The sequence below is a fragment of the Mesoplodon mirus genome, assembly GCF_964341445.2.
Source record: "Mesoplodon mirus genome assembly, contig: HAP1_SCAFFOLD_748, whole genome shotgun sequence".
Lineage (NCBI taxonomy): Eukaryota > Metazoa > Chordata > Mammalia > Artiodactyla > Ziphiidae > Mesoplodon > Mesoplodon mirus.
Genome location: NW_028295285.1, coordinates 774 through 72862, shown reverse-complemented (window position 1 = coordinate 72862; position 72089 = coordinate 774). Strand labels below are relative to the sequence as shown.

Sequence of the window (72089 nt, the reverse complement as noted above, 5' to 3'; positions counted from 1 at the left end):
TTCCAACTACTCTCATCCTGTCAGAGAGACCTTAGTCAATTTTCTGTTCATTCCATCTGGAACCTGGTTCCTTCATCCATTAGAGACCTTTACTTGAGGCCCACCAACTTGATAACTCTTGAACATCTTAAGCTGACCCTGGAAGACTGGCTGTTTCACAGACATTTTTACTCAGGATTTCCTTTGTCCTCAGCTCCAACTTTCTCACGTCATGTTTGTGTCTTGTGTAAACCCAGGGATAGAACTTGAATTTCTTTTACACTTATTTAGTTTTGTGAATTTTGAATAGTGTATGTTTTGCCTCATTTTCTATCAGAGGGAACTACACACAAAAATTAAAATAATTTATTTTTCAAAATTCATAAGTATGAAAGAATTATAAATAGTTATGTAATAGGGAAGAACAAATCTGACTCCACATCAGATCTTTTTTACTTTAATCTTTATGCTTTGTTGCCTGAGCTAACTCTGTCCATCCCTGTGACCCAGGCTGGCTCTGCACTTTTTGTAAAACAATGTTGCCTAGAGCCTGAAATATACAGGATAGCCTATTTCTAAGGCTCTGACTTTTAAGAGCCCATTCCTGGAGATAAAAAGTTGCAGAACAGAAAATAATAATTGTTTTGTTGGAGGTTTACAGGAACACGTGACCTGACCAGGATCTGACCCATCTGGCCAGCTGCTAGAACAAAGGATCCAACACCAAGATATTTGCAACAATTAGCCATGCCCCTCCCTCACCTTGCCTTTAAAAAGGCTTTGCTGAAAGCCTTCAGGGAGTTTGGGGTTTTTCCTGGGCATGAGCCACGTGTCTTCTTGCATGGCACTGTGTAAACCTTTCTCTGCTCCAAACTCTGATGTTTCAGTATTTAGCCTCACTGTGCATCAGGCACACAGACTTGCATCTGGTAACAGTTAAACCTTCAAATGATATTTTTGTAAGTTTGTAGTGTTTATAACTCTGGAGTTAGTAAATCTTTAAACTGCACAAAAACTTTTGGGACACACTGCAAACACGCACACACACACGTACTCATTTTCCTTAACCAATCTAGTACTTTCAAATCCAATAATCCATAATTTTCTACTTAAAAAAATCTTTCATATGTTGTCTCAACCCAACTTCTTAGTTTGCAACGATAAGACAGTCCCCACTCTCCAGATAAATTTTGAAGTATGTGGTCTTAATCCATTAGGGCTGCTCTAACAATATACCATAGACTGGGTAGATTAAAGACAACAGACATTTATTATCACAGTTCTGGAGGCTGGGAAGCCCAAGATCAAGTCACCAGTATGGCCACCTCGTAGTGAGAGCTCTCTTCTTGGTTCACAGCTGGAGCCTTCTCTCTGTATCCTCATATGATGGGAGGAGGCTAGAGATATCTCTGGAGTCTCTTTTATAAGGCACTAATCCCATTCATGAAAGCTCATAAGCACTTTTGCATGGCCCGGCCTCCTATCTTTAAGAGGTAGGATTTCAACATGTAAATTTTGAGAGAACACTAACATTCAGATATGTGCACTCATTCTATACCCGGAAGCTAGGAATGGGTTAGGGTGAGCCAAGGTCCTGACCCTAAAGGGCTGTAGGGTGAAGAGTAGGACTAGGGGTCAAACCCTTGGGGCTGAGCCAGGTCTTGAGCAGCCTCTTCAGATATCCCTAGTGTGTTATGTATGTATTCTCTTTTCTGAGTGTGCCTTGCCTTTCCTGCCCCATCCTCCCAGGCCCCTGAAGCTTCAAGTCCAGCCTGAACCATATAGAAAGGGAGCTTTGAGTCTTACACAAAACTCCCTTATGACACCACTTCCTACCCCTTAGCAGTAACACAAGATTCACTGAAGGATTCACATGGTAAATATGTCTTAATGCCCCATGAGGGCTTTAAAATAATGTGTATTCTCTGCTTGTTGGTCATAATTTTATACAGTTTTAGTGGGAACGTGGGCATGTGAGTTTATTTGGCTATATTGCCATGAATGTGCACTTTCACAAACATATCTCCTACATCTACTATTTTTCCTACAGTCTTTTCCTCCCATATGATAGTCTCACCTTAATTCCACCTTTTATCAAAATTTAGACTTAGGTCTGTCACCATGTGGACATGCTTTGTAACAAAATAGCTTCAACTGAGGAGGTCAGTGGAAGGCCTGGACCAGCTATCTTGGTTCCATGATAGTAAGCAAAGGATCGCAAACTCCCATGTTAAGCTTAAGCAGAAAGCAAAGTTTAGTTAAGCATAGGTACACTCTCAGAGAGGGAGAGAGAGAAGGAGAGAGAAAGAGCAGGCTGTTTCTGAGAATAGGCTATTTCAGCGAAGTGAAGCAAGCCCAAAGCAAAGTATATCGAAGCAAAGGTACACTCTCGGGGTGGGGGGGGATGGGTGTACTGTTTCTGCAAATTGAAAGCAGCATTCCTATAAAGGCTTACGAGCGCTTTTAAGGAGCATTTTGCAGAGAGGTGGGGGTGAGTGACAAGGATCATTATTCGATTGACAGTCCTGAGCTATGGAACAAGTTTTCTGCTGCGCATGCTCTCATCCTTGAATCCCCAAGAAATGCCTACTGGGTGGGGGGAGGGGCAAAACCACATGTAATTTATTGTAATTATGGTATAATGAGTTTGGATTTACTATAGGTTATACGCCTGTCTGGTCTGGGCATGCACAGCCTGGAGAAGTCCCCTTGTGTTACTGTGCCTCTCTTTAACAGGATAAGCTGCCCACCACCCGACCATAGTTTCTCCCGTTCTGGGTGGAGTCAAGGGAGAGTCCCCAGATGGCTGGGTGTGACTCAATTTCTTCTTCTTGTCTTTCTCACCACTGTCACCTCCTTGCTGCTAATGTCTGACTACCTACCTAACAGGTCTTCCTTGCATTCATATTTGCTCTCTAAATTTTCTCTATTACTTTATTTTCAATATGTTTTGTTTGATGGGTTTTTTTTTTTGAAATTTAAAAATCTTATGATAACATTTACCTTGATTTATTTAATTATTGTTCTACTGTTATTGATTTCTGCCATCTTATTTTATGCTTTATTTTCTACATTTTCTTTATTGTTTCTTTTTTTCCCTTCTTTGGCATCTTCCATTTTACAGGTCAAGGGTACTTATGTTTGTTTGACATTTGGGAATTTTTAGTATTGTAATGGTTTTATATCTTGAATTATGTTAATTTTCTCAATTTCTTACCCGTGGATGAAAAATGTTCCCTGCCATATCAGTAGACAAAGGATGTTGCAGTCATCAAGTCAGACGTCAAAGCAGGAACCCTCAACTGTGCACCTTGAGGGGATTCGGGATGGAGAAAAACAGGGTACTGGTTCTAGAGTTAAGGTGCATATCAAAGGAATGATTTCACGGAGCCCAGATTCTTTCATCTTCTCATACATAGAAAAATGCTAAAGTCCTTAACTTGAGAGGTCTAGTTTTCTTTAATTAATAGTAATCTTTTGATGTTCTGACTACCTGGTTTTTCTTGACTGCTCCCTTAGGTCTTCTGAGCAGTTCCTCAGAGTGATCTGACAGGCTGTGTTCTGGGCTTAAGTCCTCAGAAAATCTGCCAAATAAAACATAATTCTCCTTTTGGGTTGTGCATATTTTTCAGTCAGCAGTCTTGGCAACCAATGAAGGGGCCCAGAGCAGACTTTTCTTCTTTGCCTGAACTCTATGAGGATCCAGAGTCCTGGCACCAGCAGAGGCTTCTTGGGCCTGTCCGCTTTCTCAGAGAGTCCAGACGAATTTGGGTGAGTATCTCCTGGTTCTTGGATCTCCAGTTTTGGTTGATGATCCTAAGTTTTATTCAGTGGTGTTAAACTCTTCTCTTGAGTAGTAGGTTATCCTTGAAACTTGGTTTCAAGAAGAAGTACCTGGGTCATCCTCAGTGAAAGACACTGGGAAGATTTTTACTCAGTTTAAACACTGAGAGTTTAACCTCGGTAGAAAAACACTGGGAAGACTTTTGCTCAAGTGGGTTAGCCTCACTTAAAAGACACTGGGAAGATCTTGCTCAGTTTAGACACTGCGTGGTTTATCCTCAGTTGGAAGACTGGGGAGACTTTGCTCAGGTGAAAGACACTGAGTAAAAGTTGGACTGGGTAATTAGGTGGAAGACTAACCTGTCTTCCTTGAATTGGCTACTTTAATAGAGTTTGTCAAAATAAAAGTGATCTTCACAAACTGAACTCAGAATGGGGAACTTAGCTTTCAATACAAAAGGAAAAGGAACAACAACAGATTTCCAGCTTCCAACGGATATCCTGGCCAGGTTTATGTACATACAAAATTTACATTTACAAGTGCTTACTTTCTTGGTACTTAAAGAAAATCTTGCCCTAAAAATGACTAAGATAGGACTCTTTTATTGCATATGCAGTTAAGTTAGAAAAAGCTGGCTTGATAAAAACGTCTTTTCAGAATTCTGACTTCAAAAAAACAAAAGGCTTTCTAGGGGAAACTTGCATTTCTCTTCCTGTGTCTTTGAAATGTTAAGTGTTCTGATATTCTTGTGTGTGTGTGTGTGTGTGTGTGTGTGTGTGTTTTGAGAACTTGGTCACTACCATCCAAAAGTACTTATATGGTGTACATTTGGCAATTTCCTCACTTCCATTGTGAAAGGAGTTCCCTATTCCTAAGAAAACGGACCTATGTCCGACTGACACAGAAGATGGAGATTTATCCCAGTGCATTTATATATGTATATCTATTAAATTTATGTATATATATATAATGCCTAATGGAAACATCTCAGATGTTCTATTTGGTATTTTTCTTTAATTTTACTTATAAAATTGTGACCATTTTTTAACTCAAAAGAGGAGAACTTTAAAAATTAATTAAGAAGACATCCTCAGTAGTCTAAGGTTCAGAGTGACTTGGCAGAGAAAATTGCTGAATGGTTAGATAATAGTGCTGGTGTGCTTGGCTATTGTAACACTTTCCATTTGAGTTTCTCTTCCTTGAAATTACAAGAACTATATGACTCAAGACAAAGATTGATAATTAGGAATATTCTGCTTGCTTTATTTTATTTATTTTTGTTGTTGTTGCGGTACGCGGGCCTCTCACTGCTGCGGCCTCTCCCGTTGCGGAGCACAGGCTCCGGACGCGCGGGCCCAGCGGCCATGGCCCACGGGCCCAGCCGCTTCGCGGCATGTGGGATCCTCCCGGACCGGGGCACGAACCCGTGTCCCCTGCATCGGCAGGCGGACTCCCAACCACTGTGCCACCAGGGAAGCCCCTCTGCTTGCTTTTCATAGAGCCTGTTGAAGAACATTTTCATTATTTGCAGGTCATAGGAAGGAACCTTCATGATCTAAGTTTTGAACAAGTAGTGTGGCAACACAAAGCTATGACTTAAAAAGGAAATTTGAAATGACCTATTTCTTTTGGCATCTCAATCCAGATATCTGTCAGTAAAATGCGTCACTTTTCAGTCAAATGGGTGGTCAGCAATATAATTTTTTATTGGGAAGCTGAAAGACACCATTGCCAAGCAGAGCACCTGCCGTGTTCACATCTATATTTGAGCATCTTTCGTTTTCCCAAGGGGTGCAAGTGAAGAGAAGGCAGGCAGAGAAATGCACTTGAATAAAGCTTTTCAAGATGGATAGAACAGAGAGCATTCCCAGAGGCAGGTCAAGTTCAACCCAAGAACAACTCTCTCAGTGCTTTCACAACTAGGTAAAATACAAGACCAGTAGTAACTCAGCTCTCAAATCAGTGCTGAAATCCAGCAGAAGGTTGTTAATATTGATACAGTTAACAAACATCAAATAGGATTACTGAATTTTCTGAATCCAACTGAACTCCCAGGATTGTTTGGTTTCAAAGGCTGTTGGGCTCAAGATGCATTTGGTTTTAAATAATCCTTCCTAAAATGTTCAGCTTTCAGTCTAATATGATTGAAACCCAGCTTGAGTGTGTCTTATAATACACTGGACTGGAAAGACTATGGGCATTGAATTATTCAAAACATGGCAGGCGAAGGAGTGATATGTGGGGAGGATGTGATCATAGAAATGAGTGAGACTTGATATGTCTTGTTATCTCATTTGATTTACCTGTTAGAACTCTTCCAAATATTAGAGGAAACAATTCAATATCAATTTTCACCCGTCACGTTCCACACTTCAATGATGAATGAATGTCAAATTTGACCACAGTTTTCTGTACCACCTGCTCTGAAATAATATTTCTGGGCCTTTATTAAAAAGGTAAAATTTTCATTGAATTTCCAAATATGATTCTGCAGTGGCTAATTCAGCTTGTTTTATTAGTAAGCAAGTTCTGATGAGTAATACTAATTTAATAAGCCTGCATGTGAGGTTAAAGTGTCAACTATTCCCGCCGAAGGTGATGAGATATGACTGTGATGTGGTGGTAGGGCACTCACCTTCCTGAACGAACCCTGCGAGCACACAGTTCTTGGGAGAAACCAGTACAAATCTGATATCATTTTGCATGTCTCCTGTAGCAGTGGAATGCACACACATACAAACATGATCATGGGTGAAAAAACACACATGCGCACCTTAGAGGCTTACATTAATTTCTGAATATAGTTCTCCGGAAAGAAAAAGCTTCACTGATGATTTGTATTTTTATAGTTTATTGTTTTATCCATACTAAAACACTTCATGAAATCACTTCCTGCTTTGTTGTCCATGGAATCCTTTCCATTTTGAGATGCTAAATATAAATCGAAATAATGATTATAGTCCTTGGCCATGAAAGACTAAGTTACAGAGAACCCGGTGACTGGAGGTCAGAGCTGCCACGGAATTATTCTCTGCTCCAGAGACCATCAGAATATCACTGTGTACCCACTTAAGGATAGAATGCTGCTATTGAGAAACGAGCTCTCTTTTATTTCTACTAAAAGGAGAGAACAGTAGGGGACCTTGGCTGCGCGAGTGTATGAGACGTTCTCTGTTTTGTACAATAAGCCAAAAACAATACATGAAATAGCCTCACGCCTTTTGTCTTTTGTACCCAGCTCCTTCCTGTATTGCTCCTGATCAATTACACTTACATCAACAAGAGTTGCTTGAACATTTTGACAGTTATGTTCCCCATACCCTGAAGCATTTTTAAAGGGTTACTGAGATAAAGCTATTTCAAAAATACTCCCTCCAAATTTTTTCAGGGTGGCATCAATGAAAGTAACTTAGAGGAAAAAAACTTGAGTTCCTGGCCTACCACTCTAAGGCCAGGCAAGCATAAACCTTCAGAGCAAAACCTAAGTTTGCTCCCAGTTGAGAATTTGGTTTCCATGGTCTTATATAAAAAGTATATGGAGACTTTAATTCCCTATAAGCCCTTTCCAAAGAGTGAATACAGTTCATCATTCGTGTAAGAGATGATGAAAGTTACAATTTTGTTGAATAGGTGGAATATATATTACATATAATATACATATTTATTTTTAATATATATATATATAATATATATATAAAGTTACTATTCAGAGTCCTAAAACGTGGATTTTTCTTACTTACCAAGAATGAACAGTAACTTGATCTCTAAACAATAAAGCACCTGGTCATAACAGAATCATAACAAATATTTGATATCAGAATGAATTCACTGTTCAGGTGTAAAGAGGGAATAGCTCCAGTTTTCCTCTTTCGTGCACCCCATTATTGCATCCTGGACAGAGGGGATTTTCTTGATTTTAATCTAAAGGAGAAATGGTCACTTTTGTTGAGATGGAAATTGACCACCTCAGTAGGCAGAGGCACTGTTTTTATTTGGCTGAATTCATGTTTCTAGTGATAATTCAAGGTGTAATAGGGTTTTCTCAGCCACTCCCAAATCTGAAAATGATAAGCATCTCCCCAGAGTTTCAGGATGGCCCATTACCTATGCTGTGGAAAGGATATTCAAAATACCATGCTTCATCAATGTCTTCTTTGACTTATTAATGAATGGACAACTACTGAGTTAAGACAGTGTCTTATCCTTGCTTCAAAAAATAAAAACAAAAAACCCCCACAAACACAAAAAAACTGTTAACAATGAAAACTTATTATGCCAGGCCTTAGTATGGCCTGACTTGGAAATTTAGTTTCAGAGGCTTTTGTGAATATACCAAGGAAAGAGGGCCTAGGTGTATCTTATTCCCACAGGCCGCCAATAAATATTTGCTTAACGGACAAAAAATTAATATATAGTATAGGAGAGAACCTGACAGATGCTTAACATTATTGAGTGATAGCAACGCCCAAACTCATCTGTGATCAAACACTATGAAAGTATCCTCCTAAGGATAAACTTATTACAAATAAGAAGTGAAAATTCAATTATGCAGATACTTTCAATGTCAGCTCTGATATGCAAAAAGCATGGAAGTTGTCACTGTATCTTGTCCTTACAAGATAATGCTGTACAAAATGAAAATCAGTGACTTTTCTCAGACGTGAATAAAACATGTAACTATGAAAGAATTTTCAAACAGTAATTATGTATGTGTATATATGTGTCTCTGAAAAATCTGTGTCAAAGAAAACTGAGGCTATCAGTATAAACTTACTTAACTTCTATCTCTTCTTACCTTTATTTCCTCCCAAACTTACCAGTATCCATCCAGCTCGAAGGATACAAGTGATTTTTATATACTGTGCAAGGTTTTTTTTTTCTTATTCATATGTCCATGTTTCCCCAATTCTCTAAATTGTTATCTACATCTTCAGGATCTCCTTTATTGGTTCCTTCATTTCAACATATAAAATATGTCCTTCTCATTCTAAAAAAATTCTTTTTTGCTAATTATTTTCTCTTTTCATCCAAACTCCTTGAGAGTAGCCTATTCCCACTGTCCTCACTAGCCCCGCCTGGCCCCGACAGGCAGCCCTACACCCTCAGTTTATTGCCATCTGGCTTTTTGTCCACCACTTCACTGAACTGCTCTAAGGTCACTGGGGACCTAACTGCCCAAATCCAATGGATACTCACATTCTCTGAAGGATGACACTGTCATCTACTTCCTCCTTCTTGAAACTCTATCACCTCTCTCTTTCCCAGAATTCTTTCTCTGCTTATTACTTAAACGTTGTCAGTACTCACAATTCTCTGAAATCTCATCCATTTTCATGATTTTAATGACTGCTGATATGTGCTGATGACATTCAAATTTTTATCTTTCCATGTCTTCACGTGCATGTCCAGTTATCTACCAGTTTGTCTTCTGAATTCTACAGGTGCTTTAAAATTCTACATGTCCAGAACTCAAGTCTTTTCCCCACTTCAGTTCTTTATCCCCTATATCCAAACTCAATGATACCACCACCCAACCTTAGTCACACAGATGGGGGTTCAGCCTCCGCCTCCTACTTCTTCCTTACTTCCCAAGGTCAAGTCTTGCTGGTAATTTCCTAAATACAATTAGAACTTACTTCCTCCCTTCATCTATACCTTATTTCAGACCCCTTTCTTCTTGCCATAACCTGGTCTAGAAGTTACGAAATTGCTGTTTGGTGGAACCAGTTGTTAAGACATTCTATTAAAAAAGGACTCTAGGGTCAAATAGCTTTGAGGATGGCTGTGTACCATACGCCTGCTGTGACGATCCAGAATGAACATTAGCCTACAGCAGCCCCGAGAAGCTGTACAGTAAAGGAACCTGATTAACTTTCCTTAAGCCAGGTTCTCACTTCTGCCGGTCTATAAACCTTTCAGTAGGGACAGGAGAGGAGGTGGCAGCGTGAAAATCCCACTTGAAAATATAAAGCACTGCTCCTCAGAAGAGTGGGGCATAATTATCTCCAGGCTTCTTCAGATTCCTCATCCATACTGACGTCAGTGGTCTAAAATGCCACCTGAACTTGTCCTTTCCATTCTTAGCTATTTTCTGAGGAAACCAGCTCCCCGCACATGGATGGTTAAGACCTGCTCTCCTCCTCCTCGCTGCCTCCTTTAGGGGCACTTGCCGCTGCCTGGGGACACTGCACTGATCCTCCAGAGCCTGTGCCTGTGGCTCTGTGACACACCCCTCGCACACTCACGGCTCTGGACTTCCGCTGTCCACTCTGCCTTGAGTATCCTTGCCTTTCACCGGCTGACTCACCAGTTTCTCACGAGTCCTTTAAGACTTAGCTTAGGGACTGCCTCTTTTGATGACTTTTCTTTGCCTCATGGCTCCCCCTCTTCTTCCACAAACACTGACTAAACGCCCTGAATATGCCCGTCACGGCAGGTCACGTGCAGGATGAGACATCTGCTGTGCGTCTTCCCCTCTCACTCCACTGCTAAAGGGCCAACACTACATCTTGCTCGTTGTTTCACTCCTCTAACACTCAACCCATGACTAAGGAACTAACTAGTACTGTAGTAGCCCTCTTAGTAACAATCAGGCAGGACCTTCTACCAGAAATCTGACACTCCAGCTTTTCTCTGATCTCACCTTTCACTCTGATTGAACTAAAGACTTATCTGTGCATGTTTTACCAGGGAGACATCATTTAATCCAGAGATGTGTCATCACATACTCTTACATACTCTGCCGTTTAAAAGTTCTGCTCAGATGGGGGAAGGAGACAGGTGTGCTTTCTGACAGCCCCACTGTTTTTGCACTTCTACTGGTCACTGGCTTCTCTCAGTGCCTTCCTTAAACCCTTCTTCTCTTAACAAGGAAACAGGATAACAAAGTAATTAAGAGCCTGGTTACAGCCTGTGTGTGAACAGAAACATAGCCAAGGACATAGAGAATAGACTGGCGGTTGCCAAGGAGGAGGGGGTGGGAGAGGGTTGGATTGGGAGTTTGGGATCAGCAGATGCAAACTGGTGTATATACAGGATGGATAAACAAAAAGGTCCTACATGCGACTTCCCTGGTGGCGCAGTGGTTAAGCATATGCCTGCCAATGCAGGGGACATGGGTTCAAGCCCTGGTCCGGGAAGATCCCACATGCCAGAGAGCAACTAAGCCGGATGTCACAACTACTGAAGTCCAGGCACCTAGAGCCCGTGCTCTGCAACAAGAGAAGCCACCACAATGAGAAGCATGTGCCCCTCAACTAGAGGAAGCCCGCGTGCAGCAACAAAGGCCAAACACAGCCAAAAATAAATACATACATGCATTTATTTTTAAAAAGTGCATGTATTTAAAAAAACCCCAAAAAGTTCCTACTGTAGAGCACAGGGAACTATATTCTATATCCTGTGATAAACCATAATGGAAAAGAATATGAAAAAGAATGTACATAAATGTGTAACTGAGTCACTTTCCTGTACAGCAGTAATTAACACAACACTGTAATTCAAGTGTATGTCAATAAAAAATAAAATTTAAAAAAATTGCCAGAAAAATAGTCACATAAGGGGAACTTCCCTGGTGGTCCAGTGGTTAAGACTTCGCCTTCCAATGGAGGGGGTGAGGGTTCAATCCCTGGTCGGGGAGCTAAGATCCCACATGCCTTGAGGCCAAAAAACCAAAACATAAAACAGAAGCAATACTGTAACAAATGCAATAAACACTTTAAAAATGGTTGACAGCAGAAAAAATCTTTAAAAAAAAATTCACATAAATCAGAAACAAATGAAAGATAATAAAGTCCATACATTAAAAAAAAAAAAAGAGCATGGGTTCGGGTCACATTGCAACTTCCCACTTACTTATAGCTGTGTAATTCTGGGCAACTCACATAATGTCTCCTCAGACTGTTCATCTATAAAATGGGGATGGTAAGAGTTCCCTACCTCAGAGCGTTGCTGTAATCCATAAACACGCTTAAGTGCCTTGGTAAATGTTTGAGGCTCTCTGGTTATTATGAATTAAAATATGTCAATGGGGCCTCCCTGGTGGCGCAGTGGTTGAGAGTCCGCCTGCCGATGCAGGGGATACGGGTTCGTGCCCCGGTCTGGGAGGATCCCATATGCCGCGGAGCGGCTGGGCCCGTGAGCCATGGCCGCTGGGCCTGCGCATCCGGAGCCTGTGCTCCGCAACGGGAGAGGCCACAACAGTGAGAGGCCCGCATACCGCAAAAAGAAAAAAAAAAAGAAAAAAAAAAAAAAATATGTCAATGGCTTCTGGCCGTGTGATTTATATAATAGTTTGATGTTTAACCAAATGGTAAAATTATTCCATTTATTATTCCCATCTCTTTTTAACCCTTAGCCTGCTTTGTTGTTTATGTTTTCTGCCACCACAGAGTGCTAGTTCCAGGAGAGTAAAGGCTTTATTTTGTTCACTGCTGAAAGCAACAGCACCCAGAAAAGTACTGTACATATGAAGCCCTCAGTAAACACTAGCTGAATGAATGGTGCAAAGTGTTACAAGGAAAAGTACACCCAAACTTTCATTATAATAAAAAAGTATAGATAAAAAAATCTTTCTCTAATGGCTTCCAGTCAAGTAACTGAAAACACCATATGCTATAATAATAACATAAGTAATTTATGAAAATTTGAAGGCAAAAACGTAATTTTAAAAGATTTAGACCTACGTTAGGCGTGATAGAGTATGGATGCTTTCTTGAAATTCACAATCAGATCCAAGAGTATCACTTTCAGACTGTTCTAGTAGACTGAGTTTACTTTTAGTTGTCTTTGATGAAACAGTCACTATTCTACTCTCTTTCTTAACAGAAATGTGTTTTTTCGAAGACTCACTTCTAATTGGTTCAGTAAGCAAAGAATTATTTTGCCCAATTCCTTTGCTTTTCTGCTTTACAGGTGAGTCAGAGCAGGAATGCAGGTCCTTCCCAGGTTGTTTCTTAGCAGAGTAGTTTTTGGTCTATTCACCTGCTTTGCTCATTTTCTCTGAAGAAGACCTGCTATTTCTAGATAATTCTTCTTCTTTTCTTTGACTTCCAGTTCCAGAAATGACGTCTGCTGAAGGAGAACATGTCCTAGCAATGAAATCTTCAAAAGACTCCTGCCGCTGCTCTGTGACTGGCACCCCCAGGTTGTCTTTGGAAGTTTCTAAGGCCTCCTGAGTAGACGCTGGGACACGGAAGGAGTCGAGAGGCAAAGGAATCCTAGCATCACCTGTAATTTTCGGAAAGTGGAGGGGAAGACAAAAGACAAGACAAAAGTTCAGTGATGAACAAAGCCAACCATTAAAAAGTAGAGTTCAAAACTTCAATGTTACTCTGTAATCTTATTATTAACACAGTCCATTGATTAATCAGAAGATTTCAGAGCCAGTTTTTTTTGTAATTATATCTTGCCAAGTGATTCTCAGCTTAACCTAGCTATATCCAAGGCTATGTCCGCTACGTTTTCAGACTTTGGTGATTGGGGTAGTTATTACCCATTTCCTTTCCCTCACTAAAAATAAAACCCTATTCTGTAAGATAATTAATTTCTTTGCTATCCTCCAGGCACATGTAAACCGTATATAGTTTGTGACCAGACTGTGTTCTCAAGCTGTCAGTTCCCAAGGCCACTCTGAGATTGGCTGATGGGGGCTCCAAGTAAGGCTAGAGGAAAAGCTGACAGGTTTTCCCCTCCCATTCCCATAACCAGGTGATTCACTCTAATATGTTACCTATTAGCTATGTCTGGATTACTTATTTTAAAAATTATATCAGTATGTGTACCTTCATTAGTGTTCCTTCATTGTAAGCTGACTGAATACAAATAGAAACCTAGATAAAATATGAACAGAACAGACATTTATACAATTTAAAATCTGGAATATTTTCTCTAATGTCTTCTTTCTTCATTAAGGATAGTTTGCTTTAACTCATAAATTTTCTAAAGAACTTCCAGTCTCCTTATTTACAAAAGTACAGTATCATGAAATGGGCACACATTTACTAATCTCAGATTTGGAAAGGACTCCAGAGTCTTCTAGCTCCCGAGCATGTGAACTATTCGAGACTGATCATTATTGTTTTCTCTCTGACTTGGTCATTTCCTTTTTGCTAATCACTCTTAGAATCATTAAGTGCTGTTCTGTCCATTTACTTGGCTATTTTGCATTTGTTATGGGGCACTCTGTTTTGATTCTGATTTTCCTTCTTCAAGTGCCTTCTTTTCTTCTTTAGGTGGACTACTAACAGTAGAATTCACCTGGGGACGACCTAGTAAATGAAAATCTGACTGATCTATACCAGCCATTGTGGCCAACTGCCCAAGCCTACACGAGAGGAGGAACGGAGAAAAGACAAAGGTTATTATAATCACAGAAGAGCAGTTTAGATTTCCCCAGACCTACAATCATGAAATACTTCTAAAATCTTTTTTTTTTTTTTTTCCTCCGGTACGCGGGCCTCTCACTCCTGTGGCCTCTCCCGTTGCGGAGCACAGGCTCCGGACGCGCAGGCTCAGCGGCCATGGCTCACAGGCCCAGCCGCTCCGCGCCATGCGGGATCCTCCCAGACCGGGGAACGAACCCGTATCCCCTGCAGCGGCAGGCGGACTCTCAACCACTCCGCCACTTCTAAAATCTTAAAAGCCAACATCCTACTCCAGACTACAAGCCTCTCTCTCCCCCAAATCCTCAGCCCTTTCCAGATTCATCCTCTAGGAGACATCCCACTGTCTCACTAGCAGCTTCAATATGTTCCATGCATCCTGTCCACTGCCTGTCACACCTCCATTCCCACACTTCTTTACCACCTTTCCTCCAGTTTCCAAGAATGTGTTTGTTCCTTCCTTCCCAACACCAACACCAATTCATTCACTGACAAAACACCACTCCATCAACCAACTATCAATCTCCACTTCCCTCTTTCAGCAAAATTGCTCCCGGTTGAGAACCACTGACCTATATCTCCCCTGCAGATTAATAATCATTTTTATGTCTAAGGCAAAGATAACTTTAATTCAAACTTATCAAACAAGCAAAAGAAGTGAAAGATAGGAAAATTCTTATGCATTCCCGAATATTTTCAATGAAAACTGCCTTTAATTTAGTCTTTACAAAGCAACTATACCTACTAATTACTCTGTATACAGGGTACTCTTTTATAATGGGCTTCCCACTCTACCAAAGCAGGCTTCCCTATTTGCATTTCTTAAAAAATTTAATTCCTCATTTTAAAACGTCAACTATATTACCTATAATTACACTAAATTTGGCTAAATATAGCCACGTAAGTGATGAAAATTGCTCCAGTTCCTCAGCAAACTACCATTAGAGTCGCAAAGAGAAGAATGCCAGGAAGAGAAATGAACTAACCCAGCATCTTTAAGGAGAACCAGGAAAGCATGGAACTTCTGAAGAGAATTCTCAGTGCTGCCCAAAACACCTTCATCATCCAGGATCATGCTTGTCAATGAGTGGGCATGAAGGGCTTCAGACAAAGAGAAAGTTGTGTTTCTTAACTGGGCATTTTCATGTTCCAGCTATACAAGAAGACTGAAAACGTCTGACACGATTTTTTCTCATTGTCATCAAAAGTAGTCTTGCCTTGGGCTTCCCTGGTGGCGCAGTGGTTGCGAGTCCGCCTGCCGATGCAGGGGACACGGGTTCGTGCCCCAGTCCGGGAAGATCCCACATGCTGCGTAGTGGCTGGGCCTGTGAGCCATGGCCGCTGAGCCTGTGCGTCCGGAGCCTGTGCTCCGCAACGGGAGAGGCCACAACAGTGAGAGGCTCACATACCGCAAAAAAAACCCCAAAACACAAAAAACAAACAAACAAAAAGTAGTCTTGCCTAGTTTCAAGGAACAAAACTAAAACACTCAAAATGTAATTAATTTATAATTAATGTAACCCTGCGCCAGTAAAGACAGAGACCATATCACATAATAACCAAAACCCACAGGCACCCAACAAAGTTTCCTATATAACACTTAGGTGGTAAATAAACCAAAGTTACCGTTTTATTAATGATCTTTCACAAAAGATCACATTTCTAACTGGTTCAATTCATAATGGAGCCTCATTCCACATTAGAAAATGACCTGCTTTAAGTTTCCCTTAAATTAGAAAGTGAATTATAGAATCTGATTTGAACAAAACATATTACAACTCTGCTGAATGTTAAGAATTAACTTTAGTGAGTAAAATATCTAATGCTTACGTTTAAAAGTCTTAAATCATACCCAACCCAATTTATTAAATGTACGATCACCAATATTTTCTTTGGCTTCTTGAAAATATTCACCCCCGTGCACTCTTCCCCTTCTGCTCATCATCTACGCACTTAAAACCCCCTGTAAGCTCAACTCTCATATTTCTCAGAAAGGCCGTTAATGTTCATGATGCCCCTTTTGCCTTACATGAGCAGGTGCTCAACGTTTATTGAATGAGTGTCTGCCAATCCAGTGGATGCACTTTCAAAAATTCCTCCCTACACTCACCCTGTGATAAATTATATTTAGATAGAACTTTTTAGATTATGCCCTGCTTTCATGCACATTACCTAATGTAATTCTCATAGTATATATTTTTATCTTTCATTGCATTCTTAGAAGTTTTCCAATATCTTAAATTTATTTCAATGATTCACTTTCCTAATTCATTGCCAGGAGAGTCTCATCATGTCTTTTATGTTACTGTATATACAATACATGCACAGAAAGTGCCTTCTTGAATCAAAGAATCATGAACAGGAAATAAGCTAATGTCATATAAAAGCACACACACACACATACACAAAACCAGCTTTTCACATCTTTAAAAACATGCTTTCTGGAATATAGATCATATGATCACTAAATACCAGTAAATGCAAAAGTCCATATGATACAACCAATTTGCAACATATTACAGTTTTAAAGCTTACAAAATATGTGTATATGGCTTAAAATCAAATCAAAATAAAACCAAAACACTCTCAAAAGCAGATGAAACGTGTTTACCTCACTGATTCGTCTATCAGCCTTCAGTCTTATTACTCTTTCCTCCTTTAACTGCTTTAGGCACTCCTCCAGGGTTTCCTAAACAAACAGAGTCAATATTATAACTAATTCATAGTATAATATCCAAAAGCCTTTCCAGCTATTGGTCTCATCAGGATTTAGGGGCAGAGCCAGAAGTGAACTCAGATTTTAGTCTGCTACTGGTAATATCATACCATGCCAGTGAAATAAATGATCAAAATCTATCAAATTTGCAAAGATTTAATTAAATTCCACCCATTCCAACATAAATTTGTGGCAGCCCACCATAAAAGGCATATGCATATAACATAGTAAGTCAGAAATAAGAAGTTACGACCAAGAAAGAAAAATTCTATTTTTATTTGTGGGTCTCTTTATAGCAGGAAGTCCTATTAACGAACCTGCTTAGCATACCTGAATTGCATAATTGCAGATTCAAAAGCATGTTTTAAAAAAGTGATCACTTTTAAAGCAATTTACAGTCAAGCACTGTTCCTGGAGTTCCCTGGGTATTAAATAATCGAATCATCAAAACCCTAAGAGGGGGCTTCCCTACTGGCACAGTGGTTAAGAATCCGCCTGCCAGTGCAGGGGACACGGGTTCGAGCCCTAGTCCAGGAAGAACCCACATGCCGCAGAGCAACTAAGCCTGTGCGTCACGACTACTGAGCCTACGCTCTAGAACCCACGTGCCACAACTCCTGAAGCCTGCGCGCCTAGAGCCTGTGCTCCGCAATAAGAGAAGCCACCGCACCGCAACGAAGAGTAGCCCCCCGCTCGACGCAACTGGAGAAAGCTGGCGAGCAGCAACGAAGACCCAATGCGGCCAAAAATAAATTTATAAAACAAAAAACCCTACGAGGAAAGAACGATCACTAACTCCATGTTATTTTACAGATGAGGGAAGCAGAGGCAGAGAAGTAGAGTAAGTAGAGCAGCACAGCCGAGGTCACACCACTAAGTAGCAGAGCCACACTGTGGACTCAGGAAGCTGGCTGCCATTCCTGCTCACGGAGGTGGTAGTCCTCCCTTCACCAAGGTCACTGAAATAAAATGAACACTGATAAACTATCTTAGGAGTTTTAGGAACTAAGACACTTCGGTCCTTGAAGTGGGGACACTGCTTGCAATAGGCAGAATTCTGACAGAGCCCCCAAGATGACCACTTACTGAAGTACACAAACCTTCCACTTATCCAATCAAACTCTAAATGTAGGTGCTGTAGTGAAGGGATTTTGCACATGGAATTAAGGTTCAACATCAGTTGATCTTTTAAGATAGGGAGATTATTTTAGGTGGATGTGGCCTACTCAGGCACCCCATGAAAAGGACCTGAACTCTTCCTGAATTGAAGTACAAAAGGGACAAGAGGGAGACTCTCCATTGCTGGCTCTGAAGAGGTCCAATGCTGCGGCAGGGAAGGCAAGCGAGAGGCCTCTAGGAGCTGAAACTCTCCCCCGACTGACAGCCAGCAAGGAAATGGGGACCTCTGTCCTGCAACTGCAGAATCTGAATTATGCCAACAAGCCGGAAGAAGCCTGTAGGCATTCTTTCCCAGAGCCTCTGGACGCTAACACAGCCAGACTGACATCTTCATTTCAGCTCTGTGGCCCACACAAACTATGGTGAACATCCAACGTTTGGGGCTCAATATCTTACACTTAAATTTCACGTGCTTTAACACTCTCAGGAGGGAACCCACATGTTCCCATGTGTATCTGAGCAGGAAGCCCAGTCACGCTGTGCCTGGACTTCTGACCTACAGAACTCTGAGCTAGTCAAATAGGTATTGTTTTCAGTCAGTAAGAGTGTAGTAAAAGAATTAATATTCTACTCAACCTCCAGGTTCGTGAGCAAAATAAATGATTGTCATTGTTTTAGGCCACTGTTTTGGGGTGGTTTCTTATGCAGTGATAAACAATCATAATACCTATACTTATGAAAACAGTAAGGTATATTTATACATGTTAACTGCTTTGAACAATCACTTAAAGAATGAGGAACTCTATTACCTGCCATCATTGGGAGAGGAGCTGGTATCACTTTCTGGACAGCAGCTTTTGGTACCTAACAACAATCCTACATCAGGAGTTTACCCTAAGGAAATCAAAGATGTGGGCAAAGATTTATCTACCAACATGATGTCATAAGATTGTTTATAACCAAACCCTAGAAGAAAGCTGAGAGCCTCCGAATTGGGACTGGTTTAAATAAAAACAGCTCATCGTCTGAAGGAATGCGCTATGAAGCCACTAAGGATGACAAGAGGTCTCAACCAGAGTTCATGAATGGGCTTCAGGAGTGCTACATTCAAAATATATCTGTGCGTTTTTCCTGGGAGATGATGCATAAGCTTAATCAAATTCTCTGATGTAGAAGAGTAGTTAGTGACATGGCAAAATATTTCGGATACTTTTTTAAGACAAAAGAGCAGATTAGGTGTGTGTACATGCAGAGGTGGCTTTTATTTCCTTCAAGAAGTTGTTCATTGTTTTCAAACATTTGCTCAATGAACATATATTTTTATATTCAGAACATGTTTAAAAAATTGAGAGTCTAAGAACTTCAAATTCTTTAATGGTTCATTACTAAAGCCAGTCAAGTTTTCAATGGGGAAAAAGGGAAAAAAATTGCAAAATTCCTCTACTTTTAATATAATGGTTTAATCAATCTCCTAAAACTGATTTCAAAGAAATTCTAAACAAATAAGCAAACAAACAAAAAACCCTCAGCACGGTCAGAGGAAGGTAGATTAAAATTCCTGACTGGTTCTAAATAGCACATCAAAGTGCAATTACATGCAACAGTTTCTCCCTCTAATGGAGGGAATTAGAACACAGTGTTCAATTTTTGTGAAAAAGTGTACCCTCCTCCTACAAAGTATTCAGAATTCATGTCCCTTACATGGAAATATGGAACCAAAAAAGTTAGAAAGTAAAATTGCTTGATATTCTATTACTTAAGTAAGACTAATGATAAGGCTTTGGAATAATTTTCCTTCCTGCCATCTGCTCTCCATTCCACCCTTCTGTACACCGGCTAGGGTGATTTTTCTGGGACAAAGCTCCCATCATATTGGATATCAAATTTTATGTTCAACTTTTCTCCATTTAACATTGAAATCAAGCATTTCTCATATAATCAGGGGATTCATAACCTTGATTTTTTTGTGTGGGCTACAAAATATTCCACTGAGTGGGTTTACTGGTTAACCATTTTACACATTTAAATTCTTTCCAACTTTTCAGTATTATCAGACAAAATAACCGTTTTTATGCATGAAGGCTTTTTTCCATATTGAGAATAACATTCTTACAATAAATCCATAAAAATGAGTTTGAGATCAAAGCAAATGAACATTTTTAAGGCTCTGAGGTACCTACCTCCAGACTTCTTTCCAAAAGATTTCTGAGATTTTACACTGCCATCAGCGATGTATCACTTGGTATATAACCTCTACTATAACTGTTGGCTTACTTCCTCACTTAGAGTGCAAGTTATTTGAAGATAGGGGGTGTATTTTATTAAGTGTTTATCCCCAGCACCTGTGCCTAGCACAACGTAGACGGTCAATAAATAATTGCTTAATAAGGAAAATCCCTGCCACACACGTACATATAAGATGTACGTGTGTGAAAGACAGACTGTGTGTTTTTCTCTAACTGGATAGATGAAAACTTGTCATCTTCTTTAATGTGCAATTTTTTTGCTTATAATTAGTCATTAAATTTCTCTTTTAGATTATATTGTAAATATTCAGATTCTCTGAGGCAAATGGGCCTGGCACTACCCATTAGCTACATAACCTTGGACAAGTTCTATAACTCTAGGCCTCAACTTCCTCATCTATAAAATGGAGATAAGCTCACATATTACAGAGCTCTTGTGAGAATTACATGAGTTAAAACACATATAAAATTAGAAGAGTGCTTGGTACATAGAATATGTGCAATTAATGCTGAATGAATGAACATGCGAATGCAAACAGTAGTGAAGGGCTTAAAATGAAACGGTCTCATCCCACTCCCACATCCAGCACTCAAGAAGCGACCGATTCTTTATGCAGTTTTTAATTGTAAAATACGATATGGGTACTGAGAAGTGCACAGAACAAAACTGTCAATGTGACAAATAAAAAGAGAATACTTACATAAGCACTACTCGAAGCTGAAAGTATTGATACTTGTCAGCATCGCAAAAACCTCCCCATATCCTTCTCTCATCACAAGCTCCTTCCCTCTTCTTGGTTAAACACCAACCTCACTTCTTGATAGTCATTTCCTTTAACCTGCATGCATCCCTAACAAAAGAGTTTAGTTGTGTCAACATCTAACTTTATGTACAGGATCATAGTATATGAAGTCTTTTCTATCTTATTTCTTTCTCTCAACGTTGGTTTAAAAAATTCATCCACATTGCTGCCTGTAGCTCTAGTTCATTCAATTTTATTGCTGGATAGTTTTCCCACTGTACAAATACACATCATTTATTTAATTTTTGACTCTTAATGGACATTTGGTTTGTTTTCAGTTTGTGCTAATGCAAATCATGGACAGGAATCCTGCTGTACCCCTTATTCTGGTGCATTTACACAGAGCGGGGGTGAGGGCTGCTGGCTCACAGGCTATTTATATACCTTCAGTTGATGGAGAGGGCTAAATGCTTTCCAAAGTAGTTGTGTCGATTTATACTCCAGTATAAACAGGGTAGGGGATTCCCATAGTACTTCAGGTCTACAATACCTGATACTACCAGACTTTTTATTTATGTATTTGTCAATCTGATTGGCATGTAGTTTCCTTGGTTTTGACTCACTTTTCACTTATTACTTTACGAAGTCGTACACTTTTCTGTGTTTACTGGCTGTATGGATTTTCCTTTTTTATGAGGTTTACGTCAAATATTGTTATTTTTTATTATTTTATTATTATTATTTACTTTTGGCTGTATTGGGTCTTCGTTGCTGCGTGCAGGTTTTCTCTAGTTGCGGCGAGCGGGGGCTACTCTTCATTGCGGTGGCTTCTCTTGTTATGAAGCACAGGATCTAGGCGTGCAGGCTTCAGTAGTTGTGGCACATGGGCTCAGTAGTTGTGGCTCACGGGCTCTAGAGCACAGGCTCCGTAGTTCTGGTGCACGGGCTTCGCTGCTCCGTGGCATGTGGGATCTTCCGGACCAGGGCTCGAACCCGTGTCCCCTGCCTTGGGAAGCAGTTTCTTAACCACTGCGCCATCAGGGAGGTCCAACTATTGTTATTTTGAATTCTTCTCCATTTCCAAGTAATACTCTTACATGACTATTTTCTCACTAAATTGGAGGCATTATCTGTTCACTTTCTAACTTACTAATAAGTAACGGTTTAGTTCCTCTACACTCTTTCCTATGTCCACACTGCTCAGTAAAGTTATGTCATCATGAGTTATTCCACTGCTCATGATCTCTTTGACTTGTAGTCATATACTTAGAAACCTACATTGTTGATCAACTAGAAACTCTCTCAACGTCACGCTTTGTAAAATGAGGACATTCATACCATCTTCCCTTTTTTCTACCTCCTGTCTACCTTCCAAACCTAGCTGTTACGTTGTCAAAGTTGAAATTTATATTCTATGTGCAGTTAAGTCTTCTGTTATTTGAGAGTCAGTACGGAGTAAGGTTTAAGAGAACAGGCAGAGAGCCTAAACTCAAAGCCTCGATCCAACCTTAAATTAGGTACAGCCAGGGCAAGTTCCTTCCCTGTCTTAGCTTCCTGTTCTCAAAAGTGGGAATGATATTAGCACCAACCTCATAAGGCTATTCAGAGGATTAAATGAGTTAATATATGCAAAAACACTTAGAGCCTAATATATACTAAGTACATACTAGTACACAATACATTTCAGTACATACCAAGTTAATACTCCTACATACTAAGTATAGTTTACTTTAGTTATTTGTGATTACATGCACGTTGACAATAAAAGCTGCAAACCAAGACAGTATTGCCATTATTACAATGAAATTAATATTGCCCACTGCAGATGTACTGTGTCTCTGTGTATAGACTACACCTCGTTCCATACTGTGCCAGTGTCACTGCCCTTGTGCAGGGTGACCACATACCCCAAGCCGCCTTGGGCTGTTCCAGTTTATACCTGTTGTCCTGATGTTACAGCATTAGAGTGCCTCCTTACACTATTGAAGTGTAAGGAGTTTGGACAAGTTCCGGTTTGGACAACAAATTAGATAGGTGGTCATTACCCCTGTGTGTCGCTGAAAAGGGGGACATCTATAGTGTCAAGTTGAAGTGGATTCTTCCCTTCCTCACCAATAGTAGGTTAAAAATCAACCATAGTTTAGTGTGCTTCAGGTTTATGTCCGTATAGCCTTTTCTCCTCTGGAGTTCAAGTTCCTTCTCCTCTTCCTCTCCCTCCTCCCTTCCAACAGTGCCTAACACCTAGTAAGTACAATATGCCTCAAGGTGTTTCTAAGCTCTCAATCACACAATCAATAGAAGCCTCTCCATTCTAGACTAGCTGCAATCTGCACTGAATCCCCTATTACCTTCCTTCTTGGTTTATTGCCTCATTTTGCTGGATTATGTCTATAAATAGCTTAAGGTGTAGCACAGGAGGTCAATTTTTCAAATTTCTTTGGGTACAAAATATCTTCTTCAGCCTCCACGTATGACTGATAGTTTGGCTGGATACAAACCCCTAGGGTGAAAATTATGTGCCTGAAAAACTTTGGAGGTATCTTTCTAATGCCTTCCAGGATCCATGGTGCTCATGACAAGTATGATAAAGTCAGATTGTAACCTTTTTTTTTAGGTGACCAGTATTTTTCTCTCTGGAATGGATGTATCCTCTCAGTATTTTATTCTATTTTAATTTATTTTTTCAGTATTTTAAAGTTTCACAATGAAGGGTGCCTAGGTATGAGTCTATTCTTGCTCATCTTGCATAACTATTTTCAATCTGAGGCCTGATGTCTACTTTCAGCTGTGGGAAATTTTGTTGCCCTTTGACAGCTTCCCTCCATTGTTTTTCTGGGTCTGGAGTTTCTAATAGTAACATGTGGGATCTCCCAGATGCAGCCTCTCTAACATATTTCTATCACATTTTCCATTGGGTCTTTCTTTTTTATATACTGAGAAATTTTTAAAATTCCTACTGAATTTATTTCAGCAACCATATTTTCATTTCTAGGAGACCTCTCTTGCTTTCTGACCATTCTCCTTTTCATTAATACCCTAGTCTTATTTTATAGTTGCTAGCTCTTTTTAAAGCTCTCTCAGGATACTAATTAGGGTTTTTTCTTAAATTATTTTGTTCCCTAAATTGTCCCTGGTCCTACTAGGATACGTTTGCACTCTTTCCCCCTCTCTCATGTTGTAAGCTTTACTCAACTAAAAGGCAAATGACAGTTATTTTCTATTTAAGAATGAGCACAGAAAGCTCCCTGAAGTCAACGATTGATTGGCTTCTTATGCAGGAAGAAGCGGGGAGTAACTGTAACAGGATCTCCCCCAAACACAGTTTTCTAGGGTGTAAAAACTCATACGAGCTGCCCCAGTTCTCGCCAGTTTCACTGTTTTCAAAATGAAATCATCTCATTTCAGGAGGGTGAGGGCGGGGCTGGGAGTCCACTCCTCAAAACACATCCCTTCAATGAGCTCCCCTATTTGTCACACTTTTAACTAACTCCACCCTCTCTCCTACATGCGCACATGAGCATGGGGCTACTTTTTCAGGTGGGGTCAGAATCCTCCTCAGTTGCACGTGGTCCCTGTGCATATTCTAGGTGATGCTTTTCCTCTGTTCTACTGCTTCAGTTTCACACTCTTCCACCTGTCTTCTGTCTTTCAAAACTATGTTGAAATCTCTTGATTGTTGTGGGCATATATACTTAAACACCTTGATACCATCATTGTAGTGTCTTGTCAAAACAGAGAAGAGCTAAAAGGGTTCTCAGTGCATTCTGAATCTGCTATTCTGTGGTCCCAGTGTTTAAACTTCTTGGACTTCCCCAGTGTCTATTACTGCTTTTACAAATACAATCTCGTGGTTTATTCGTGAAGGAAATGAATACACCACATCTAAAATAACAAGGAATGCGGGTTAGATGCTCTAGGGTCTTGTCATACTCTGCCATTTACTAATAAACCACTTACGTTCTACAAATTGTAGGTGCTCATTTATAAAACGAAAGGGAGTAACTCTACATGAACTATAGATTTCTCCTACTCTAACATTTCATAATTTTCTAAGTTCTTTTCTTAAAATTTCTCTATATTACCATTAATTTTAATTAAAAAATAAAAATCTAACTTTCTCTTTTGAAAATCGAAGAGTAATTCCCATAGTCCTACAATAATGGGATAATCAGTTCTGAAACCTGTCAAGTGTCATGTTTCATATGAAGAGAAAGTCATATTAAATAATTTTAAAAAATTAAACATGGACTTTGTAGCACAAAGACAAGGTCCCCCCCAAATGTTGTTCCTTTATTTACTAGAAATGTTCAGCTCTGCATTAAAGTTGAAATAAAATAAATATATTAATTTTGAGGTGCAAAATTTTTTTATAAAAATCAATTTTTCTTTTCTGTCCATACAAACAAAAGTATGGAATGACATTAGAGGTCAGGTTTATTTGGTAATAGAATGTAGCTTCTTGATATTTTTGATTTTAGGAAAGGCGAATATCAACATCAAAACGTTTTTCAACTTTACTTTTATTTAAAATGAGGCCATATTTTCCTCTTATAAAAAGAGAGTTCAACTAGAACTGTCCATTTTCTCATCTGTAAAACAAGAGCACTGAATCAGCTGACTGTATTCATTCAGAACTCAATTTCCTTATCTTATGATCACTAAGGTTCTCCCTAAATCTAATATACTAAGGTTCTAAGGAAAGGAAAATATATTACTAACGACATGTTTTGATTTTAGTTTCTTAGATTTCAAATGTCCACCATTCACCTTGGTCTAAGCTTAAGGAACCATTCAAGGGGATACAATGCAGGTGGGAGGAGAAAACAGAACCCTCACACAAGCTGTGCTGTGTTGCGATCAGCCTTCCGTTTGAAAAATAATCTTCTCTATAGCTTTAAAGTGATAACTTTGTACCTGCAATGCTTCTTGTTTCAAACGGATTTTCTCTGGCTCCTCCTGAACACGTTCTGAGGAATCGTCGACCTCTTCGATTTCTGAGGAGGAAGGACTCTCTACTGCCACAGTCACAGGAAATTCTGATGCACCTGAGTGTCACAAGAAGAAGATAGGAAACCACAGAGTTGTTAAACTAAAGTGCAAAGAAAGAAGACAAGATTGTATAAAAGACAACACAAGCCAGATACCAAATATCCAAATATTAGAGGACATTTAACAAAAGTGATCTGCGGTATCATTATTTATAAATGTCTCTCACTGCTCCTTAGTCTAAAACAGGCAATGACTAAGTAAAAGTACAGGAACTTATTTTTGCTATGTTACTGTACAGACCTCTGCTGTACGTGGTTAGGATTAGTAATGGGAATTGCCCATATTATTTTATTAAGTTTCTTTCACAGAAGCCAAGTGAAGATCCAAGGTAAACATTTCTTCTCAGATCAACTTTATACTGCAAATGAAAAATTTATTCTTCACCATCAGACAAAAACAGTCTGGAAGAAAATGTAGTTTTTCAGAGGAAAATACATCAGTAAAGGGACTGATGAATAATCAGGAAGTCAACATATCTAAGCTGTGAATAATAGACATTAGAATTTTAAAAGATAAATCACATACACACACACAACTAAAACTGACCCATCAAAAACTTCATCTTCTCACCACCCTTAAGCCAAAACCAGGGCAACGATTCTCCCAGCAAGCTTCACTGCCACTGCAGTGTTGTTCAATAGGACATTTCCAAACATTTAAAACTGACCTGGCCACAACCCCATAAAAGTCTACACATCATAAAGAACTGTGCTGGGATTATACAACCACGCAGAAGACAAGTCACTAGGACATCATGTTGACAACAAGCAGCAAACCCTGCAGCCTAGGAAAACCCTAAAGGAGAACGAGGTGCACACCCCTCTCTCCGGGAACGCAAGGCCAGGACTGACACCCAAGATGCTCTTCTCTCAACCTCAGCAGTGGTGCCTTTCACAGAGCAACTAGGCAGTCTCCCAAGACCACTGGGAAGGAGAATCTGATACTGACAGTATTCACTTGCCACGAGGCCATAAGCGAGGGAATGTGTGTGGCCTTGGTGAGAGAGCAGAGGTTTGGGAGGTGTTGCTTTATACTGGCTTTCAGATCAGGAATTTGTACATATAGCCCGCAAACAACGTTTCTTGAAAACATGCGAATATTCTTGAGTATGACAGCTCCATGTGAGGGGTCAGAAATGGCAGTCAAGTTCGTTTCACTGGGTAACAGCTGATTTGCGGACTGGAAAACAGGCTTCCTTGTTTACAGACATAGCCACAAGGCTGCCCGTTGTGTGCCAAATCCACACAACTACACAGTTGCATTGGGAGAGCGACCAAACATGTTTTACATGGATTTATTTCAGAGAGGGAAATGCTTCATGTAAGGCTCTGTCAGTTTAAAAAGCAAGAAAATGACCATCCACCTTTCCCAATTCAAGCCCTATATATCATAAATATGATAGCTACACACCACCAACTGATTACATACATCACGAGCTTTGATGAATGGAAAGCCCCTAAAAAGATAGCAACAAAACGAAGTTAGATCTTCATGTAAATACATCACCAGTTAAACCCAGTTAATACAACTATTTAGTAGTATGAACAGTATCCATACAGAATTGTGTATAAAAATAAATAAGCTCAAAACAAGGACCTGGAGGGCTCTGCTACGGAGAAAACACAACAGAATTCAGCCTACTGGCTTGCTAATAACTCTCTGAACTGCTGAGAGGCCCCTTCAGCTCCTATGTTCAGGATGGTTGAGATGTCAGTCTCTCTTCTTTAAATGGTGATATTAATCGTTCTCTAATTTACCACCCTGTGTGACGAGGATGGACCTGCGATTAAGTGTCTCAGGAAGAAGACAGGAAACCACAGAGCTGTGAAACTCAAGTGCAAACACTGGGGATTCAACACTATAGTTTATGCAACAGCAATTCACATTACCATTTGCAAAAAAGTAGTCGGTTGTCCAGTGGGGATTAGAAACATCCATTTAACATGAGCAACTGAACAGATATTTTACACAGGAACTACTTCAAGTACTATTTAAAATCAATTCTCTTTGTTTTCTTAAGCAATTGTTAATCCCCAATTTCGTGATTACTACCAAGTAAGTCACCTGAAGATCATCTAGAGCCATCTATTTCACTTAGCAAGCCTAAAGCTATAATTCAACCATTTTATTTACTGTTCTGTGACAAAAATTACTATGAACAGCTATCCCCTGGATAAGAAATCAGGTAATGCTAGTTTGACTCACTAAATCTGATTTACTGAGTTAATAAGCCAGTTCATTTAGAATAGCTCTAATGCATATTTTTCATCCATTCTGCATTAAACTATTTCCCATGCCTAAAATGTCTTTTTTCCCATTCGTACGTATCCAAATTCCTAGTTCTGTGCTGTAGGGCTTCGCTCAACTACACCTGCCTTTAATCAAACTTTTCTCACATGCACAATTGGTGATCATTTTAGTCTCCTCAAGACTCCCACGGAGTTACCTCTGTTGTGACACTTGAGAAACAACTTGAAACTCCCAATTACTTTTAATTTTTCTTCCTTAGAGGGCTCATTAGGCAGAAGCCAAGCCATGTGTGAGTTACCTTTTTTCCTCTACACAAAGCACCAGAGACCACCCACATAATACAAGTTCCAAAATAAAGAACTCTAAATGACTGAAAAAGACAGGGAATGCAAACAGCTTACCTGTTGCTTTTTGCACTTTCTGCAGGACACAATGGCCGGAAACCAGACACTCCAGGTGGTAGCGCTTCAGGAGGGTAGCATTCTTTACCAGCAGAGTGTTTCCTTCCATTACTTACAGGCTTCTTTGCGGCCAAGACTACGTTTGACAAAGCATGAAAACAAGGAATCAAGATGCACCAAAGGTCTACAGAGCAACTGTCACACGTGCACACGTCGAAAGGAATCAAAAAGGCACTTGACAATGATGCCAAGCCCATTTAAAAAGAGGATCGGTTTTGTACAAAGGTTTTACATAAGCCAGCATTTTTTTTTTTTTTTTTTTTTTTTGCGGTACGCGGGCTTCTCACTGTTGTGGCCTCTCCCGTTGCGGAGCACAGGCTCCGGACGCGCAGGCTCAGCGGCCATGGCTCACGGGCCCAGCCGCTCCGCGGCATGTGGGATCTTCCCAGACCGGGGCACGAACCCGTGTCCCCTGCATCAGCAGGCGGACTCTCAACCACTGCGCCACCAGGGAAGCCCTAAGCCAGCATTTTTAAAAAATATAAGTTCTCTACAGTAACAAGTTATTTTAACTAAAACAAAAGTATTGACATGTGCAGAAATGCAAAAATAAAGTTTAAAAAAAGATCCCAAAGTATGATACATTTTATGTATCATGCAGAAACACTCAAGTTTCCTGAATCGTAGAACACCTTTGGCATTTCTGAATCTCAAGGACACAGAAACACAGATATACCCATGACTTCTGCCAAACAGAATCTTCAGAAGTAGACCAAAAGTTAAATTTAAGATGAGTTTTTCTATGTAAAAACAATACAAGTTATAAGGCTGCAAGTTGCTGGGGGGTAGGTGAGTCAATTTTACCTTCCTATAAGCCTGTCAACCTTCACTGCTCCTTTGATTTCATATAGAAAACACAAAAAAACCAAATGAAACCCACTGGATGAAAGAGTGAAATGTGGAGACTTACCCTATATTTCAGTAGTAAAGAGGCAAGTATCTTTATATGAAACATTTGGTTGCAAAAACTAGACCTACGTGTTAATATTTTACTTAGAACAAGCCATATATTAAAATTCACATTTAAATATTTAACTTGAATTTACTGAAAACAAACATCATAGGTTAAAATGGTTATATTTATCCTTCAAAGCTACTATATTTTATGTTATTTTATTTATTTATTTCAATAGATCTTGATTGGACTATAATTGCTTCACAATTCTGTGTTAGTTTCTGTTACACAACAAAGCGAATCAGCCATATGCATACACATGTCCCCATATCCCACCCTCTTGAGCCTCCCTCCCACCCTCCCTATCCCACCCCTCTAGGTCATCGCAAAGCACCAAGCTGATCTCCCTGTGCTATGCTGCTGCTTTCTACTATATTTTAGCAGCATTAGGATGCAGGGTAAAATGGAGTGTATGTGGTAATATAGGACAAATATTTCATAGAGTGTAGCTTATTGATAATCACCACACGATCCTGTGTGATTTACATGCCTCTTAAAAATATATAGGAGCTCAGTTCATTTTGTGCTATTTTATTGTGTTTTTTAACTTCATTGCCATCAAAAAAAATGTTTGTATGCATACGGTTTGTATGTGTATACCCTTCCTTTACTTTCAGAAACTAATGCAAATACATTTGTATTAAAATTTTTTTAAATTACACTTTTCTTGTTAGGAGATTAAAAAATTTCTAATAAAAGTTCCCATCTTTTATTAGGCATACATAAGTACAATACAAATGTGACACAATTCACACCATTATTTCACTCCTATACTCACCTGGATCTAGGTATATACCCAGATACTGATTTGGCTTACCTCTATGTCTCCAAATAACTGAGGCAAATACAAAAAAAAGTCCAAGAAATAAAATTACTCTTAAAAGAGCTCAATGAGCTTGTATACTTCAGTTACATTTCCACTTTGTTTAATCATGTTAACTAAAAAAAAATGTTTAACTGTTCTCATTCCATGATGCCCTATTATTCTGTACTAATTTTACAGAATTCCTAATATGTTTTACATATACATGTTTTATTTATATATCTTTCCATTTCTAATATCATAGCAAAAGTCAATGTAGCTATTTTAAGAATGCTTTACATAGGATATAAATTTTTAATAATAATATCTAATTAGTGTGATATCACAAATCTTAACTTCTTTGAATGTACTATTTGATTATTAAAATATCACTCTCTTGAAATAACAATGGGCAGACGATCATAAGTTTTTTGACTTCATAAACACTCTTAACAACTTATTTAATACACTATTGTCCAAGCAAGTTAATACAGAATCAAAAACATACAACTTGAAGTATAAAAAAAAAAAGCTGTATTTATGAAGATGTTTACAATAGTTTATTTGAGGTTATTTCCAATTTTTCACCAATTTAAGAAATTGACCTACTCAATGAAACCTTGTGAATGCAATGTTAAAAAGTATAACTATGAATCACAGAATTTAAATTTAGTATGAAAAGAATGGCAAATTATATTGAAGCTATGTGGAATTATGTTTATAGACAGCAGGAAGAGAAAATAAAAATGTAAATATTGCTTGATAGGATAATGGGATTAGAGGTGGTCTTTTAAATTTTTCATTTTTATGCTAATACAATACCTTTATAAAACTCAAAAATCTTCAAACAACACATTTTTTTAAAATTGTGGTAGACTACACAAAACAGAAAATTTATAATTTTAACCATTTTAAAGTGGACCGTTCTGTGATATGAAGTCAACAAATTTTTAAAACTTTCAGAGGGCACCTGAATAAAAGATGTGCTGTCCACTGGTGATTTTAATGTATCTGGTATATAACTAAAGTCACCACGAAACTCTTTCTGGGAAATTGGCAGATCATAAAAATAAAAAATTTATTTTGCTTTTTATTAAACCTTATTGTTTTGCTGTTTCAAAATTCAAATTTACTCACAAGAAACAGTTTCATATTAGATTTGGTTTCACAAATGCTGCTCCTGCTATTCATTCTTATCACCAAAAAAAAAAGACTATTTGTGACTAACGATAATATGTTACAGAAAATAAAAAGTTAAAAGGTTTTCAATCTGCATATCTGGGAACCTAAATTAAAGCATCACACAACATTTTCAAAAACAGAAAAGCCATTTGATTTGACTCAAATCTTAGTTTTAAGATGGCAGAAAGTACCTTGATAATTTTCTTTTAAGAAAGAAAGAAAACCAAGCCATTAAAGAGAAATTCTTCCGAAAGAACTGAAACATGTTATATACCTCTGACTTGGCACTCCTTCCATCTGGAGAACTTTTTTGGTAACTGTTTTCATCACAGAATGATCTAAAGTAAAATGAATTGAAATTAGAGTAATTATTTTCCAGTGAGTGGCTATTTCCATTTAAAACCAAAAGCCAACTAATTATTGCTTTTCCCATACATTTAAATATGAAATCTACATTATATAATTATACACTTATTTCCCCTTGTGTATTCTAATTTCTTCCTCAGAAACCTAAGATGCCATCTTGCAGACTGCCCACAGTGGCTACTATTTTGGCAGCAGCAAAGGTCAACTTGAAACATTTTGCATCTAAAGTGGCTTTGGCTACCTTTGGATACAAAGTACAGTCTGAGCACCGTCCAGACGCTTAGATACCTAAAGAGCATCTAAGATATCAAACCAGGGCATCCAAGGTAACAAACCAAGTCCTGATATTCCCTCAAAAGCTGCTCCTCCCATCAGCCCCCTTCTTCTAAGGGATACTACCCAGTTGCACACATAATCATCAACGACTTGTCTCCTTGGTACTATTTCTTTCATACCTCACATCTATCTGCAGGTCTTGATAGCTACACCCTCAAAACACAACCTGAATTCAACCACTTTTCACTTGCTGCAAACTTCCAACCTAACCTAGGCCATAAACATCTCTTATTTGGAGCACTGGGATAGTCTCCTAACTGGTCACCCTGTTCCTCTTTTTTTTTTTTTTTTTTTTTTTTTTTGAGGTACACGGGCCTCTCACTGTTGTGGCCTCTCCCGTTGCGGAGCACAGGCTCAGGACGCGCAGGCTCAGCGGCCATGGCTCACGGGCCTAGCCGTTCCGCGGCACGTGGGATCTTCCCGGACTGGGGCACGAACCCGCGTCCCATGCATTGGCAGGCGGATTCTCAACCACTGCGCCACCAGGAAAGCCCCCTGTTCCTCTTCTTTATCCTCCCAAGTCCCTTCTCTATACCAGGTCACATTATTCACATACGATTTGCATCATGCCTTTTTCCAGTTCAAACCCCTCTACTCATTTAGAATAATCCACATCTTTACTCTGGCCTTCAAGACTTTACAAGAGCAGACCCCTGGCTAGCTCCTTGACCTCATGTCATACCACACTCTTCTTCACTCGGTACTCTGCCCAGATTGGTCTCCTTGCTTTTCCTTAAATACTCCACCCACCTACATGCCTACATACTCATTGCCTCCTTGTCCTGGAATGTGCTTACTCCACATCTTCCATGGCTTGCTCCTCTCTTCATTCAGGTCTCCGTTCAAATGCCACTTCTCCAGTGAAGCTGTCCCCTAACAAACCTATCCAATGGAGTCCTACCTGCTCTCCCTCACTCTCCTTACATTAAGATAGTTTTGCACTTCCTACTCTCTAAAATTATATGACTTATCTATTTACTCATTTCTATCTGATCTCCTTCACTAGAATGTAAGCTCCATGAGGGCAAGACTTTTGTCTGTCTGGTTCACTGCTTTATCCCTAGTCCCTAAACCCGTCTCTGGCACACAGAAGATGATTACAAAATTACTTGTGAATCTGACAAATGAATAAAGTACTCCTGGCAAGAATTCAGAGGTTGCACAGGAAAGAAAGAATGTTCTTGGTGGAAGCAGGCTTAGTATCTAGGTTCACCTCTATTCAGAGTAGAGATAAGAAAAATTGACAAGTATAATTCACTTTAATTAGTACCTTAGCTGCTAAAAACATAAGGGAAGTGCAACACTAGAAAAGTACAGTTGAAGCTTGAACAACATGGGTTTGAACCTCACGGGTCCACTGACACACGCATAGTTTTCAATACATATGTACTATCGTCCTACATGATCCAAGGTTGGTTGAATCCACACATGTGGAACCACTGACTATAAACTTATACCCAGATCTTCAACTGCGTAGGGGTCGACACCCCTAACCCCACGTTGTTCAAGGGCCCACTGTATATGATGAGGAAAGTTAAACACATTAAGTTTTAAAAAACTGTCAATACCTGAACAAATTTTTTGTTTTGCTATGTGTTTATCAATTTAAAAAAAGTGACCACATACCAACAAGCAGATTTTTTCTTATATCCAGAACGAGCAGAGTTCTGCTGGTTTCAAGGGCCTTTAGGAAAGCCTTTGCTCCTTCACTGGTGAGGCCGCACTGCTGCAGGTCAAGTGCTTTTCGATGAAAGACAAAAGGTCACTTGCTAACTCTACAGATTTAACATATAGAAAACTCTCATTTTCTCACGTGTGGAAGAGTCCTGCACAAGACAAGTCATGGCAGGTTTGTAATTTTGGGTATGGAAAAAAACAGAAACATATACGCACACACATAATGCATAATCCAATTTAAAAACCTCTTCTTGGATGTGCAATGATAACCCTGGCTTTAGTAACAATAAATCAGACAACATATTTTACAATTACAGAACTGAAGAATAACTGTATATAACCTATGAGCAAAAAGCATCACAAAATGAATCTCAGTTCATAATTAGCAAGGGCGGCAGGGGCGTGTAAACCTCACAAGCAAAACCTGGTGGAGCTCAGAAATGCACTGCATTGTTTTGATCATGATCTTCAGCTCCAAATCACACTTGAAACTAGTTCAAAGGGGAAAACAAAATAGAAGAAATGTAATAACTGTTAGTTTTAGCGGAAAAAAAGACAAGTCTAAGAGGATACAAATAATAAAAACTTTCAACAATGTGTGAATACAGAATATATACTAAAAACCTATCATGAAAGTATGATGGTCAAGAACCCTCGCAGTAAAAGGTCAGACAAAAACCAGAAAAACGGATCATGAATTCTAGTAGTTCTGGGGCTGAACAACCTACTACTCATTTAAACCAAAGGGATCATCACTAAAGCACAGGGATTAAAAAATATTACATGAAAGGAAACTATCATGAGTCTTTTGTTTAAGTGTTGTGTGGACCATCACATTAAAATAACTGGAGTCTTTCAACACCCCCATGACACACAGAAATAGCAAGTCAGACATACGGATCTGACAGGATATGATACAACCCTTACAAGCTCTCACTACAGAAGAATGGACACAGGGTATAATTAACCAAATAGCCAAATTAATACAAACAGCCAGTAAACCTCACCAGTCAATCAAATGAATACAAAATAAAACACAATGTGGTTATTCTCCTATCAGATGAAGCCAAGATTCTGTAAGAAAAGCCTTTAAATAATGTCTATACCCTTTGGATCCAACAACTCTCTTTCTAAGAATTTAACCAAAAGAAATAGTCAGAGATATAGGTAAGGATATATATCAGAGTACTATTTGTAACTGAAAAACTGGGCAAAGCTTATATACAAGAATGGATAAGCTATGTGCACTGTGGCATATTCATATAATGGAATACTGAACAATCACAAAAAATGATGCAGGAGATGCAAATTTACTGACTTGCTAAAATGCTCATACTAAATTAATTGAAAAAAGTTATAAAATTTGGAGTAATCCCACTTGCATAGAAAATGGAGAGGTACTCATTTTTGTAGTTTTACATTTTTTTACAAGTGCTACAGGCCAGTGTTTGTGAGAGGCAGGCTTCGCATCTACTGTTGGGGTGGACTACAAATTGGCATAGCCTTTCTGGGTGGTAATTTGGCCATGTGTATCAAATGTCTTAAAAATAGGTCACACTTAGTCATTCCTCTTGTAGTACCTTATTTTACAGAAGTAATCCCGATGGACACAGAGATGTATATACAACGTATTCACATTGTTTCTGACAGGGAAAAGCAAACTGTCTAAATAGAATTGCAAAGAATTGATTAAACTATGGGACATCAATACGACGCAATACTACATGATACATCATTAAGTGAAAAAAGCAGGAATATGAAATAGCAAGTATACTACAATTCTATTTTTGTAATCCCTAAGTGTACATATATATTTGTAGAAAAAAAAAGACTGAAAGTATATACACCAAAATGAACAGTGATTATATCTGGGTATTAAAATGATAGGTAATTGTTCTCTTGTTACTCTGTATTTTCTATAAAGGATATATGCAACTCTTAGAGAAAGTGTAAAAGCAAAATAAAAGCTATCAGTAAAATGAGGCTTAAAAAAACCTATCACAATAGTATCATGCCAAAAGCTAAGCATATTAAAAATTCAATATTTTCAATTTTAGAATTTCCCTCTAAGCCATAAATCCTCACTAAGAGATTCTGCCAAAGCACTTGCACCCAGGTCACCAATGAGCGGGTTGCAGTTCAGAGTGATGCGCCTCAAACCAGCCATGCAGTCAAGATCACGTCTCCTGGAATGAAGACTCTCAGCCCAGGTTTCTTCATGCCTTCTGGTAGTCTGATACTTCAAAGATTTAATGGGATGAAATTAAGATGCTTGAATAAGGAAACAGGGTGTGCCTGAGTATGGCTTATTATGTCAGAGAGTTACACACACACACAGATCAAGCATATATGCCAGGAGCATCAACCTGAGAAATTCAACAGTCACTTCTGGTTTACGAGTCCAGTGACCCAGATTCTGCTCGGTCAGTGATTAGATTCTAGCCACTGTTTTTCCTGTTTCTGAACACTTACATAAAGTTGGACAACTCAATTACAGTCTATGAATTATTTTCCTTATCTTCTAAGTCAGGGAATTGGTTCTAAATTCTATCTTTGCTGAGGCCCTATATTTCATCATCCTGTCCTCCAATGGCCTCCAAACACCTCACTGGGCAAACCATAAGAAAACTTTTTAATATGCATCTTATTTATTAACAAATTATATACACAAAGTTCCATACATAGTATTTATGTACATGATAAACTACACAGATTTTTTAAAATAATACAAAGGTAAAAATGTTCTAATATTTTCTTTTCCTAACTCCTAAGGCATTATTTTATTTTACTTATTTTTTTAATAAAGATTTATTTATTTGTTTGTTTGTTTGTTTGGCTGTGCCGGGTCTTTAGTTGCAGCATGCCGGATCTTTTAGTTGTGGCATGTGGGCTCTTAGTTATGGCAGGCACGTGGGATCTAGTTCCTTGAGCAGAGATCGAACCCAAGCCCCCTACATTGGGAGCACATAGTGTTAACTGCTGGACCGCCAGGGAAGTCTCAAGCATTATTTAAAAAACTATATTTACAAAATGTATCTCACATGCTACCTAGGGTGTGCACACAAGCTTTAGAGGCCTGGACTATGCAGAGCCAGTTTGATGTGCCTTGGGGAAATAATGGTTTGACATTTAAGCAAAAGTACTGTCTTGAAGACATTCAATTCTTTATATTCATAAAGTAAATTTTGGTAACAGGGAACACTGACTGTCAATGAAAAAAGTCTTATTACATTCCTGAAAAAGTAAAAGACTCAAAGTGCCTTTGTTACTCTAAAAGGAAAATCATTAGTGTCGTTTTTCTATTAACAATAACTTATTAAAGCTCCAAGCAGAAACAACAGCAATCACTTACACAGTGCTTAGTATGTGCCAGGCACTATTTATACAAATAAGTGCATTTAAACCTCATAATGAGGCATAGAGGTTAAGTGATTTGCCCATGGTCACTAGCTATGAAATGGGAGAAAGGGACTTTGAACCTAGGCCATTTGGCTTCCGCACCCAAGTTCCTGACTGTTTTCTACCTCAGGGGTCAATGGACTTGCCCTGTATAGGCTCAAAGAAGTTTTCAATTTTTAAAATCTAAATTTAAACATTTCCAGATTTGTGGGCTATACAGTTTCTGTTGCAACGACTCTGCCCCACTGGTGTAGGGTGAAAGGAGCCACAACTACCATGTAAACAATGGGTGCGACTCTGTTCCAGAAAAACTTCCTTTACAAAGCCAGGCGACGGGCTGGATCTGGCCCACCAGCCAGAGTTTACCTATCCCTGATCTGCACCATCAAACTATTAAAAAGCCTTCATGTCAAATTATTAACTAACTTTAGGCCTAAATACAGTCATTATAACCACTGTAAAGTTGTTAAGGCATTATTTTAAAAACTGTATTTACAAATTGCTGATGTACTGACTTTTATTAGTTTAAAAACTACAACAGCTAATAAACACTTGATTCATTTAAGTCTTGAAGACTAAAATGGCATAGTTTCTTCACAGTATTACAATAAATGTTTTCAGTAAAAAAACATACATAAAAGTATTATTAGGTATTATATATTAAATATCTTATTTCTAAAATTAAGTGGACTATCTTTACTAAATGGTAGAATCCCAAACTGAAAACGGGTCATATTCTTTCAGCAAAATGAAAGCTGCGCTCACATGTATTAAAAGACAAAAATTAGGGCTTCCCTGGTGGCGCAGTGGTTGAGAGTCTGCCTGCCAATGCAGGGGACATGGGTTCGTGCCCCGGGCTGGGAAGATCCCACATGCCGCGGAGCGGCTAGGCCCGTGAGCCATAGCCGCTGAGCCTGCGTGTCCAGAGCCTGTGCTCCGCAACGGGAGAGGCCACAACAGTACCACACACACACACAAAAAAGACAAAAATTAACTGCCCTCTGTATCAATATATTAATGTGTTTCAATCACATATGTTTTCATGAAAGTTTAAACATAAAATCACCTTTAAGATCTAGGCCATGTGATCTGCTCCATGCCATGTCAGAACACACCCCGTGAAGTTTACTTAACTTGTCTTAAGTGTGATAGAATTCTTTATACCTTGACAAATAACTAAAAGGAAAAAAAAAAAAACCCACACACACAATAAGATGAAGAGCCTATACATTTGTCAATCTTGACTTACTTGCTTTTCTTGAGTCAGTTGGAGGTTTATAGCCACATTCTCAAAATCATTAACTACAATGTTTCCAAACAGGTAATTGACGAACAGATGCATTCTAAAACTTGTCAGTAACAAAGTGCTATTCCAGTTTACAGCAACAATTTAATTCTATTTAGATACTAAAACTGAATACACTGAATACTGCAAACGTTATTCCCAACCACTCAGCAAAGTACTACATACCTTTTCAGATATAGGAAAAAAAAGAAAAAAAAGAAAAAGCATACGATTCTTCCTATTTTCATTTCCAAAGATACATCCCAATCTTAATGATCAATCAGCGATTTCAACGTCAACTATAAACCCAGTATACTGCTGCTGTGCAGTGTACTAGAGCAATGGAAGAGAGAGGACCTCAAACCCTCTGTTCCCTCAAATTCAAAGGCAGGCTTCCTGACCCCTCCAGACCACTACTGGACACAGGGAAGGCACACTAATGTTTCAGGACCCCAACCAACAGTCACCTGCTTTGTGATTACTTCCATGACACACCCTCACCAACACCACTGAGTTTGCTGCTCCTACAGGACGTTACATGTATTTCCTATTTTAACACATACCACAGTGCATCATAATTATGATTGCAGATAGATATTCTAACAATTGAAAGAGAATGATGACTTTTTTGCTCTTTACATCTTGCTATTTCCCTTCCCATAATATTTCTTGAAGCAAAACCATAAAATATAGACAAACACAAAAAACAGAAAATATACAAAACGTGTGCTTTGCACTTTAACGCAAACTTAAGTAAAATTAGTTCTGACAGTATCCAGCATGACAAACTTCCACGGTACAAATGAGAATGGACCAAGGTTTGAGCAGGTACAGGAGACAATCCAGGCATGAACAACACCAAGGAAAGGTAGACAGGAAGTAACATGGTGTGTAGGAAATCACGAGACCAGTCTGATGGGAAGAGACTTAAACAAGACTGAAACTCACTTTCTAAACCTCCATCTCCAACTGGACAATTTGCAGGACACAGGTGCACCAAAGTGGCCAATTTATTCAATCCCTTTAATATGGAGGAAGAGTTTAAAATTTTACTGGTTTAATTTGCCCCAAAAGCAACTCTCAACAGTTATGGCCTCTGTCGTCGGAGCTTTGTATGAAATTAAGTCAAAGTGTGGAGCTCCTTTGCCTTTTTTTTTTCTCCTTAAAAAAGAAAAGAAACAATTGTTCCGAGTAAAATCAAACATATTCCAAAGCATGTGTACATTGAAAAGTAAAGAAACTTTATTAACAACTTCATAAAAACTGACTTCAAATTTTAAAAAGAAAAAAACATGTTTTGAAGTCCTTCCGACTGGAGTCGTGTCTCATAGTGTCCTTTCTTTACAGAAATAGTCGTATTAGGACACATATGCACAAGGATTAACATCATGACACACTGTACACGGCGGGCCCCGGCGAGCTCACCAGTCGTCGTCTGAGTCCAGGTCTCTGGGGAGGATCCACTCCACGGATGAGCCCAGCAGAGTCTGAAGCTCGTTCCTGAACTCCACCAGATCTAAGAGCTCCTTACTTTCTGGATTAAAGGACTCTAGGTCCTTGGGGCAAGAGAATAAGAGACTTGCTGACACTTGCCGGTAGATCTCGGCCTCCGCGATGGTGACAATTTCCACATTTGGGAAATTGCAGCGGAATATGCAGGAGGACATTTGCAGTTTCTTGAGCAGGTCTGAGAGCAACAGCCAGTTATGAGGCCTACACCAGAGAAAGGACAGTGGTTTGAGTTTCCGGCAAAATTAGAGGCGCTCCCAACTATGAACTACCCGTCTCCTGGCGGTGAAAGGGCCTGCTACTTCCACTTTGATTACCCCACCCCCACCCCACTTCTCACTGTCCTTAGAAGATCTACTTCTTCTTTTTTTTTTTTTAATTTTATTTATTTATTTATTTTTGGCTGCGTTGGGCCTGTTGCTGCGCACGGGCTTAGTTGCTCCGTGGCATGTGGGATCTTCCCCGACCAGGGCTCGAACCTGTGTCCCCTGCACTGGCAGGCGGATTCTTAACCACTGTGCCACCAGGGAAGCCCGGAAGATCTACTTCTAGCGGGGGAACTCTGGACTCATGTGCATGTGTTAAGAGACCACCTAGGGCGGATCAGCCAACTTAGACAAAAGCAGGAGCAGCGCCCCTGAATGAGCCTCGTTGCAGGCCACCCCAGTGCTGCCTTGGCTCTGGCCACAACTCAGGTCACCCCTCTCCAAGTAAGTGTACCCCGTTCTAGTCACTGGGGAAAACCAGTCTGTATGCCAACCCAAGGGAGATGGCAAACACCTCTTTGACCTCTCCTCTCCTCCGGCCCTCACGGAGAGAGCATGAGAAACACTCGAGGTCACCTGGTTTTCCTTTCCTTTCCCACACCTCCAAGCCGCCCCTCACTGCTGCCGGGATTGAGGCTTTTTCGAGAAGGGAGGTGGTAAAATCCTTCCTGATACCCTGCCATGCTTTATGATCTCTATCCCAAATAGAATGTCACCACAAAGGCAGACACGTTCCCAGCCTCAGAGTCCAAGGGGGATGCTACTCCTTAAGCACCAGGGTCAACACACAGCAGAGCAAGGTCTCCTGATGTGTTCACTCCGAAGGGTTGGTCATGGGGCACAGTGGCCCGACCGTGGGGACAAGACTCGATCTAAGCAAATCTGAAGACACATAAGATCCCAGGTGCCACATACGGCTTTCTCTAATCTTATACGAGAAGAGGGTACACATCAGTATCGTCCCGTGAACCTCACGCGCCTTGGAAGGCCCCTATGGTAGCCGTTTGGGGAGGATCCCTTCCCCAAGAGTTTACTGAAACTGTGCAATTGCAGTCGCTGACTCCCGTGTCCTTTGGGCTCTAGGGGTGTGTTCCAATGAGGGCAGTTGGCTGGGGAACCCTCCCACACCCCAAACTTTTCTGGAAAAGTTCCACTGCATTATGTGAGGTCGGTGGACACTTGGTGAGGAATTCACTCAGCCCCCAACCCAGCCACCCTCATCTGCTGAAGGGGATTTCTAACTCCTGCCACCCCACAGAGCAGCTGGGCTGGCTCTCGACCACACGCTGGCCACGCTCACCCCTGAGCGACGGACACCTGGACGTTATAACACGGCAAAAGGGGGTCTTCGGAAAATTCAGATTCCAATAGGTCACCATAGGCCTCGTTGCTGTCATCCTGGTCCTCCGGTCCTGGGGGATTTGCTAAAACATCGTAACCACTTTCATCATCTGGTTCTAACCGGGGGGGCAAACAAGAGAGAGGTCAGTAAGCTGGAGCAAGATTCCAGCTGTTCGCCAAAAAGGACCCTGGAAAAATTCTTTCCCAAGCAAGTCCTGCTCACAGCACCACCCCCACCCCCACCCCCACAAGCCCAACTGAAACGAACAAGGCTGCTCACCACACACACAGCTGCCAGAGAACTCCGAAGAGCAACCGGGGTTACCGTCGTCAGGAGCCTGCAGGTTATTTAAACAGTCTGCAGAGAGAGGGGGAGAGAGAGAGAGAGAAACAGAAACAAGGACAAGATAACGCCTGCTGGTAAGAGGCAAATGCTGCTGGAGTTCGGGAACATCTCACGCTGGGGCTGGTGTCACCTCCTGATAAGTCCCACTGCACACGCCTCCAGGTATCTGACTGAAACCTCCCCACGCGTCCACCCGCCTTCCTGAGGGACTGCCCGCCTCACCGCCCCAGCCTGCCAAACAAAAGCTAGCCTGGCTAGCTAAGAGTTTTCCAGCCCCCCACCTTGCAAAACTCAAAGTATGTATCTCTTCTTTGACAGACTAACATTGGGCCGCTTTTCCCAGTAAAGGGTCACTTACAGTAAACGGGGGGTGGGGGTAGGGGGAACCCAGGTGAAAGGCTGTGAAGTCACCGTCTAGATGCTTGAACAAGACCGTGTCTTGACCTCTGCCGTACCTGTTAAGAACTTCTCCAGAAGTTCGCTGTGGCTCACTTTCTTGATGGTTCTACCTGAGTACGTAGCCAGGGTAGGATCAGCACCGTAGGAGAGGAGCAAGCGGACAATTTCGAGATGATCATTCTTGACAGCATCGTGGAGAGGCCTAGGAGAGGTGCGGGGGATTACACCTGTGCACGAGACGCTTGCTTCTAAGGACACGGGGCAAAATCGAGCGTGTGCGGCCAAGGCTCGTAGGCGCGCTATTTCACTGAGGAGGTGAGTTTACGGTCGCTGCGACAAATTACTCTGTTATTTCAACACATAACCCTTTACGGGACAGGTGAAGGGACCATCTCAGGCCTAATTCTTCAATGCAAATCTCTCTTAATGCATGGCCCAAGGAGGAACTCAGACAACGATGAAAACGTTTCCAATGAACTTAAATAGTGACAGACTGTAAGAAGGTAACATACGGCGGGCTGGGGGGAAGAACCCCAGCATCAAGGAAGCAGATACGAGAAGCCATTGTTACACCATTACAAACAAAACCCAAAAAGTGCAGTTTGTAAAAGAAACTAGGGGCAAAGTGGAACCTCTCCTGAAACCAACTTGGAGATGAGTGATCAACCCTCTCGCCCAGAAGCAGTCGACAGGCAGGGCGAGTTCTCAGGAGGATACAGAGTCCTCCTGCCCGTGTCCGCTGGGGTCAGGAACACTGTCCGCAGTCCCATCCAGAAAGGATGCTATTTGGAAACCACGAACCACCAAATACCTTACGGTTTTGCTCATTTTATGACTGTCAGGAAAGCCCCAGTGCCCTGCCTCGTGGTGGCATCCCAGGTACAACCGGGAAGATGCTTGGGCTGACTCAGACCTGGGCCTCTGGCCAATAAACCGAGGTCAAGGACAGAGTGGGGGCCAGGCCCGGGGATGTGGGTGGACACGGCAGGTCCTATCAAGCCAGTTGCCACTGGACCTGTCTGTACTCCTGCAACTTTCAAGTCACATATATGTTCAAGATTGAGATTCAACAGACGCTGGTGAAGAGTCCAGGGTCTTAAAAGAGAACACCCCTGATTATTCATGCAGGCTCAACATTTTCAGGGACTTCTGTCCATAAGAGCGTCACAGACTTTTAAAGTTCTATGTAAATTTGCCAGAAAGATCTGTCCGGTTCCATTCTAGAGGACTCCGCCATCAGTGTGCTTACATGGCACTCACTCTCCATCTTTCCTTCTGGGGTTCCCCGCACACCCTGAGAACCACTGCCTATGCCACAGCAGGGCCAGGCCAAGAGCGCAAGACCGCCACTGACCCGGTTCCATCCTGGGCACTGCAGCTGACATCGGCGCCATATTCAAGGAGGTGTCGTACGATGTTGAGCCAACCTCTTGCACAAGCCTCGTGCAGGGCACAGTAACCCGCGTTGTCGCAGTGGTTCACATCACAAATCTTGTTCTCCAGGCAGTACAAGACCACTTCCTACGGGGAGAGGAGAGGAGAAGAGAGGAGATACCATCAGACCACCATACAGTGAACCTTGTAAGGGTGACCTCCCCATAGCTTGGCGGTGCCCACTTTCAAAGGCATACATCCTTGGGGCCAAAAGCCCACCATGGCGCAGGCAGGCGGCAGGCATCCTGCTGGGGGGCGAGAGTGTGTGAGAAGGGCTTGGAGATGCAGACAGTGTTGTCTAAGGCTCTGCTGCACCAGTGGCCTGGCCATGGACAAGTTACCCTTGAACTTCTCCAAGCTTCCACAGGGCTGCTGAGAGGATGCATTCGGATAACGATGAGAGCCCTCAGCCCAGGGGCCGACGTGACCAGTACAGAGGTGTCACGGCTGCTAACATCTTAGATGACACATTGCCAAGCACAGACCATTCTCACTTGATGGGTCTGTTCGGTCAGTGGCAGTGGACGATAACACAAGTTTAGATCAAAGTATGGATGACCAACACTTAAAGAGAGCTTAAATCAGCCAGAGAACATTCCCCAGCTTAGAGAAGCAGGGACACGCAGGTCAGCTACATCCTCGCGCCCCTTGTTAAGACCCCAAATCAGAACCTGGGCCTCAGATGCTCTTGTCTGTACGTTAAGTAGAGTTAAAGAGAAGCTCTCTCCCTCCATCCTCGAGGAATGACCCAAAATGCCTCCAATAACCCCACCCTCTATTTTGCCTCACTCCACCCTCTCGGGGCAGAATCAGTCTTAATATTCTCATATTTACTCAAGTTAATGACAGGAACCTGATACACCACGCTGCAACCTCCACATTTCAAGAATCAAATAAAACGTTCACCGCCCACCCCCCCCAGAGATGTTCTGTGTCAACACTGTGCATTAGAATCACTGTTATTAACCTTCTTTCTTTGGCTTGTTAAAATATTAATATGAACCACTCCCAGTAAGCAGAGCAGGAATTTATTCAATGTTTTATTACCTTAAGAAAGTTTTCAGACACATCGAAAGCATTTGCCACCAGAAAACACGTTATACTGTTTATACTGGGTAAGTTGTGCCCAGCAGAGAGCTGTCAGGTTCTGAGAGCTGGGAGTAGGCAGAACATGCATGTGGCCCAACACATGGTCTGCTGGTAAGGGGGGATGGGATGGGGTCAGAACAGGCCTCCTTGTGACATCTCTCAGGTAACTCATCTGTTAAACCTAAAACGGGGGTCATTCTAGCCGCCCATAAGTGCGAGATGGGTTCTGTAAAACCTTTTATGCCCTTTGGAGGACACGCCAATCAAAGGTGACCACTCACTTGGGAGAGAACTAGAATGTTCCATTTGCTTACCACGTGAACCCAATGGGGCATGCTGGTAAACCTGGCCATCAGTGCCCTGTTACTTCGGGTCACTGCAGCAGCTCCCTTCCAAAACAAGAGGAGGAAGACAAAAGGCACGCCCACGAATGCGTTTCTCCGTTTACATCCCAACCTGCCAGAAAGCCCACAATCCTCTGGGCTCCCAGGCCACCTGCCCCGAGCCCTGGTATCCAGGATACCGCATGAAGCTGCTGCTCTTTTAGCAGGCCCTCACTAGCCAGACTTGAGTGGACGGCTGCAAGCTAATGAGTTGTGTGCCCCAGCCAGGGAGAGGCCCTGTCACGTGGCTCTGGGATCATGTCTGAACGCCACCAACTGCCGTGCACACATCAATTTACTCAACCCAGGGTTTATTTGCTGTGACAATCATGGCCTTCGCCTGGAAACCTTCATCACTACTAGGGCAGATTCAAGGGTACCTAGAAATGAAAGGCCGTCCAAGCTGGTGGGTAAGTCAACTCTCTTCTCCTGGAAGATGGTAGCAAAGGCAGCAGTAGCCCCACGGCCAGGTCAGACTTTTTGCCACGGGCTGTCCTAACTCAACCACATTGATCCCACTGTTTACACAGTGGTTCCCATTCCCCCAGATGAGGACGTCTTCTGTCACCCACAGGAACCCAGGAGATAGCAGGAAAGGAAGGTAGTACTATCCTCATTCAACACTTGGAAACTGAGGCCCAGAGATATTAAACCCCAAGTTCAATTAACATGAAGTACTAGACCTATAACTCAGGTCTTTGGTACCTGGTCAGCTGGGAAGGTTCAAAAGGCCCAAGAGGGCCCCAGTTAGAGGGATGCAATCCAGCTGTGACGAGCATCCCACAGGCCTTCTCTGTTGGGGGTCAAGTGGGCTAACTACACTCTCCTAGCTAGGAGGGTGATGGCCTCTAAAATGGATGGCAACCATCGCCACCGACACTTTCTCTAACTGAAAGGTGAAGAGGCGGGGCGAGTCTGTAGACGCAACACATTCCTTGGTTTATTTTCTCCGCTAGAAATAAACGGGAGTGTCTGAAGGGCAGCCCAGCCATTCCCGAGCAAAGTCAAACTGCTTTTGTCGGACAGCTCTCTGTTCAGCGGCTATAAGCCGAATGCCATTACCCGCAAAATGTAACCATAAAGGCCATAAGCCCGACGTTGTTAGTTAATTAGATGCCTCATTAACTTTTTAAAAAACATGACTTATTCAATTCATAGAAAATCTAACCATCACCGCTAAAGGCACAAGCATGTGGTTGCACACTGGCGTTTTAGCCTAAGAAATAGAAGCCTTTTTCCCAGGAGGGAAAGGTTTGAGGTCTTTGGCCACACAAGTGATCTATTTAACGCGGATCTGAAGCCAGAGTGTGTTTCTAAACTTCCAGAACCAGATTATCATGACATAAAGCTCAGACAGCCTTTATACTGCACATGGTATCTTTGGCTAAGCAGAAGAAAATAATCAAGAATGCTAAAGACAAAACTTCAGGAAAACCCTCCCAAACCACACCCTTATCTGCTTAAGCAAACTGTCCTTCAATTTTAAAAGGTTGAAGCTGCCGCATCTCCCAACTGGGCCATCATCCCAACATTTAAAATTCTGCCCAGAGAAATCCCAGAAAGTTGGATTCAAAGTTGAAAGCGTTCATCTACTTGTCACAATGTTCAGCATCAACACTGGTGATCTGTGGAATCTACATATTGAAATTTACATTTGAAGAAAAAAACAAATCCCACCGTAAACATTCCCAAAGCTTCCTGTGCAATCAAAGGCCAGGTAGCCTAAAAAAGTATGGATCAAGTGCCCCTTGGTCCAGGCCTCAGAGCCACCAAACCAAAATGGAAACTGTCTTAGAGGACCAACGAGGGTCTTTTGACGTCTCTGGTCCCAAAGGGAGGCTGCTGGAAATGATGCCAAGTTCACAGGTGGGGCTCGGAGCCCCGCCCTCCACGGCGGGTGCAGCAGCACCCCGCCACCCCCATCTCCAGCATTTGCTGGAAGCGGGAGTCTACTTTCTCAACCCTAACCCAAAAGTTGGGGTTAGGGGTCTCCCCCCCACCTCCAGCGTTTGCTGGAAGCAAGGAGACTATTTTCTCAACCACGGGGGGTCTAGCTCAACACTATGTGCAACATCTGCTCTGTCCTCCTAGGCGCCCGCTCTCAGCTCTTGGGAAACCAACTGGGTGCTCCTTGGACTTCACCTGCAAGTAACTGCGCTAACTACCACAAAGTGCTCTCTAGCTAATGGAGAGGTCTCCAAGAGACGTGTAGATATAAACAACAGCACATTCAACCCACAACAACAACAAAACACCCCCAAACTAAGCATAGCCCTAGTGCTTCCAACTTCCCACCCACAGTCAGGCCTTAGGGCCAAGGCAGGCACACTTCCAAGGGCTCACGGCACTATGGACCGGGGTGGGGGGACACGACGGGAGACGGGGGACAGGGGCACAGAGCTGGCTGAGGGTGTGGGCGCCAGGGCTCCGGGCCAGCCTGGGTCCTGCCACCCCAGTGCTCAGCCACACCTCCACGCTCAGCCTGCTGAACCGCGTTTTACTGTCACCATTCAACTCCCAGAGGGCTGATGCCAGCACAGAAAAATGCCTTTGCCCTGTGGGCTATCACATCACAATTGCTACTGACGAGTATGGTGGGGGAACTGCACAGGGCATGGAGAGGCATCTGTCTCACAGAGGTTTTGAACTGTAAAAAGGGCAATTCCAGTGTGAGCCAGTCTTGCTGAGGAGCGTGGTGGGCTGTGGAGCACTGCTGGATTGCTACCTGTACGGGGATCAGCTAACCCCTCTGAGGCTCAGTTTCCTCATCCGAGAGTGGGCTAGTACTCGTTACTCCCAAGTGAAGATGTTAACAGGGTGAAAGGAGTTACTACAGATCACACGGGCTTAGGCAGGTATCAGCTCTCTTTCTATGTTGCTCTAGCAATAGAGGCTGTCACTGTCATCAGCCGTGCTGGGTTGGGATACAGCAGTGTGGACAGGGAGTTTTGTGCAAGGCTCAACCCCTGCTCCCCGCCCATCAGCCCTCGGCTCCCGTGCCCTCTCAGAAAGAGACTGCTCAGGTCTGCCCCACTCCCACCCCTACTCTGCACAGACACTTCCCACCCGCTACCCCACAGGGGCATCACTCTGCCCCAAACAGCACAAGTTAGTAGAGCTAATAACTACTCTCCTTCTTGCTATTCAGAATCCAAAAGGGCTCATTAAAATTCCCCTGGTCGCCAAGCCCTGGGTTAGGTCAGATTTTGTATCAGAGATAAGTGAGCCGGACTGGCCAAAGCAGCCTACCTGCCTGAACGGGAACGGAACATCAGAGAGGCCTGCCTTTCTTTTCACACCACGACTGAACAAGCCACCAAAGAGCCCGCAGTGTGAGCGGGGCCAACGCAAACACCCTGCTGGAACACCCAGCCCAGCCCGCCACGTGGAGGGGGCTGGGCTCTGAGACCCGCCCCCCATCCCCAGCCAGTGTGTCCCCCACCCAAGGAGCAGCAGCCGGCGGATCCTGATCCGGGGCACCCACAAGGATGCTCACCTCGTAGCCAAGCCGGGAGGCCTGCTGTAGGAGGGTCTCGCCTGCGTTCTTATTGACAATAAGTCTCCGCGCTTCCGGTGGCATCGGGCGGGACTGGGTGGTCTCTGGAGGGGAGCTTGAGCATGTCAGCTGCGAGGCCTGGGAAGCTGGTAACAATTGCTGCAAACGGTCCAAGGGCTTCTGGTCCTGCTTGGCCGGCGGAAGATCATAGTCGGAACTGGGCTCAGGCCGCTCCTGAGTGGAGGAAAGCACTTTTCCTCCTCTCTGTCTGAGGGAGGCGGGGCGCGAGGAAGGGGCTGCATTTTTACTCGCTGGAAACTTCACCGCCACCCAGGAGACAGGTCCCCTAGGAAGGGGCAGTGACATTTTTGGGGGAGGGGTTCAGGAAAAGGAAAGCTTTGTCCCCAGAAGCAGAGAAGTAGGCAGGCGGGATGTGCCTGCACAGGCCCGGGGGGCGGGGGAGAGCCAGGGGCAAGAGGTACCTTGCCATCCGCATTGTCCACGTAGGAGTCCCCTGGCAGCGGCAAGCCCCGCCTGGGCTCCTGAGGGATCAAATGCTTGGTTTTGCACGGTCGCTTCGCGTATGGTTTCTCGCTGTTGTCAGTGTATTTCTGCGGCAGGGGCGAAGGCTGCCGATCCATTTCTCCGTCCGTGCACAGCACATCTGTCAGGGGGAGAAGCAGCGGGCGTTACACAGTTGTAGCCGGTGAGGAAAGAAAAGCCCATTGTTAGCACTGATCGTTGGAGCAGCTTCAGTTTTTAAAGATACACCGATTATGTTTTCAAAGCACTAATATTTTAATCATCCCACATTCAACCGGCAAATAGGCTAACCCGCGAAACGCCAAATGGCAAGTCGCTTCAAAGGGCCGCAAGAGAGGGCAGAAGCCAGCCCTTCGTGCGCTCCCGTCCCCACCCGTGGGGGGCCTGGGTGCTCGGGACAGGGCGACTGGGGACAGCCTGAGGCTGGAATGAGGGCACTGACAAGCGCCCGGGGTCACCCAAGACTTCCCTTCCTGCCCAGCCGCGGGCTGGGTGATGAGGAGCAGCCCAGGAAGTCGAGCTCCCGCCTCACTGTCCATTCCATAAGGAAGTGTGCAGGCTGAAAGGACCTCATGAAGAAAACTCCCCGCTCGCCACACGCTACTCTTGTCAACTTGGATGGCGCTCAGGTCCCCTCCAGGGCCGTTTCCCACAGAGGGCGAGTGATCCACCCTCCAGGAGCGCCCCCCGCCCCGTGTGTACCTTGTTCATTGTCACTGCATTTAAGGGACTCCTCCAACCAGCTGCTGTTGCTTTTGGCCTCTGCCCTTTTCCTGCCAGGTTTCTCTTTGGAGATGCTATTGCCCTGGGGGGTGACCGTAGGGTGAACCGCCTGGGTCACTTCCTTCCTGCCCTGCCGGCCAGGTTTGCTCTCTGCTCCCCCCGTTCTCTAAGGTGCAGCAAGCGGCGCTGCTTTCTGGGATGGAGCCCTGTTAATTCAATGCACACCTCAGGTTGGTCAGCTCACTATAATGTGGCTCTTCTAAGCGGTTAGAGGAACTGTTTGTCATTTCCCTCTCAGGCCAGTCAGCTAATGGAGAAATAACTACAAATTAATGAAGAAGCCCCCCGGGGCAGGGGTGGGGGTGGGGAACAAACTGTCTTACACATCACTAACAGGGGTGGGGGAAGGGACGGGTGTGGTCACTGTGTTGGCTGGAACTTGTCACCAAGTCTCGGGAGGGGGCCTATTTGCCTTTGGCCACCTTTGGGCTCCAGCCCCGCCACCTGGCTTTGGGGGGGTGGGGGGTGGGATGGGGGTGGGGGGTGGGGAGGTGTGAGTGGCTCCCCCCAGGGATCCAGGGTGGGACTGGAACTTTCCACTGCTCCGCTCCAGGACTTCCGTAGGGTGCCCTGCGGGCCCGAAGCCAAACCGAGCTCACCTTTGGAGACCCGTCTCCGCTTGGCTTTCAGCAGACAGTCCTTCGGGAGCACAGTGGTCTCAGTGTGGTTCCTATCGCCAGACACCTTGCGCTTTCTGTTCAGCCGGAGGGTGGGGCTGCGTGACGCGTCCGGGGCCGCCTGGTCGGCGGGGGACTCTCTGGGGGGCTCCGTGTCCATGTCCTCAGGAAGATCACTGTCTTCTGGGGCTTCAAAGCGGTCAGCTTTGCTTCCATCATAACACTCCCCTAGGGGAGGGGAGACAACCCGGAAAGGAGGGAACAAAGGTCACCAGGAGCAGGCAGGACCCCCATGCCCAAGGCAATCTGCTACCAACAGACCACCCCCCTTTGGAGACCAGGGGCCTCACACGCCGGAAGCACAAAACCCTCAGAAAGACGTCCCAAAGGAAGGACAGCTGAACACAACCAGCAAAGAAAGCAGAAAATGAGGTGCGTAGCCCACTCACAATCCATCCTTCAAGGGTCAAGGTGAGGCATCTACACCATCCCTCTATAGGCATGTGAGATCACTCCCTAACTGCTTAACTCTCCAAGGTGGCTTACTTTTAAAGGGGGGTGAGTGACCTCACAGTAAGAGCCAACCAATCAGGGCAGAGCTACAAATGACTATGGAAACAGCTGCTAGTCAACAAAAAAGGCTGATGTCATCAAGAGACCAAATAGCCCCCAACTGCCATCTACACAGACATAGCACCCATGTTCACTTGGGTCAGCAGGGGCGAGGGTGAAGAAAAAGGGTAGGGAAAGAATGGTGGGAGGCTGGGAAGCTGGGGAGACCAAGGCAAGAGGAGCCTGGCAAAGGGAAAGGAAAGGCTTCCTGGTGCACACACAAGGGTCAAGGGCAATTTCAAAGAACTCAACCAGATTGCTACAAGTCCGTCTGTCCTCTTTCCACACCCGTGGGGGGAAAAGCATTTCACTGCCATCGAGGGGCTGCTCCTACTTCCTGTCTAGGAAGAAGGCCCTCAGTGACACCAGTCACCCACCTGGCACGTCTCCACGCCTTCCTTCCCAGGCAACAAGCATCTAAGGACATTTCAAAGACAAGACTCCAACCCCCTTCATGGGGGTTGGAGGGGTGGGGGGGTGGGGGGGCGGCGGGCAGGGCTGAACTGCTCACACCCCAGCTCCGCCTGTGTTCCTCCTGCCCCCCTGCTCAATCTAGCATCCACTTGGGGCTTTTCCTCCAATCACCCCAGCCTAACATCACTCCTCACTTTTGCTCTAGCCAAAGAAACAGTTCAACTGCTTTGCTAGTCACATTGTTTCTAACACACAAATAATTCCATAATGATGACTGTGCTGTTAAAGAGTTCCCCGGGGCCTCCCTGGTGGCGCAGTGGTTGAGAGTCCGCCTGCCGATGCAGGGGATACGGGTTCGTGCCCCGGTCTGGGAGGATCCCATATGCCGCGGAGCGGCTGGGCCCGTGAGCCATGGCCGCTGGGCCTGCGCGTCCGGAGCCTGTGCTCCGCAACGGGAGAGGCCACAACAGTGAGAGGCCCGCATACCGCAAAAAGAAAAAAAAAAAAAAAAAAAAAAAAAGAGTTCCCCGAAGATGACCCTGTGTCCATCACCGGCCGGGGGTGGGGGTGGGTGTATGAGTTTGGTATTTCGTTAACACCTGAGCTAAGCTCCCACAGCCCGTTTTTCTAGATGAAATCATGGACACACCCCTCACATGCTGCTCGCATATTCCTCCTCCTCTCCCTAGACCACTTCAAGTATCACTCCCACTTCTGCCCAGCTGGCTGGTCCCCTGATCAGCCTCTCTTGGGGGCATTCCCAGCATTTAATGGCAGCCAGTTGTGGGGATGAACCTCACCCTGGCCTGGGCTAGCCTGACCTGTGTTCTCAATGGTGGAACACACTTAGCTTTTCTCCAAGGGTATCCCAAGGTGGGAGAGATCCCCATCTACTCTTGCCGGAATGGTGGAATCACCCCAACCGCGAGGGTCTCCTGTCATGGCAGCAGGAGAAACCCCAAACTCCTGGCCTGTGCTTACGGGTGATGCAGCCCAGGCTACCGCAGGCCCGGTGAAGACGGCGTGCTGCAGCTCTCACTCCGGCTGCTCTGTGACCCTCTTAAACACTCGGGCAGGAATGGCGCCGCTTTACAACTCGGCCCCCTTCACTTGTAAAGTGGGAATGTTACTGCTAGCCTCCCTCCAGAGTGGGCTTCATAATCACGGGCCGGGCTCAGCACAGAGAAAGGCTGGAAAAATCCCTTTAACCAAAAGATGCCAAGACTTTCAGACCAGCCTGAATCTCAGGCCTGAAATGTAGGAAATTTTAAGAGGTGAGCCCTGCTGGTTACACCATTGGACTTCTCGGGTCCAATCTGGTCCAATCAGCCTTCCCTAAAAGCTCCGTGGGAGGGCATCCATGGAGGAATGGAAGGGCTACCTTAAGAACCCCCATGTCCAATTTGAAAGTTTCTTTTTCCAAACTAGGTCCATCCACCCTTCCCCCAACCCCGGAGCCTTTTAGGGCAAAGATCTCAATTCCCCTCAGCTAAGGCCCCCCAAGACCTTACGCTAGTGTGACCTTACCCAGGTCAGTAATAACCCTGAAGGACACCCACCCCGACTGCCCAAGATGCCCATGGCCACCAGCTATGGGGTAGAGGCTCCGTGTCACTTGGAGCTTCTCAAAGACTGTTCTAACCACGACCCACAGGAGGATGACCCTTGAGGGCAAAGGAGATGGGGAGATAAATAGATACACGGGGATCCTAACCATCAGGCTTTGCCATCATTGCTACTTTTGGCCCTTCTAAAAGTGGGAAGCCATGTGCCCTTGGTCACCCAGTCTAAGCAAGATGTGAACGTGGTCCCTGCAGCATGGTCCTATGACTCACAGCACCTATATCCCAAATGCATTATGGTCGTACCATAGCATCACCTCACAGAAGCATCAGCACAGCAACATTTACAAGTCACTGTGGCAGCAAAGCACCCTCACCACTGTTGAGCCATGCCCAGTGAGGCCTAAACAAGGTGAGAGGGTTCTGAGTCGCTGGAAGGCTCCCCAGGATTAAAATCCCCTTCTCTGTAGCTTAACTATAGCACCTCCAGTCAGGGCTAACCTTGTTAAAAGTTACACCCGCTACAGAAGGAGTGCAGGGGATCTCTGTTCCAAAGTAGTTTACAAACGTGCAGGTGCTCAGCTGGAAGAGAAGTTCCCTGAGCAAAGAAGTTTCATGAAGCCCCTCGACTGAGGCTTCCTCCAGCTCCTGGCCAGGCACTGCCACTGAGCAGGTCCTAGGCCTGTCCCAGCCAAGTGGTTGGCAAGGGAGATGGTTACTCCAAGTTTGAGAAGGAAGGGACCAATGCCTCCTTGCCCCGCCCCATCTTCAAATGCCACTGAGGGTTCCTAGTGATGAACTTCCAAGTCTGAGGAACCTCCCAACTCATTTGGTGAACTTCCAAAATAAAAATTTCACTCAGCCACCCATGTGATCATAAAGAATAAATGAGTATCTCGGCCACTGTGTTTTCAAGTTAATTCCTTTCTTTAAACAAGCCCATAGCAACAAGATGCACCCGCACCAGGACAACCAGGGCCACGCAAACAGCACCCACCACCTTGGAAGCTCCAGGTCCCTCCATGGGTAGGGGCTGCCTCAGAAGGGGGAAGGCATCTTGAAGGCGTCCTGGACCCTCTCTGGGACCCCTGCCCGCCCCAAATCCCCGCCCCAGCTCCCATGTGCTCACAGCTCGGCTCTCGGCCACACCGACACCCATGAGAAGGACCTGAGCCCATATCAGCTCAAGACATGATGGCCCAAGAACAAGAAGGCCCATTCATATCTAGCTGAATGGAATGAACACCTGCTGGGCCTTGGACGTGGAGGCCGCAGTAAGAACAGTGGCCCCTTCAGGTGACCTTTCCTGACCAGCTATTTACAAACCCCACGTCTCTACAAGACAGAGGGTGGGTGGGGAACCCACCTCCATTGCCCCAACCTTTCAAACGGAGCCCCTCACCTTCCCCAACCCTTCTCCTGCCCTCCCATGGTGGCGATTCATGGCTCACTGGGCCATGTCCCGGGTGCTCCAGGAAGAGACCCGTCGGTCGGTCTGAGATTGGAAGCAGGCGGTGGGGGGAGGTGGCTTTCGGAATCATCTGGGGCTCAGGCCCTGCTCCCCATCAGCCACACCGAGTTCTCGTCTCCACGCTCAGCAGGAAAGACTGGGAAGGACGCACGCAAACGTCTCTGGGAAGAAGGGCGGGTGAGGCCACTGAGACGTGAAGGGCAGCGGCCACCCTGGGTTTGGCCACGTTGCTGGAGAAAAGGGCGAGAAGACTCGAGGCCAGTTAACTGCCCGTTCCCTTCCTCCAGCCTCCCTCACCGTCCACCCGGAACAGGCAGATCCCCTCCTCAGAAAAGTGCATCCCCGTGAACTTGGCCTTGCCCACTTTTATCACATCTCTCTGAGAAACTTCCCCAAGAGCTGAGTTATGAGGCCACGCAGGAGGGTAAGGGCTGCGTGTCAGCTGTGAGCACAGGCAAGGAGGGAGGCCTTCTTGCTGCTTCACTCCAGGGTGGCCTGGACCCTCCGTTTTTCATTCCAATCCCGAGGGGGAGGAGGTCGGAATCGTCTACTCCAGGCACATCAAGAGCCCCATCCCTCGGGTAAGGCCGCCACTGACTAGCCCCAGAAATCCCCTTCTACGGGAGCCACGTAGGACAAACCGGTCCCGGTGTGGCTTACCCAGAACCCTGGCCACAGGCCTTTGTCTGACCCTAAAGATGAGCTGGGGGAGGGCAGTGCTCCAAGCAGCAGAGAGAAGCACACGCTGTGGCTGACCACAATTTTCCCGAACTGCATCAGGCACCCACGACCTAAGCGTGCGGGCGAACGCCGACCCTACGACTGGGTCCAAGGGCCTGGGCCTCCCAAACGTGTCCACCACCCCCAACTGTCCCATCTCAGGAGGATTTCACGCCCACCCTGTCCTCGACGTTCACCTAGGTGCCCTCACTCACCATCACCGGTGAGGTTTCTGGGGTCCGGAGCAGGCTGCAGGCCACAGGCCACAAGCACGCACACTGAAGAAAGCGGCAGAAAGACCTCCACTTGCTGCCAACACATCTCATTAGCCCAGGAAGTCTCGAGGGCAAAGCCCGAAGTCAACCCCAGTGGGGGAGCAGCTGATGGGACCGCAGAGTGTGACTCGAGGCAAACACTAGCTTTCTCTCCAATTTGGCCTCCAAAACAGAATACACCCCGTCTGGTAGGAAGAACGCCCTCGTTGATCCCACGCCCTTGGAGCGTGCTGTCAACTCCTAATGACTGCAAACAAGCCTGCCACAGAAAATAATTATGCTCATCTTTCTGGTGCCTTCATCAGCCCTCATCTCATTTGAACGAAACCTCTGCCTTTGGAGGGAGAATCCGAGTACTCTCCACTCCCTCCCACAGGAGACTGTCACCCTGGAGGGTCTGGCTCTGGCTGCAAGTGTCATTCCACTGCTACCAAAAACCCGTATCCGTACCTGCTACAAAACAGAACACATACCTGCTACGCTGGAGGTCTTGCACCGCCATTCCTCTGCTCTACTGTATCAGACTATTACTAACTACAGGACTAGCATTGCTCCGGAAAAAGGAGATGCGTGCCAGGGAACATTTCATAGGTGCTTCACTCCTGGATGCCGCAACGCTCAAAAGGACAACCAGCCTTGCAATCCACAGCTGGGAAGGGTGGCCAGAGCAGCCCGTTCTCCGAACAGCCAGCACCCAGACGCTGGGCCGTCGGAAATGTATTGTTTCCTCTCACCTCCCTCGGCACTGGGGGAGGAACCGCCCCGTTCCCACCGACGTGGTACCACAAACGAGCCGCCTGGGTTCACTTACATCTCTCACTGTCGTTCTGGTCGGCAATGGCCTCCTCCGGGGCGACCGACTTTGGCTTTTTGTCCTGACTTCCTTTCAGCCTTTCCCAGTCAGCGGGGCTGAATTTGCGCACCTCGGAGTCTTTGGTCGTGGGGTGGCCACCTTCTCGCTCTTTCATCTCCAACTCTGAGAAGTGCATCACTGCACACTAGAAAGAGAACGGAGATGGAAAAAAGATACACCTTACCACCAAAGCTATTTCACTGCCCTTACCTTAAAGGAAAGTATCTTCAAAGAAAAGTTTGCCCAAAACCAACCACAATTTATGATACAACTGAGATATTTTAAAATTGAACGATAAAAATGTAAGAGTGTCTATGTGTAACTAGTCACACACTCTTTCTTCGTAAAGCCATATGTATGTAGAGATATATGTGGTGTGTATGTATAGCCATACATACACTGTGGCATACAGACATTCTCTTTCGAAGGTAAATAAAACAAAACAAAAACACAACGCAAAGAAAGCAAAACAAAAACACAAGAGAAAAGAAAACAAATGCACAATGAATAAAGACGACCATGGCCCACAAACTTCCCTTTGTATATTTGGAAATGAAATTTAACTCAAAAGGTTTATGGAAGATTCTAGTAATAAAAATTTGAAGAACTGACCTCACAGTAAGCAGCGGGTAGACATAAAATACTGTCCTCTTGTAATCCTTCCATCTATGTCATTAAAATGGGCACTCAATGGATCATTTAGATAACTTCATCCATTTTTATAAGCATAAACCAATTTTTTTCTTAACATTGCAAAACAATTTGGCTTTGTCTTTTAATTAAAAGTAAAATATCTTAAGGAAATTCCTATACAACATCTATCATTCACTAGCAAGTTAAATACATACTCTATCCCTTTAAGCAAGGTTTGTTTTTTTGTTTTGTTTGTTTGTTTGCTTTTTGGTGGAAAAAAAATTGCACGAATCTCACAGACATGCGGCCGCTACACACCTCCACCAAGTATCACGTAAGGCATTCTAAGCAGCGCTTTTAGGTATATTTGTTAACGTACAGTAACGGCAGAGAAATCAAAGCGATTGATAGGTAAATGTCATGCAGTCTTTTAGACATCCTTCGCAATAATTAAAACTTCCGTTATCAGCATTTGAGTGGAGTTTGCTTAAAATCTACAGAATAACTTCAAGTATCCACTTACGTCCCCTTACTGGACACATTTCAAACATTTAAATTATCCTAAGCTTCATTAACCAAATCAGCCCGGTGTCCTGCCCTATCATACCCCCGGCCCCCTCCTCTTCACACATTAAAAAAACCTGACAACTGCTCAGGCTCCTGAAATTCGGGTGGGGGGGGGCTCACCTGCAATGCCCGCTGGTCCCGGCCGAGCTGACTGGAGTCTGCGTACAGTCCGGTAGCGACACGCTTGAACCGGTCACCCACGTAACCAGCGGAGTTTGCGATTCTCTTTGCCAGCTTAGATGGCTTCGGGTTCAGAACTTTGCCATCGGTTGATCCTGCCTCGTCAGCTCCGTCTTTGGTGTAGGTGGGGGTGACGTCCACACTCGGTGGGGCACTGCCCACGCAAAATGGTTTGGGATCCTCTTGGGTTTTCCCGAAAGTGACCGCAGAGCCGTCGCTCCCCAGGGTCGGCTCCAGGAATGGAGTCGAGACCGGCGTCGCCAGGTTCTCCTTGTTGGTTACCGCTGGAACATTCTCCTTGCTTAAGCCAGAAACTGGCTGGCCCGGAGCCTGTTGGAAAGTATAGGCTTCGTGGAAGTCACTGATGCGCCCCAACTCCTCTCTCAGGGCAATGAAATCCCGGTGTGGCTGTAGGGCCACATTTTACTTTTTATTTTTAATATATGTTCACATGTTTCCATAAAGGATCCAAGGTGGCCCATAATGTAAGGACACACAATATTAGCTTTAAAAAAACATGAAAAAAAAAAAAAAAAGGTAAATCATGATCCTGGAAATGGGTTGCATCCTTTTAAGGGGTGAGAATAACAGAATGAGTGAGCCAAAGATTTGGGAAAGGATCTCACATTTCCAAATGTCCAAATCTTAAAATTGCACCAAGTGGGAATGTAGCTGTGGCAGTATTAACCTGAGAGAGCTCTATGATCGTTGTCTTGACTCATCACTTGCTTGCAAGGTTATAAATGACAGGGTAAGTGAAGGAGGGCAAGTAGACAGATAAGAGTCATTTCCTCATTCTCAAAAGAAGGGGCATCACCTAGGGAAGGGGACTCCAAAATCCTACAGGAATCCTCTGGATATACTAAATTTTCTAGGTGGCAAAAAGTATCTCATTTGACCCTAGCAGCCAGATGGAACTTAGAAAAGTAGTGAAAAGCTACTCAATTGAATGCAAGTCATATGACTAGGAGCACGTCAGTGAAAAGTTCAAGGGAAGATGCTGTGGAAGAGTAGTTCACCTTGTGGTTGAGCGTCCTCAGAACGTGCAATGGGAGGTGCAGCACCTGCTCTGTCTCACAGGGACCCTCCAACCTCTAAACGCATCTTTCCTGGGAAGCCGAATTCATAGAGTCAATTTAAAAAGAAGATAGGGCTTCCCTGGTGGCGCAGTGGTTGAGAGTCCACCTGCCGATGCAGGGGACACGGGTTCGTGCCCCGGTCTGGGAAGATCCCACATGCCGCGGAGCGGCTGGGCCCGTGAGCCACGGCCGCCGAGCCTGCGTGTCCGGAGCCTGTGCTCCGCAATGGGAGAGGCCACAACAGTGAGAGGCCCGCGTACCACAAAAAATTAATTAATTAATTAATTAATTTAAAAAAGATAAAAGTCTCTCATAGAGAAATTTTATCAGAGCCTAGTATTAACAGCTGTAGAGCCACAAGTTTCCCACGATACAGCCTTAGCAGAGGCTGTTAAGGCAGTGACAGAAAATTTGTACCGAGGGAAACAGCAGAAGAGTTTGCCTACAATTCACGAAAAGGATCCCTGCACTTGGCCTGAAGGAAATCAGCAAAATTTGTAACAGCTTGTGTATTTGTATGCGGGATTGAGAATGAATTTCATTTTTTAATTTCTCTGAATTATCACATAAGATTCAGAAGATGCTCTCTCTGCCTAGAAGCCACCCCACTGGGATAACTATGCCTACGGAGTTCCTTTGCCTATGACTCCGACTTGCTAACAGACTGGCAGCCTGGCCCCAGGGCCTGGTCGCTGCTCCCAGTGCAATGGTGGATATGGTGTCAACGCTTGCAAAATCAAAGCCCCTTACATCCTCTCCATGCCTCGGTCCCACCCCCCACCCCACTCACCATTGATGTTCAGGAAGGGGAAGGTGTCCTGGATGGGAACGTGGTGCTGTGACTGGTCCAGCTCATCTTCCTCATCTTCTTCATCCACATCATTATCTTTCTCATCCCAAGGAGCAGATCCAGTGGATCCTACCCGAGAAACACACACACGCACACACAAAGGTCAAAAGTGAGGCGCTCACGTTGCACTGTCATCCCTGCAGCTGACCCACTGTTCAAGCTAGGCACTGCCAGCAGAGGTTCCTTGGGTTCAGTGTGCACCCTCAGTGCCAAAGAGTGGGAACCAAGGGTGTTCACCCCACTCCCAGCTCCTCCTACGGAGCCCCAGTGCAAGCTCTCATCCCCTCCCCTATCCAGGAGCTGCAGACCCTGCTCCCTTCTCCTAGGAATCTTTTAATTCCTACTCTAAACCCCTTTCTACACATTCGCATCCCTTCTAAGGACCCAAGGAGCACAGCTTCTCTCCTTTATAAGCTTACTGTGAAGACAGACCCTTCCCTCATGGCAGAGCCTCACTAGATTCACTGGAGGTCAAGTCTAAATTATCTGGCTCTTAGTCGGAACTGGCTAAACATTGAGTAAATATAGGGATCAGGTGGTATTCTCCTAGGAAAAATACCATACAAATTAAATGATCACTTACCCATCATTTATAAAGAGAACTTAATAGCCTTCATGATGTCATGGCAATTGATTCTTAGAACAGCCTTTGAAATACGCAGGAAAGATGAGAACCCAGATTTTATAGTGGAAAAAGCTGAGGCTCAAAACGTTGAATGACTTGTTTCAATGTCCCACAAGTAGTGAAATGGAAAGACCGAGGTTTATAACTCAGACCTTCTAAGTTTTAAGCCCTCCTTCTTCTAAACTACCTGGCCTCTCTTCTCAGTGTTGAGTCCCAAGAGAAGTTATTTTTTATAGAACTCAATACCCCCTCTTCTTTCTAATGCTTTACTGTTCCACTGGGTGGGCAGGAAGACTGTGCTGAGTTTATATCTTTTGTTCTCTGGGTTCTTTCTAGGGACAGCATTTCTTGCTTTATTTACCAGTCTTCAACTTTGTAAGCGAGGCGACTTTCAAGTCGACTATCGCTTTAAGGGTCCAGCCCAGAACCTGGCACACTGTCCACCTTCTCCCCAGCAGCTGGGGCCTCACCTGGGTTAATGATAGAGCCCTGGGGCTGGGGGATGTCACACACTTGATATATCTTCACTGGGTTCATGGGCACCTCCTTGGTGCCGTCGTACATCAGGTTGAATTCCCTGCTCTTGTTGACGCACAGCGGAGCTGGGCCTTCCATTTAGCTGGGTCGGGGTCGTCCACCCCTTCCTGGTACTTCCCCTGTCTCCACAGCCCAGGCCTGAGGCATAGGAAACTGCAGTGAGTGCCTGCTTGTTGCCCAGAAACACTGGAAAGTGTGCCCGCCCTCCCTCGTACAGACACAGATACACACAGCCCTGCCTGACCGCCCCATCACCCCAACTCCAATTTACAGAGACTGCAGCAGAAAACACCACGCTGGGGACCAGGCAAGGCAGGGCCCGAGAGAAATTAAACCAAATGCAAATACAGTATTTTAAAAAGAGGAGCCTCATCTCAAGTGCTTGTGCCAGCATCATCTGTCAACACTACAATGGCCTTAATGAAGGGTTGAAAATAAAGAAAAATCTGGAACAAGTATACACCAAAATACTAATGGTAACTTTTGGATAGCAAGATTTCAGGTAATTTTGTTTTGTTTTGTTTGCCTTATTTGTTTTTCACATGAATTGCTTATATAATAAGAAGAGAAAGGGAGGTGGCGTATGATATGAAGAATTTAGGCTTGCAGTTCCCTCTCCCTTCAGTCTTTAATCTGATGCACAAATAACTGTTGAAACCAAGTACCTTTAGGAGTAGCAGCCCACAGGAGGGCAGGAAGCACGCTCTGGGGGTTCAGCTGGCCTCAGTGCGAGGCTGAGGGCCTCAAGTCCTAATAAACTCACACCACCTGCCTTTCCCTGCTTCCCCAAACTCCCACATTGGGAACATTTTGCTGGGAACACCAGGGGCTGGTGGCCTGGGCCAAAACCAGTGGGGCCCCGCCTCTCTGGTTTTCAATTTCCAGGTCTAACAGGCATTTATGTGTCTGTTCACGGGATATCAGCCCTCCCCCACTGTTAACGTATCTCAGATGTCTACACTTTCTTCAGGGCTGTGACGTATGTGCTGGTGCAGAAAAGGGGGAGGTCTTTGGCAGAGGACTCAAGATCAAGAGAACAAGATGGACCGGCCAGACTGCTCCCACTTGATGTTAGGAAGATAAGGTGGCCATGTAGTTAGAATTCTGCAGGGGAACATAGCCTATATAGTCTATGGGTTTGCGGATCCACAACTTTTATTTTTTCAGTAATGCCAACCAACCTCATAAGAGACTGACATATAATCCAGAATGCCAGTCTACTCGTTTTCAATGGGGGATAAAGCTGGTCAGTGACCAGCATGGTTAAGTCCAATAACCTGGACATAACCATGTATGATCTCAACCAGTAACTCCTGTATCTGGTTTCTAATGACAATTCCAAGAACATAAGACCCACTCAACATTTAAATCCAAATTTTCAGATGACTCCAAAGCTAAATGGAAATGATTTGATATTGAACTCTAAATTTGCATTATCTAGACTATCTCTTACCCAGTTGGGTAACCCAGAATCGACAGTAAAAGGCTCCTGCTTTCCCAAAAATCACAGGGCATAAAAATGAAAAGCACTGGAAAGGCAAGACCCCCAGTGAATTTGCAAAGCTGCTTTTGTGTCTTTTTCTTTTTGACCTTGAAGCCAGGAGAAATTCTAAAAATACAAATGTATTAATTTTTAAAACTTGACTTTACTGAATATTGTTCAGATCCCCAAGCCTACAAAAATAATTTTATTTTTTAAAAAATGCTCCCTCTTCAGACTATACTACAAAGCTACAGTAATCAAGACAGTGTGGTACTGGCACAAAAACAGAAAGATAGATCAATGGAACAGGATAGAAAGCCCAGAGATAAACCCACGCACATATGGTCAACTTATCTTTGATAAAGGAGGCAGGAATGTACAGTGGAGAAAGGACAGCCTCTTCAATAAGTGGTGCTGGGAAAACTGGATAGGGACATGTAGAAGTATGAGATTAGATCATTCCCTAACACCATACACAAAAAGAAGCTCAAAATGGATTAAAGACCTAAATGTAAGGCCAGAAACTATCAAACTCTTAGAGGAAAACAGAGGCAGAACACTCTATGACATAAATCACAGCAAGATCCTTTTGGACCCACCTCCTAGAGAAATGGAAATAAAAACAAAGATAAACAAATGGGACCTAATGAAACTTCAAAGCTTTTGCACAGCAAAGGAAACCATAAACAAGACCAAAAGGCAACCCTCAGAATGGGAGAAAATATTTGCAAATGAAGCAACTGACAAAGGATTAATCTCCAAAATTTATAAACAGCTCATGCAGCTCAATAGCAAAAAAACAAACAACCCAATCCAAAAATGGGCAGAAGACTTAAATAGGCATTTCTCCAAAGAAGATATACAGACTGCCAACAAACACATGAAAGAATGCTCAGCATCATTAATCATTAGAGAAATGCAAATCAAAACTACAATGAGATATCATCTCACACCAATCAGAATGGCCATCATCAAGAAATCTAGAAACAATAAATGCTGGAGAGGGTGTGGAGAAAAGGGAACACTCTTGCACTGCTGGTGGGAATGTGAATTGGTACAGCCACTATGGAGAACAGTATGGAGGTTCCTTAAAAAACTACAAATAGAACTACCATATGACCCAGCAATCCCACTACTAGGCATATACCCTGAGAAAACCATAATTCAAAAAGAGACATGTACCAAAATGTTCATTGCAGCTCTATTCACAATAGCCCGGAGATGGAAAGAACCTAAGTGTCCATCATCGGATGAATGGATAAAGAAGATGTGGCACATATATACAATAGAATATTACTCAGCCATAAAAAGAAACGAAACTGAGCTATTTGTAATGAGGTGGAGAGACTTAGAGTCTGTCATACGGTGTGAAGTAAGTCAGAAAGAGAAAGACAAATACCGTATGCTAACACATATATATGGAATTTTAAAAAAAAATGTCATGAAGAACCTAGGGGTAAAACGGGAATAAAGACACAGACCTACTTGAGAATGGACTTGAGGATATGGGGAGGGGGAAGGGTAAGCTGTGACAAAGCGAAAGAGAGGCATGGACATATATACACTACCAAATGTAAGGTAGATAGATAGTGGGAAGCAGCCGCAGAGCACAGGGAGATCAGCTCGGTGCTTTGTGACCGCCTGGAGGGGTGGGATGGGGAGGGTGGGAGGGAGGGAGATGCATGAGGGAAGGGATGTGGGAACAGACGTATATGTATAACTGATTCACTTTGTTATAAAGCAGAAGCTAATAAAAAAAAAATAAATAAATAAATAAATAAATAAAACACAAAAAATACAAAAATAAAAATGCTCCCTGCCTCAAAGGAGTTTACAATCCCTTAAAGGAGACAGATGATTCAATAGATCAGAAATACAGATACTATGTGAACACCAGTAAAACTGCCTAATCCATAAAGAGTCGGGGGGTAGGTATGGTTGGCCAAGTTTATCAGAATTTATGATTCTAGGGCTGAATCTTGAACATGGGTAGAAGTTAACCAGGTGAGAAGCGTGGGTCACGATACTCTAAGCAGAAGAAGCTTTATGGGCAAAGGCAGAGGCTGAAAAGCACAGTGCTTAGGGGACCTACAAGCAGTTCAGCTTGCGTGGAGGCAGCATGAGATCAAAGTCTGGGCTTGTAAGTAGGAACCATGCCAAGGAGTTTGGACCTGATTCTTAGAATACTGAGAACCACTGAGAGATTTAAGCAGGTTGTGATGGGATCAGATGTAAGTTTTAGAAAGAACCCTCTAGCTGCAGGACTGAAAAGGGTTTGAAGGGAGGCAAGGCATGAAGATAACACATAGTCTCTATATAATCCATATAATAGTGTCACCAGGGTCTGAACTAAGGAGGTGGCGGTAGGGATAGAGGATACAGGTAATGAACGAGCCGTTAAAGACGCTGAAAAAGCGTGAGAAAGCTTGATGAGGAACTGATTCCTTGAAGAAGGTGAGAGAGAAATCAAGGATGATTCCCTGGTTTAGGGTTTGGGAGACTGGGTGGGGGGTGATGCTGACCACTGAGATAGGAGCAGGTTTAGAAAGATGATTTCCCTTTGGAAATGTCGGATTTCAAATGCCTGTGGAAGGCCTAGGGGAGAATGCCCAGCATGCCCAGGGCAGTTTTTTATCCCCACTCACCTCTCACATCACCTGAGGGACTCTCCCTGCCTGCCTCCAGCCTGGAAGAAGGTCCACCAGATTACTGACATCTCTGCCCTGTGGGCAAGGACCAATTTCGTTTCATTTCTGTATCTCTGCTCAGGCTTTAGCACACAGTAGGTCAATGTGTATTTGTTGAATTGCCTCAAATTTACAGAAATACACTTCTTGGGGAATGAATAAGTTGCTTTTACAGATGGAAGACCAGAAAAACAGCTATGAGCAGAAGGCCAAGGAGACACTGCAGAAAGTGCTGGAGGAGAAAATGCGTGCAGGACAGCAACTGCAGAGCAAACAGGTGTGGGGATGCTCCATAATCCTTGGGGCTGGGAACCCTGGGGCAGTCTGGGTGGCAAGGGAGCCAGCTGCACAACCCCCTGGAACCCCCAAGGCACCACCCTCTCCTCTGATCTCCCTCAGCGGTCCCTGGCCCTGGCCGAGCACAAGTGTGAAGAGTGGAAGAGCCAGTACGAGAGCCACCCCCAGCATGCAACTGTCCCCTACCCTGCCAGCCCAGTAATCATGAATGCCGTCTTCCTTCTCTTTTTTACAATGTGGTACATATGGATTTTTTAAAAATGAGATTTAACCAGCTTTTAAACCTTTCTTCTTTCTAACAATATCAGTACTCTCTGACTCTCCAAATGCGCCTTTTCAAGTGGATTTAATTTATGGAAAAATCACCCTTCATACTTTCCCTTTCTTTTTTAAACCTCCCCATGGTAGTGTAATGTAGTAGAAGGAGATTTGGCCTGGGAGTTTGGACACCAGGGTTCTAGCGGCAGTAACCCACAGTTACACACGTTATATTATTAAAGAAAAAAAGTCACTTACAGAAATGTATGAGGCCATTATGCACGTACACACAAATATATATTCACTCATATATCCATAAAAAAGTAGTCTGGAAGGTTCTATAAAATGTTAAAGGTGTTCATCCCAGGGTGGAGGAGATATACGTTAACTATATTACCCTCTTAAATTTTTACAGTAAATATATATTACTTTTATAATTTAAAAAGCCAAACTTTTCATTTTTAAAAACCTAAAACATGAAAGAAAACTGGAAAACCAACAAAATTAAAACAATCCCTAAGTCTGAGGCAATGATTTTTGTATCCGAGTACAAGTGATGAATGAAAATACTAAGAATGGTGTGTGACACCTTAAAGTATAGAAAAAAATACAGTAAGGCAAGTAGGCATTAAGATAATAGAATATAAAAAGTTACCCAGATATATTCAGACAATGGACTACTATTCCAGTAATAAAAAGAAATGAATTACTAATATGAGCTACACGGATGAGTCACAACAACATGAGGAGCCAAAGAAGCCACGTGCAACAGGGTACTTATTGTATGCTTCCATTCATATGAATTTCTAGAATAGGAAACACTAATACATAGTGAAAGAAAGCATGTCAGTGGTTGCCTGATGCCAGGCCTGGGAAACTGACTGTAAAAGGACAAGAAGGAACTTTTTGCAGGTATTGGAAGTGTTCTGTATCTTGACTTTGGCGATGACAATATAGATATACACATTTGTCAAAACTTATCAAATTACATGCTTAAAATGGGTACACCTTGTTGAATGTAATTCATACTTCAATAAAGTTGATTTTAAAGTTAAATTAAAAGTCACCTATGGGGACTTCCCTGGTGTCACAGTGGTTACAGAATTCGCCTGCTAATGCAGGGGACGTGGTTTCAAGCCCTAGTCTGGGGAGATCCCACATGCCGCCGAGCAACTAAGCCCGTGCGCCACAACTACAGAGCCTGTGCTCTACAGCCCGTGAGCCACAACTACTGAGCCCGTGTGCCACAACTACCGAAGCCCACGTGCCTAGAGCCCATGCTCCACAACAAGAGAAGCCACCACAGTGAGAAGCCGGCGCACTGCAACAAAGACACAATGCAGCCAAAAATAAATAAATTAATAATAATTTTTTAAAAAATAGTCCCCTAGACGTCTGAGTGAGACAGAGTTCCTTTAAGCTTTCAGTCCCAGCTCTTCTCTGAAGCCTCCCCTCATTCACCCTGGCAGCATGTGACCACTGTGCATCTCTTTAACACCTTATATTTATCGGTTCCATTCAGATTTGATGCTTGAAAAGTTTTGTATATTTTATGTCTATCTTCCATTCAACTTGGTTCCTCTAAGGCAGGAACAATAATCTCTTTCATAAATTGAGACCATTACAAAAACAGAATTATGTTCCCTTTCCTCCCAATCAGGGGAATTTGAAGTAGGATTGATGAAATCCTGGAAATCATAAGCAAAAATGTCATTTCTGCATTTTTATGGCCACAGGGTCCTGTGTTTTCATCAGATTCTTGAAGATATCACAGAGCCCAACAATGTTAAGAATCTCTGCTTTGAATCCATGTGCTTTCACCCAGCTCTGTGGTACAAGGCACCCTGCCCCTGGGGCAATCTGTCTGTGGTCCCTGCAAAGATGATAAACCCACATCAAAGACACTTACTCTTGTGCATGTCAGTGGACTCTACTGCCATCTCTTCCTCCACAATGACGTCACTATCGCCATCTTCAAGATTCATTTCTGTCTCATCTAGAACACTGTCTTCTTCCTCTTCCTCCTCCTCATCTTCCTTGGAGACATCCTTTAATGTGGCAAGTAGTCTGTTGTAACCAGAAACTTGTTCTGGTTCACTCTATGCTTCACTTTCAGAACTTGAAGTATCTATAAACTCTCTGACTAAAAGGAAAATGGGGATTTTAAAAACAAAACTTATACTGTTCTTGTTGCTACCCCACGACTATCATCAGGCCCACAGTGGAACCAAGTTCAGACTTTTCTAAATAAAAACTAGCTTTTCTGCAAATATGCAACCCTATCTATTCAACCAGACCTAGCACCAAATTCGTTTAAAACAGCTAATCTAGCTATGATTCTAGAAGCGCTTCCTCTTCTTTGAACTGCTCATGTTCCACATGGGAAGACAGCAAACTAAACACATGGAGCTTTAGGTTATAAGGCGATCTAACCTATGTGTCAGACATTTGGCACCTTTAAAGGAGCAACAGGAAAACTTACAACAAAAAAGTGTACTTTATTTCTGAGTCTGTGGTAATGAAATAAGACCTTTGATGATTTTGCACTCTATTTTATGTTAAGCAAACATGACATTCCCTCTTAGGATTCACCAAGAGCCCTCTGGTAAGCCTCCTTAACAGGTTCTAACAGGCTAATCTCTCAGGACAGTTTCATACTTTATACGATATTAGTTATCACAATGGCATTTTAACAGACATCTGCACTTAAAACTAAGCAATATTACTAAAATATAGCTTACATCTAAAATCAAAGAGAGTGGAAATGTAGCCAAACTTTAGTACCATATATAATCTTAAAAGTAACAGTCCAGAATCTACTATCATAAAGAAGGTATAAAGCATTACCAGTTGACAAGTCTGTGGTTTTGCTTCCTTTCTGGAAACCCTGAGAAGAAACAGGCAATGTTAAACTTTAACTACTAGTATGTAGCAATTAGGAAAAGTCTAATGATACAACTTTAAATGAACGTGGCAGACTATACCGTTATAAATACATTATATCTATTGTCAAGTAAAAACTCCATATGCATTTGGACAGGTTTTGGAAGGATATGCCAAATAGATAATAAGAGACGAATGAAAAAGTCTAACAAGACCACATGACAAATACTACAGTCACACAGTAACAGGCTCTCATCCAAAAGATGGGAAATTTTGGCAAATAAAAGCCCTCGGGGTTCACCTTTTCTAGCAAATTTCTTAAGTACACTATCCCTCTAACTGTTGATAAAGCAGCCCAAAGGGGTGGGTTGAGCACTAAGATCATAACTGAGAGTCTGGACACTTAGAGAGGAACCCACAACTACCCAAACATTAGTTTCCTCATGGTCATTGAATAGATAGGTGATGTCGAGGGTCCCAAGCAATTTTTTTTTCATTTTTTTTAACTTATTTAATTTATTTATTTTTGCCTGCTATGGGTCTTCGTTGCTGCGCCCGGGCTTTCTCTAGTTGCGGCGAGAGGTGGCTTCTCTTGTTGCGGAGCAGGGGCTCTAGGCTCGCGGGCATCAGTAGTTGCACCACCCTGGCTCAGTAGTTGTGGCTCGCGGGCTCTGGAGTGCAGGCTCAATAGTTGTGGCGCACGGGCTTACTTGCACCGCGGCATGTGGGATCTTCCCGGACCAGGGCTCGAACCCCTGTCCCCTCCGTTGGCAGGCGGACTCTTAACCACTGCACCACCAGGGAAGCCCCCAAGCAATTCTTTAAAAACATATAAAACGGGGCTCCCCTGGTGGCGCAGTGGTTGAGAGTCTGCCTGCCAATGCAGGGCACACGGGTTCGAGCCCTGGTCTGGGAGGATCCCACATGCCGCGGAGCAACTGGCCCCGTGAGCCACAATTACTGAGCCTGTGCGTCTGGAGCCTGTGCTCCGCAACAAGAGAGGCCGCGATAGTGAGAGGCCCGCGCACCGCGATGAGGAGTGGCCCCCACTTGCCGCAACTAGAGAAAGCCCTCGCACAGAAACGAAGACCCAACATAGCCATGAATAAATAAATAAAAATTAAAAAAAAACATATAAAACGAACACAAGCTTATAAAATCTCTGCCCAGTCGCCACACAGGAGGCGTGCCGTCTAGCATCAAACTACAGGCTCAACAAAGGGTAGGAAGACCGGCGAAGAACCCCATCTCAGGCGGGAAGCCGCCAGGATCCCCGGGCGAGCTAGGCCGGCGCTGGGGCAGCGTGGCACGCGGCGGGAGCTGCCCTGTCACTACCCCCGGGGCACCGGCGGACCACACGCGGGGACACGCGGGCTCCCACCGGGAAAGGACGCCGGCAGGGCCGGTCCCAGCCTTGCCTCTCCATACCTGTCATAGAAGGGATGCTCCTCGCCGAAATCCCTTAGATGCTTCTTCTGCTTTTTAGTTAGGGAGTCGAGCAGCTGGCTCTGGCTCCGGCTCCGGCGCCGGCTCCCGCGTTTGCCCATGGGGAAGACGTCAAGTCAGCCAACCTCCAAGAATCGCGTTTTTCACCTGGAAGTCGTCTCCTCAACCCACTCACGCGGGATTGCCAACGGCGCTTTACGGCGGAAGCAGGGTGCCGTAAAGCAGACCCGCTTTACGCCGCGCTTGTACGACAGGCGTTAGAACTTCCTGTTTCCCATTCCGCCCCCGAGCGAGGCTCTTTGGAAGCACGCGCACGCATGCGCAGCTTTTCTCTGAGCCCCGTAAGGCAGGCAGGCAGGGAGGCTTCGAGCTTCCCCAGGTGGGTAAATGGGTGGGTGTACTTTGTGCGTCTGTTTTGGCTGTGAGAATCAGCCTGCATAAACGTGTAGTAACTGAGATGGTTGAATGCAGTGCCTTTCTATTATGCCATAATACAAATACCAACTAACATTTAAGGCTGCCGGTGCATCTCAACTCATCCTCACAACAGTAAACAAATAGGCCTTGTTAATAAGCCTGATACTGGAGATGAGAAAGCTGATGCTTACAAAAGGTTACACACACACTAGCAAGAGAGGAGATGGAAACCTAATTCTCTCTGATGCGACCACAGGCTTTTCCCACTAGGATCTGCCACATGCGTGTGCTGTGTGAAGAATGAGGACGCAAGGCTGAGATTCCCGCCCTTACCCTACCCCCTCATTTTCTGAAAGTATTGCAAGGGCCCTTGGTAACACATCTGTTCTGGCATTTTTCATGTTATAAAAGCAAAAACACATCCAGAGAGGTAAAGTGACTTTCCTAAATCACCCGGAGAGTCGATGTTAGAGAAAGCAGTCAAACTCAATAAAGTGTCTCAAAACTGAATTGGGGCAAATTGGGATGGAAAACTTTTAAAGGGTAAGTAACTTTTCTATATCTGGGTCGTGGTGGTGGTTACACCTGGTATACAATTACCAAAATTAATCAGACTGTACCTTTGAAATTGGTACATTTTAATGCAAGTAAATAATAATCTCAATAAACAGGTCAAAACAGCGCAACTGGACTTAATACTCTAGAGACAGGCAGAGTGTGCAGGGATACTTAAAAACCACAGGATAGGGCTTCCCTGGTGGCGCAGTGGCTGAGAGTCCGCCTGCCGATGCAGGGGACGCAGGTTCGTGCCCCAGGTCTGGGAAGGTCCCACGTGCCGCGAAGCGGCTGGGCCCGTGAGCCATGGCCGCTGAGCCTGCGCGTCCGGAGCCTGTGCTCCGCAACGGGAGAGGCCACAACAGTGAGAGGCACGCGTACCGAAAACAAACAAACAAAACAAAAACCACAGGATAAACACAGAGACACTTTTTTTCTAATAGTAACTTACAATGTCAATCATAAACCACAGAATTCACCTGAATATTTAAGGTAAAATAGGAGCCATCAAAGATAGTGTTCACTGCCTCTGCTCTTAGAGGAGTGTCTGTGAGAGAATTGGAGCTTTGTCCAATACCATGTCACACCTATAGAAGTCGCACTACAACTCTTAAAATCCTAGTTTTGTCGTTCTGGGGACCATCTACTCCTAATTAGATTCTGGGAGCTTAGGGTGGCGTACGGAGGCAAGGGGAGGGAGTATCAAGAAAATATGCAAACAGCAGGTAGTGCCAGCAGATGGCCCAGC

At 43.7% G+C, this 72089-nt stretch overlaps 1 protein-coding gene, 1 long non-coding RNA gene and 1 pseudogene across 3 annotated transcripts; all 3 read right to left on the bottom strand.

Moving 5' to 3' along the window:
* Nucleotides 1-12430: 12430 nt before the first annotated feature.
* Nucleotides 12431-26774, bottom strand: LOC309797572 (centrosomal protein of 78 kDa-like; annotated as a pseudogene). Its single transcript has 3 exons — nt 26764-26774; nt 25884-25984; nt 12431-12991 (listed from the first exon to the last, which is right to left on the bottom strand). The product of its transcript is annotated as a centrosomal protein of 78 kDa-like (transcript).
* A 1922-nt stretch (nt 26775-28696) lies between these two features.
* On the bottom strand, nt 28697-34040 carry LOC309797571. Its single transcript, XR_014292713.1, has 3 exons — nt 33997-34040; nt 31943-32006; nt 28697-28805 (listed from the first exon to the last, which is right to left on the bottom strand). It is a non-coding gene; the product is annotated as an uncharacterized lncRNA (long non-coding RNA).
* A 1612-nt stretch (nt 34041-35652) lies between these two features.
* On the bottom strand, nt 35653-65536 carry LOC309797569 (BCL-6 corepressor-like). The gene is given in 16 exon segments (XM_082646069.1): nt 35653-36286; nt 40157-40444; nt 41807-41963; nt 42128-42205; nt 42649-42794; nt 43947-44113; nt 48995-49228; nt 49477-49658; nt 50240-50407; nt 50410-50466; nt 50920-51165; nt 56803-56989; nt 58165-58554; nt 60094-60222; nt 61249-61453; nt 65444-65536. Coding segments are annotated over 14 exon segments (2388 nt in total). The 5' UTR covers nt 60097-60222; nt 61249-61453; nt 65444-65536; the 3' UTR covers nt 35653-36201.
* Nucleotides 65537-72089: the final 6553 nt, after the last annotated feature.